The sequence below is a fragment of the Humulus lupulus genome, chromosome 2 (genome assembly GCF_963169125.1).
Source record: "Humulus lupulus chromosome 2, drHumLupu1.1, whole genome shotgun sequence".
Classification (NCBI taxonomy): Eukaryota; Viridiplantae; Streptophyta; class Magnoliopsida; order Rosales; family Cannabaceae; genus Humulus; species Humulus lupulus.
Window position 1 is genome coordinate 293,096,482 of NC_084794.1, and position 60,948 is coordinate 293,157,429.

A 60,948-nucleotide genomic window follows, 5' to 3' on the forward strand; every position below is an offset into this window, starting at 1 on the left:
AGGCTCTAATCAATAGTGATGTACTTTTGTTATCCCGCCTTGTTTTGAGTTTTTCAAATGACTGCTGTTTGTGAAATTTTACGCATCTAGAATTGGTTAGTGCACCCCTTGAGGCGAAATCCTAGCTAGTCTTATCCTTTAGACATGATCTAGGCCATTTTTGGACGATTGAGCCTTTCTAGCCTCCCTTATATAACTAGTTCCCTTAGTGACCCCGTCTTTGAGCCTATAAGCCTATTTTTCTTATTTATCCCAATTCTGCATGCTACATATCCCCTCCTAAACATGAACCTTCCACACACCTCCCAACCTAGTTGCTTTCACTTGTCAAGAATTAATTCTTCCCACTAAGTTTGGGGTGAGTGAGGTGAGTGTAGCTTTGTGGTGAGCTAATCCAAAATTTCAATATCAGCCACATTGGGGACAATGTTGGGATGTAAGTTTGGGGTGGGGGAATTAGCTCACAAGACAAACACATATATACAATCAAACCAATTCTCTTGCTATATGTTATACAGTTTATTTTACTTTTCTTTAGTGTTTTAATGCATATAAAAAAAAACAAAATAGAAGCATAAAAAAAAAAAAAAAACAAAAATATAGTAGAAAAGTTCAGAAATAATAGCAAGAGAAGTACATTAGAGCAATATGTCTTTGTGAGTATAAAAGAAATGTTGGGGAAGTAAGTTTGAGAGATATGAATCATAATAAGGAGGCTCGGTTCTTGACAAGTGAGGTGGTTAGGTTATGAGCTAGTTAAATGACATCCTTTACCGTACCCTAACCCAAGCCTTACATTACAAGCTTAATAAAGTCCTTTTGATCGAGGGGATAAGATTAGACTACATTAGTGGAGAGGAGTGCACTAATTCAACTTATGGGAGCAATAGTTAATTTTGAGGATCAAGGGGCAGTTGTTAGAGGAATTCAAGGTGTAGGTGGGAAGCATTTGTACATACTATTGGCTAGGTGACTTTAAAGAGGTATTGCTGATATCCTGGGTACTGAAATTGAGAAAAACAGCATATAAAGTCAAGGCATAAACACTGCATCATTTCATTCCACCTTTCTGAGAGCAACTTGTTCACTAAGCCATATTGAATTATTTAGATCTCTCTCTCATGTTTTATGTGTGTGTTTTTTTATTTATTTCTGTTTTATCATTACTCGAGGACGAGCAATAGACTAAGTTTGGGGTGTTGATAACTCTAGGATTTAGAGTTATTTTCACATCTTTAAACTTAATTTTTGAACCAAACAAAAGAGTAATGAGTTTTTATTTCTTGTAATTGTGTTCAATTTAGTGTGTCTGTGTAGCTAGGGACCTTGTGTTTACATTGTCATATTTTTGAGTGATTTATGTAGTTTAGTGTATGTGTGAAACAGGAAAGGAAGCTGAAATAAGTGATCGGGGACTTTGGAATCAAAAAAAGGAAACAACAAGTCTGGAAAATGCATGTTGCTGCTTCAATGCTGTAGCATCACCGTAGCAATTGGCAGAGCCCAGGAAGGAAACGTGACAAATGCGAGCTGGACTTAATGAGGCATAAGTGGCGCTGAGGTGGCGAGAGTATTGTACAATTAAGTCAGCTAGGTGGTGTGGCAAAGGACAGGGGGCAAGATTGACTTTGACTTGCTAATTAGGGTAAACCAAGTACCCTAAAAGGGAGGTACCAGCCGAAACATTGGGAGAGACCCATTATCATTCAAGTTTGCTGCATATTTTACAGAGAGAAGTACAGAGAAAAAAAAAAGAGAAGAAAAAAAGTACCAAACAGAGGAGAAGGAGGCAGACGCTCTAAAGGGGAACTTGAGCTCATCACTCATCTATCTCTCTAATCTTCACCTCTCATTTTGTATTAATTTCCTATCTAGTTTTTCTGCAAACTCCATGGATTACTTCTGTATTATTTTCATGTTTAAGTTTGCAACTATGAACTAATTTCCTAAGGGTTTGGGTGATTATGAACCCTCAAGTATGAACTCAACATATTAATGCAATGGCTAAGTGATTATGTCTTTGTTCAATTGAATGTGCTTTACTGTTATTGAATGTTAATTATTGGCCATTTTTAGCATTTACTAAGCTAGATCTAACTTGGAAAAGGGAAGTCTAGCTGATTTCATTCAATTGATGCAAGAGATTCATCTAGTTTTAGGTGATTTTGAGTAGTAGAATAGGAATGTTTTGCTACCTTGCATAACTTAAGAATTGATGCTTAAATGAATGTTTATAATCTGATTTCATGCAGGAATGTATAGAAGGGGAGTATAGACATTAGATTGCACGTTTTGGGAAAAACTTGCTGGGTTTTACGAAATTTGTTAACACTGTCATAATTGCTAACCCATTGCTGTAACAACTGGAACGAACCGAGGGGAATTAATCACCCGAATCCATTTTTCTTATATCTGAAAACTACCCAGTATTTTGTCATTTTAATATCTGATTTTTGGTTTAATTCCTTTGTTTGTCTACAATTATTCTCAGAGTCAATTACCCACTCTTTCCTTTGTTTTGGTTACTATTTTATAAGTTGTTTTTGGTTGATTTTACATTAATTTAGTTAAAAAGTCCCTGTGGATACGAACTTTGACGCTTTGTCACTGTATTACTTGTTGCCGATTGTGTATACTTGCACATATTTTAAACGTTAGAAAATTCACAACAAATAACAACATTAACAAGTGGAGTTGGTATTAAAAGAGTGATCATGGTACTATTTGGAAGAGGAAATTCTGGTTGGGATATCGTTTGAACTTTGATCGCGCACTACTGCGGTCCAACTCATAGGAATAAAACGCCTGCTTTCTTCTCTAAGCTCTTGCATATGTCTGTCGTAGGTGGCTTGAGCGACAATTTCCTTGTACTATTGAGCTTATTGCTTGGTTGTAAGGTTTGGTGAGGGTGATCTAGGCTCAGGTTCTTCATCGAAAAAGAGTTGAAGTAGGTCATTAGCAATTGGTTGCTCAACTCCCCAATAATCGTCACAATTAAAGGACATCTGAGAAAAAAAGAAAGAAAAGGGAAGTGAGAATGTGTGTGGTTAGAACCTAGTTGCTTGATGTGCTTACTCGTGTAAAACAAAACTCACTAGGGCATTATAAAGATCAAAAAGTGGTTTTTTTTAAAACTTTCTCAGAAGTTTTGATGTTCTAGAAGAACATGATTTTTCAGGGTTTTTCCATAAACTAATAACAACATCACATAATAAAATTATTCAATCTTATACAAATCCAATCCTTAATTTCGATGATCCTAAATTTGGAAATAACAAATCAAAACTAAAAGTTCATATTTATATATATGAGAAACACAAACTTTTTATGAGAAAAATATATTTGCCTTGTAAATTAAAATTTTAAGCTCTAAAATAATTTGTGTTTTATACTACATTCTAAACAATTTTTTAGGTAAATAGTGTTATATTATTTGTATATAATATAATACAATACAATATATTGATTAAATACACTGAAAAGGTTGTTACAAACCATGTAACATATGTAGAGAAGTTACAATTTTGGTTACTAATTATTACACATTTGTAACCTACACTCATTAAACTCATAAATATGTAAAAAAAAAAAAAGAGTTACATATTTTTTGAATTTGAAACTTGTGTAAGTTAGGATGTATATAGTTGTTATATGTCTGATCTTATAATTTGTAAATTGTATAAATAATGTATTTTAGAGATACTAGGACGTTTTGACACTTTTTGGTGTCAAAAGAGAGCACGAAATCGCTCTTAGTGTGGCAATGTATCGCCTCAACTGTATTGTGTCGCCTAATATATAACTACTCAATTTTTTGAATAGTATTGTAACATTTGCTCAGTTCCACATCTCAAATAATCCCCTAATCTTTTGTTTAAGTTTATGTACAACTAAATTAAAGTTTGGTAACAAGCAATAGGTTGGTGGATAGCTTTTAAATTCAAATAAGTGTGTAAACCCTACAAATAGAAGCCTTTTGGTTCATATGACTACTTTACATTAAGCTTGATGAATCCCAAAGACATTTCTAGAGTGATTCCCTAATGTTCTAAGTGAGCCTTGAGTTGGTTTTCTTCTTCTCTTCTTTGGTTTCTTGCATTTTCTTTCTTGTATTTTGAGTTTGTAAACTTTATTCATGTCTGTCTAGTGTCGTATTCTTGGTTCTCATTTGTATTTTAGTGTTGTTTGGTTGTAATTCTCTCAATCTTTGTTGTAATATATTCCAACAAATAGAACATTATTGTACATGCTTTTGTGTTTGTAATCCATCAAGTTTAGTCCAATAAGCAATTTTTTAAAAGATCAAAATTTTATTTTTTGAAGGGAATGTATATGATATTAATAAACTAAAAAAAATTATACAAATATTTCGGATAATAAATACCTATCTAAACAACATTATATTATTTTGAATTAATATTACAAATTTAATTTCAATAAAACATAGAAACACAAAATAATATACATTTATCATTTGAATTTTGAAAATTTGAATATAATAAGATTTACCATCTACAAAAAAGGATATACATTTTTTTTGTAATTTTGACTTGGTTGTAGAGAGCCAATTTGAAAGAAAAAAGAAAAAAAATTGTGTTTTAAGAAAGAAATGAATAAATTCTTTATAATTTTGGAATATCTGTTTAAAATTCATAAACTTATAGATCAAAATTTAGGATTGAAAAGTAATCAAGATAATCAAAATAATAACAATATATAAAAATGTATATAATAAGAGGGTGTGAATTTAATATTATAAAGTTATATATTTATATTGAAATATTAAAATGCTGCTGTTACGGCACTCATATCTCCATAGTACATTCAAACCTCTTATTTTTGGTCCATTTATCTATTTAGGTTAGTATTTTGAGGGATTGTTTGTTTGGCCATTCTAGCGAAAAAGTCAAAAAAGACTTATTTTGCAAAAAAATAAAATAAAAAAGTAGCCAATATTAACTTCTTTTTTTTTATTTTTAAATATGCATATTTTTCACCCACTTCTATTTATTATTTATCCAATAAATAATACTATTTATTTACCATGTACTTCTATGGAATACTTACTATGTATGTACTTCCATGAAATTTAATAATATTATTATTATTATTATTTTCCTATATTTGGCCAATTTTGTATGGTCACCCACTAAATCTTTTTTATGTGCACTTATATACCAAGACTACCCTTCATTATCTCCACATATAGTATTTTTTATTTAGATTTAAATTTGGATTTTATTCTATATTGTTGTATTTTATGCTTCAATTTTTCTAAAATATATTTCCACCATTCAAAAAAAGATATATATACTTTTTTTATAGAAATATAAATGAGAAGAAAATGATAATGATAATCATAATAATAATAACCTTTCCTTATGTTTGTTCTTATTAATATGCATGGTTATTTGCTAAGCTTTTCTTTGTTAATGTCATTTCATTTTTTTGCATGTTTTTGATTCTCTCACACTCTTTCTCTATCACACATTGTTGGGTAAGTTTTTTTATCTTTGATTTATTTTATTTTATTTTTAATGGAAGCTGTTATGTCTGACATTTCTTCATCTGGGTTGCCTGCATTTCTATTATATTCTTTGTCTATATAGATATACACTCTTTAAAATAACATGTCTATATAATAGTATTGGGGAGAGTATTATCAAAGACATAATAAATACATTAAAAAAAAGAAATAGAATAATGAACAGAAGTGCATTTTCTAATGTGGGTAATTCGTATTTTATTCTTCTTAGGCCTCCATCGAAGGACAGTTCAGATTTGAAAATTCAAAGGATTATTGGTTGTTTTGGGCAAAGGTGAGATTTTGGGGAGACCCATCTTTTCATTGATGGACATTCACATTACTACCCCACCAAACCATGGTTAATATTACGGTATTGGGTATTTGGGAGGGTATCTTCCAAGACTCATTATTTATATATATATATATACAGTTTGCTTTTTCTTCTCTGCAACAGTGTCAGGAAATAGGAAAAGGGAAGAAGAAAAAAGCATTGGACTTTGTTATATTATAATAGATAGACATAGACATATGTATTGCATGTACAGTTTTGTTTCGTGACCATTTAGATATCATCATTTCTTAGGAATGTCAGAGAAGATTATAGGCCAAATAGGCCTGTAAGTCTGGTTAAACAGAGGGACTTTTGTATCTGGGTCTTAATTGCTATAACCCCTTTTAAAAGTTGAAGCTTTTTTCTTTAGCTTTCTTAGTGTTGAAAAGTCTGATGATATTGATGTGTTCATCCTGTTGTGTCCTCGGTACTCTGAAGGAATTCATGGCTGTGACAGCTATACTGCTGTACCCTTTGCTTTTCTTGGGCTTTGATTCTCTTCCTTGTTACTGGGAGTTATTTCATCTTCTGAGTTTCTTTAGGGACTTTTCTTTTTCATCAGCCTCATCAGTTTCTCTGCTTTATTTCAGTTCTCTTCTGCAACCTACATGGTGATGTATTATTATTATTATTATTACTATTGTGTCTTTCTTTTCATCTTTCTTTATCTTTCTTACTTTTTCTCTTGGGTTTTCTTGGCTTTACCACTCTCCTGGATTTGCATGGAAAAAAGTGTTCTTGATATTCTATCTTCTTGCCTGTTTGCATGACTACAGTTAGTTTATTACTAGTTCTACCTTACTTGCTGCTTGTATTTGATTACTTTCTTTTCTTTCTTTTTAAAGTTCTATCATTATTCTTGTCTTAATGTTGTTTTGTTTTGCTATTTTTTTTGTTAGTGAAGGAATACGTGACCAGTAGGGCTCAGTAAATTGGTTAATGGTTGAGGAAAAGTACAAAGGAAAGACTATTGAAGGTCGGAAAGAGCTCTGGCCATGGCATCAACTTCTAGTGGTAACAAAACCCCTTTGGCCGTGACACTGAGAGAAGGTGCTACTGCCAATATTATTAGGTATGAAGATGTTGCAGCTGATCCTAAGCTCTTCATGGATACCTTGGAGAAACTTCATTCCTCAAATGGAACTAAGTTCATGTAATCACCTTCTTTCTTTTCTCACTCTTTACTTCTAACAACATACTTAGTTAGAACCAAATATACTGTTCTTTTTCATTCTTTAGTTTCTGTAAATCTTTTAACTTTGACCTTGTTAGCATGAATTAAAGATACTTAAGTCTGTGATTAACTTGCTTGACTGTAACATGTTTGTATCTATAGTTTCAAAAAAAAAATTGTTTTAGGCTATATTGTTTGGTTAATCTAGCTTTCTCTCAATTTTATTTTCTCCTTTTCTTGAGCCTTTATTAAGTATTATGAGTTTTCTATTTCCTTCACTAAATAACTGCTGGTCCATGAAGTTGACTTTAGATTTGTTGGCTAACTATGGGTTGACTTGTCAAAACATCTACCATTGATTCTGTTCTTACAAAGCTGCCTAGTAAATAAGGCTCTGCCTTGCAATTGTCATTGGGCTGCAAATACAGTAAGAGTAAAAATCTGATTGAATAGTCTTTTCTTCTTTTTGATTTTTTTTCTACAGGACAAAAAAATTCCCTTTTTAATTGAGTTATTTGTTGCACTTTTGGAATAGGTTTGTGTGGTATGTAAAATTCACTTTCCACAAAAATGTAAACACTTTAGTGCTGTGCATAACCGAGTTACAGCCAAGCATAAGTTTTTTTTTTTTCACTCTTTTTGTGAGGAACTCATATATGCTTATGAAAATATAAACCACATAATTTAACATGGAATTTATTTTCTTACCTTTCGTTTTTTTTACTAAGTATTATACTAACCTTCAGGTTTTGGTTATTTGTCTTTTCATTTCTGTAGATGTAATTGGTGTAAATGCTAAAAAGTCATAGTACATACATCATGGTAATTTTGTTCCTTTTTAAATCCAAAACTCTCTTGATGGTTCTTATGTGATTCTGAAATTCTATAGTTTGTTTTGATAGCATTAAGAATTATTTCCACTGCTATTAGTATTTAGTACCATCTTCTTATTCTTCTTCTAAGACTTTTATGCTTAGCTAGTTGAGTTTCTCTCCCTTATTTATATTTTCTGTTGTTTTATGTGCATATTATTACTCTAGGATACCCATCATAGGTGGAAAAGAGCTTGATCTGCATAAACTTTTTCTCGAGGTTACTTCACGTGGCGGTATTGAAAAGGTAAGGCAAAACTATATCCAATTGCTTGCTTGGTAGCTGTGTTGTTCATTAGGAGCTTTGCAATAGCGATAACACTTAGAGTCGAAACAATGTTTAAAGATGTGATTTTTAGTATCAAGGATTTTGTCTTGGTAAGACAAGAATCACAAGACTTAAGCTTCAAACATTCTGTTAAACATCACTTTTAAATTACATAAATAACCAATAACAAAACCAGTAAATCATGGCATAAACTTTCTCTCACAAATTGTCTATATTAGATATAAATGTCTAGTTTTTACAACTAAAAGGCTTTTCCTTACTGTCCTAGAACAGAGTGGAGTAGTGGACAGCAACTGGACCTAGAAATTATTCACTAACTGGTTGTTACTTGAAGGATTTTTTTAAGAATTGTCTCATCTATAGCTCTATCGTCACCCTCCTCATTGTCACTATCATTATCCAATTCAAATTTTTGACTGTGGACATATTTTCTTAATTTTTGACTTCTAGCCACATTAAAAGATTTCGCATTTAATAAAAGAAAAACCTCCCAATGTTCGAACAAACTTGATTGCACCTATTTTTCTTCTTCTTGAAATTACTTGAGTTTGTTCAGAGGCTGACTTATTTCTAAAACCCCCACACCATCACTGAAATTTAACATAAATCTATGCATTGACCTCCATAGACCTCTTATGCAAGTAAGAGGATTTTGTCCGAAATTCTGTTGGGAAGAACTTGAATCAACCATTCTTTTAAATCTTTTGTGCCCCATGTTTTTAAAATGCCTTCTTTTAAGTACTCTACAAATTATTGCCTAACTTCATCAATGAACTCCTTGTATGGTGCAAAAAATTTCCTAGTGTGAAAAAGATAATCTTAACTTCGTAATACTCTTGATAATATTTTCATAATACTTATTCAAGATAAGGATGTTTCTCTTACTCTCTTTCATTCCTCCTAAACATTTACTTCAATACCATGTTTCCAAGTAGAATTTTTTCTATTTGACCGACTCTCTACACTACTAGTACTAGTATGAACTCCATTAGGTTCGCTACTATTAGCACCGATTTTCCTTGAACTTATTACCATTGTGGAATGTGGATATACATGCAAAAAGAACAAATAAATAACTATCGAATATGACCATATTTTCCATAGGCAGAGAATAGAAAGATTAATAATTAACAAGTTCAAGAAATGAAAAAGAAAATAAGAGCACTAGGAGAGTCTTGGTAGGATGATTTTAGAGGATGAAGGGAAGCTCTGTCTATATGTAGGAGAGATCCCCTCCTCTCTTTTCCCTTCTATTTACTAATTTATTAGTACTTTTTTAAAAAAAAAAAAAAAGATTGTAAAGTAAGTTAAACTGATACAGAATATTTCTGTTGTAACTGTGAAAATTCTTAGTTATTTTACAAATTCAATACACTGCTACTTATTTTCCATGAAAATGTTTACAGATTAGTAACGATAGAAGATGGAAAGAAGTAACTGCAGTTTTCAACTTTCCCTCCACCGCTACAAACGCTTCATATGTGCTGCGAAAGTACTACAATTCACTGCTACGCAACTACGAACTAACTTACTACTTTAAAGCGAAATCAACCCCGTTGAGTGGTGGTAAGAATGTAGAAACAGTAGAGGTTTATCTTCATGAATGTTTCGTCGCAATTCAGTTTCTTGATTAAACAACTCTTTTGCAGATACTAAACATAGTTTATCCATAATGCCTGTTTCAGCTCAGCAAGCAGAGTCACAATCACCAAGTTTCCAAACTCCTATGTTCCAGCAAGCACATACAAGTGAGGCAGAATTTTCTGAAGGTTGTCTTTTTATAATCATCAGATAAAGATGCTGGAGTAGAGCTATTCTTATAGTGCCTTTTCTGTATATTGCCTTATATGGATTTTTTATTATCAAGCATTATCTTCTTGGTGCCATCTTTTTTGCTCACTATTCTTGAAAATTTTGTATGTAAGTGACAGAATCCATAAAATTTCGTGTATAATGTGTTTGGAGTTGTTCTAAATTTTTCTCTTGAAGTTGGTTGTATTAAGCTGTTTATTGAGTAAATGCAGTTAAGAACAGAATTGACATTAGTAATAACTTAGGATCCAGTTTATCTGTGAGACATTTTGTTATATTTAAAATGAGACTCACCGGGGAATTATGTTTTCTGCATGACATTGTCCAATGCAGCAAGAACACCAGCATCATCAGCTTCTTCTACTGTAATTGGTGTCATTGATGGGAAATTTGAAAGTGGATATCTGGTATCCGTAGTCATAGGCTCGAAGCGGCTGAAAGGTGTACTCTACGAGGCTCCACATAATCCACCTTCAAGGCAAATACCACAAGGAATAAATCAACCAACTCCCAACAAAACTGACGATGCTGAATCTGTTGTTCCTGTTGTTCGTCGCCGTAGACGCAGGAAGAAATGTGAGATCAAAAGGAGGGATCCTGCTCATCCAAAACCAAACAGAAGTGGGTACAATTTCTTCTTTGCAGAGCAGCATGCTAGATTGAAACCACTTCACCCCGGAAAAGATAGGGAGATCAGTAGAATGATCGGCGAATCATGGAACAAGTTAAAGGAATCTGATAAAGCTGTATGGAACATATCAAGCCTAGTGCTCTAAACAAAAATGGTAGAGAGGACTGGGAATTAACATGGACTTTTTTTTTGTTTTGTTTGTGAAATGCAGGTCTACCAAGAGAAAGCTGTTAAAGACAAGGAAAGATATAGAAGAGAAATGGAGGGTTATAGAGAAAGGCTAAGAACTGGTCAAGTGATCAGTCATGCAGTACCGCTACAACAACGATTCCCTGAGCCTCACACTACTGCTACTACTACTACTACTACTGCTACTGTGGAAGTGAATCCAAATGTGGATGAAACTGAGGGTGGAGACTCTCAGACTTTAGGCAATGAGAGTTGTTCAAGTAAAAGTGATTCTGAAGTTGATGTAATGGTGGAGAAGGATTCTGATATAGAGGAATATCAAGAGATAGTAATGGATACTCATTCTAATATTGTTGGCATTCAGAAGATTACTGAAGGTGATGAGCTGAAGAAGAAGAGTCTACCAGAACAGAATGTTGGAGATGAGGGTGTTGAGAAAGAAGCTGCTGAGGTGAGAGATTTAAACTTTGTCATCAAGGAGAAAGAGATTTAGGAAGAATTAAACTTTGTCATAGACTTTATCAACCAAGTTCTAATATTTGGCTTTAAATTTTAGTTATAATTAGATCTTAGATGTATGACACACTTGAAGGAGTAACTTTTTATCTTTTTTTTTAAGTCATTAGTTCTTCTTCTTCTTCTTCTTCTTCATAGGTGTAAAGCCTGGTTTACTATCACAAATGGTTGTTGCCTTGAGGAAAGTTGTAGAAGACCTCAATTTTGTAGTGACAAATTTTCTTATGTATTGGTACTGTGTCTTTTTACTTGAATGGAAAATTTTCTTTTCTATTAGCAATTTTATTGTGCAAAAAGATTTATTTATGTTGTGTAATATACTTGGTAACTAGTTTAGATGTTCAAGGACTAAGGTAACAAAATAACCAATATGACTGTTGAACTTGGGTCAATCTTGATTTTATGTCAAGTGTTATATACACAATCAAATTCAATTTTTATTTTCATTAATTATTATTATCTGATTTATAGTCAATATTTTTTTTGAATTTTTTGAAGTGGGCAGTATATGACTATATAAATTAAAGCCAGAGAGATGGAAGTACCAGATTGTTCAACCACATTTTGTACCATGTTCATTGTTCACTAAGCAACTGTGGTCAGTCAATAACTCATTTTTTATTTAAAAAAAAAAATCATATTGTAGTCTAAAATTTTAGAACAATTATTAATATAAACATATCTATATTAAGAGAGAGACTAAAATAAATAAATGTGCTTAAGAGAAGAAATATATTCAAATTCAAGTACAAGAAAAAAAAATCAAAACATTTAAAGCCTTGATCCTAATTTGTATTACAGTTTTTTTTTTCTTTCTTTGTTCTATTTTGTTTCAAAATACATAAATTGAATGAAACATTCTTCAACATGGGAGGAAATAATATAAAAAAAAAAAGAGAAAAGAATAATAAGCCAAAAGAGAATATGTCAATTAATGAAACCTGTACAAAAAATCCCCTAAGTTATTGATGTGGTCCTACTCCTACTCCTACTCCTACTCTTCTTACTAAAGTGCAGGCTATACTTAATTAAAGAGTTGTGAGAAGATGACATTGCTCTCCTTTAAATAATTGGAAGAGAATTGCTAGGGGCAGCACAGGTGCCCAATATAAAAAAGAGTTGACATATCGATGTTGATGCAATTCAATATCAGGTCTCACACATTTGAATTTAATAAATAATTATAAGAATTGCTAAGGATAGCACTGGTGCCCAACACTACAAGGAAGTGACATATCGCTATTGATGCAATTCAATATCGGGTCTCACACATTTGAATTTAATAAATATTATAGACTATCGCTAACCAATCATTGGGTGTCACCTCATGTGGTGTTGGACATTTAGCCTTTGTTTGGAAGATTGGAAAGAAAATAGAATGGATAGAAAAGATAAATGAAAGAAAAAAAAAATTCCTACTTGTTTGGTAAAAAGAGAGGAAATAATTTTTTTTATTTCTTTTATTTGGTACGTGAGATAAAATTGGGAGGAAATAATTTTATTTGACATTTTTACCCTTATATTAATATTTATATATTTTTGTATATTTATCTTGATGCATTAATTATAAATATATTTTTTTCTTATAATTTTATCAAAATTGCAGGAAAATAAAAATTTTATAATGCATACTATTCATTTTTTTCCTTTTCTTTTTTATTCTAAATAAAATACATATAAAATAATTTATATTTAAAAATTTTAGGCTAACAAATAATAAATATATATATATACAATATGTTTTTCTATATAAAAAATATAATAAATTTTTATTAAAAATAATAAATAATATGAAAGTCGAAATTTTATAATCTTACCACATTTTTGAAAATATGAACTCCATTAAATTTATATACATAGATATAATATACGAGTCTCACAATTTAAATGACATTTTAGTCATTAAACTTCAAATAATTAAACTACACTTTTTCTCTTTAGTTTTCTCTCAATTTTGGAGAGAGAATATTTTAGGTGAGTCCCACCACATTTTTCTATCAATTTTTTTTCCATTCTCTCTTCTCTCTTATCAAATTACTCACTTTTATAGTTCTTTCGACTTTTCTCTTATTTTCTCTCATTTTTCTTCCTTACCGAAGAGAGGGTTAAGGTGTTAAAACAACAACACTCTAATTGGAACTACTACTAATAAACCATAATGGAAATTTCTTGGAAATGCTTTGTGTTATTATATATGCTTGTATAGGATTTTTTCAAAGTCTTTGCATTTATATTCTCCTTCATCACAACTCTTTTTCCATTTACTTCAAAGTCTTTGCACCACTTTTATTCAAGATTACTTAAAAGTGTACTTCTAATTTTAGTATTGAGGAAAAAATTACTTTAAATGTACTGAAAAAAAGGGTATATTCTTGAAGCTAAGGTGTGAACAACATTTTCTTAAGAGTCAAATTCTATTTATGCATTTTCACATTGGACAACTGTCTTTGCTCTCTGAGCCTAAATTCTTCTGTATTTGAGTATGAACATATATTGATAGTACCGCCAATTTAAATGCCACTTAATACTAATTTTGGATACTCTTTAGGCTGTTTATTTGAGGAAATTAATAATTCAATGTAGAGAAGAAAAAAAAATTGACTTGAATCATCCATGATATTTGAGTAGCTGGTGAAATCAATTCTTCAAAATTAAACTATATAAATGGATTAAAATATGTATAGTGTTTCATATTTAAATTTTTAATATTTCTATACAAATATTCTATCATATTATTTTATTATAGAGAATTGCTAAAGGACACGCTATTGGTGTATCAAATATATCAGGTCCCACTTATTTGAATTTAATAAGTATTATGAAATATCGTTAACCAATCATGAGGTGACACCTCATGTGGTATTAGACACCTTAAGGTACTAAATAGCAACACTCTTTATTATATTAGCGCATCTCTAATGGAGTGTCAAATTGGTGATGCATTGCTAAAATATAACTCATTTTACAAAAAAGTTGTTCCAATAGTGTCAAAAACTGTGCCAAATTTGACACACAATATAACATGTTTTATATTTTGCATCACCATAAATGCTACAATTTTTTATTTATTTTTATGTCATTTTTATTATTTTAATAATCATCGTTAAATGTTAGACTTTTTATCTTATTATTTTATTATTACCCCTAACTATTAACAATAAAATATAAAAGAAAATTATTACTTTTTTTTTATATTTTCAAGCATTAATAAAAAATTAATTTTTGAATCAATTTTTACAAAAGTGCATTGAAGCATAATGTTAAAAATTATGTCAAAAATAACACATAGATTTTTTGTGTCAAATATAATACAACATTTATTATTAACTTTTTTATATTTATCATATGTTCCATAAAATTATAATATTAAAAAAAATATTCTTTATCTAACGAATACAATTGATTTAGTTACATTTGAATTTATATTTTAATAAACAAATTCATCACCAAAATATATCTATTCTATACCAAAAATAACAAATTATCCTTAGACTTCCCTACAAATATGGAATAAGTTACTCTGCAAAGGGTTTTGAATTCAACATATAGAGAATTCTCGAAGCCAACAACACACACAAACACACTTCACTAAACTAATCTGTAATCACTTCACTCTCTTCTCACCATGAAAATGAAGATGAAAACGAAGTTGAAAATGACATTTTTCTCATCACCACCACCACCACCACCACCACCACCACCATCATCATCAAGGCTAAGTGTGAACCCTTATTCGCCAAAAGAACTTGCAGAGATTAGGCTCAAAAACGAGCTCAGAAGAAACTTGCACCCTTCGACTGCTTACGTTGGCTTCAAACAAGTGGCTGATCGTGACTTGTTTCGTTTCATAGGAACAATCATTGGGCCTTCTGATACTCCATACGAGGGTGGTGTCTTCTCACTCTCGATCAAAATCCCTCACACTTACCCTATGACCCCTCCCAAAATCACTTTCCTTACCAAGGTACAGCTCTCTCTTCACTCTTCACACTCTTCATCTGTTTATTATGGTTGTTTTTATGTTGTTGTTGTTGTGATTTGATGAGATTTTTTTTGGTAGGTTTTTCATCCAAACATAACTGAAGATGGGATAATCCATGTTGATGTGTTAGGAGACAATTGGCTTCCTACTTTGACTATTGAAAAAATGTTGCTATCTATATGCTCATTCCTTGATGATCCAAATCCAGAAGACCCTCTCAACCCCATCTGCTGTTTGTACCGGAATCATAGAGAAACTTACATAAAAAAAGCAAGAGAATGGACTAAAAAGTATGCCATGTCTTATTAGTAGTCTCTTTCTTTCTCTCTCTCCCTCTCTCTCCATATATATATATATATATATATAAATAAATGTTTATGATGTTGTGGTTGTGTTGTTTATGATTATGTGTGTAAAGGGTTATGAGTTCTAGGTTTCTATGGTTATGACCTTTTGAATTGGTTTGGTTTGAGTTGTTTATGTTTATTTTAGAGGAAAAATAGACATTATTTAATCATATACTTTGTGGATTTTTGGATTTTTCTTTCTTTCTTTCAATTATTGTCTAATTAGTGAATAAACTCCACTAAATATTATTAATACTATTTTTGGATACTCGATGAAATTAATAGTGTTTTTAGTCGAAAAATAAGACCACCTCTCTTATCATATAATATAATGTAATAACAGTAGGTGCTCTTATAACCAAAAAAAATATATACTCTCAAATGTTTCTGATGAAAAGTTTGAAATCAATGAGGCCCAACACAAAGGTCTTATTTTTATGAGAAATTATAGGAAATGGCTCAAAATAAAGCTATCAAGAAGTTAATGTCTTCATTTTTAAAATTGTAGATAAATGGCTCTTTACATTGTTGATTACCTAAATTGCCATTTTTTATAATTCTTTTTTATTTATTTAGGACTGTATAACTTTAATATAGTGGTATATGTCTATTAGTTTTGTTTAATTAGTTTTTATTTTAAAGTTATATTGATTTTTTAAGTTTTTTATAGGTTGTTGGTATATTATTTTTCAATTAGTGTATATATTTTTTGTGGTATGGTATATAATTTTTTTTTTGTGATATTTAATTTTTTTTTATTATACATAGTGGTAGTATATAATTTTGTATCATAGTATATATATTTTAATGGTAGTATATAACTTTGTTAGCATAGTATATATATTTTTTAGTAATAATTTTGTAAGTTTTGATGGTATATTATTTTTCAACTCAGTATATATATTTTGTGGTATGGTATATCATTCAACAACCCATAAAAAACGAAAAAAATCAAAATAACTTTAAAATAAAAACTAATTAAACAAAATTAATATACATATACCATAATATTAAAATATTTAGAATAAAATAGTAATTTGTTCGAGGGTATATTTGGTAATATGTGATATTAAATAGATGATTAGGCTATTTTACTACAAAATTAAAAACATGTACATTTATTTACTTTCACACAACATTAAGGGTCATTTTGCATCATACCCCTATTTTTATTAATGAAAGGTGCTTTATAACGGTAAGTTCATTAAACTTCAAACGACTCCCTCATCGGACAATATGTAGTAGGGATGTAAATGGGGCCCGACCAGCTAAGTTTATGCCCTGACTCGTCCGGTTAAGACATTTGATGCGGGTTGGGCCCAACCCGCTAAGTTTATGCCCCGACCCGGTAAGATATTTTTTAAAGAAAGATTAATTTTTTAAAATATGTTACAATATAAAAATGAATGTAAAAAAAATATCTCTTACTAGACATAAATGAGCTGCTTAAATTTTTTTATAAATGGGTTTGCATACTAAAATAAAAAAAAAAATATTCTCATCTATCTCTCTTAAATATACTTTGTATTATATATATATATATATTTGGATTGTGGATCACCTTAAATAGTGTTAGTAATTATTTTAAAAAAAAATGATTTATTACAAAAAAAAAAAAACAACAACCGAGTCGGGTCGTGATCCGACCCGCTTCAATTGCTAGTGGGTCGGGTCGGATCTCGACCCGCCCCGTTTTTGTCCCGCTTAAATACCAATCAAGGGCACCCCGTTGGGTCGGGGCTCCGACCAGTCCCGATCCGCTGGGTTTTTTTTGCCATCCCTAATGCAGTTACATTTGTTCAACAATGATAATGCATCAGCATAAACAAACCATAATTTCCAATTAGATGAAACTTACCAAATCTGTGTTGTTCCCTTCCTCATGGATGTGGCTTTTACATTGCTCGATAAAAGAAGTGCGCGACCATAGCCCTTGATTTATTATGTGCCTCTACATCTAGTATTGGGTGGACCTCATACAATAAGTGTCATAACTCTACCTTATCTTTTGTTTCATTTCTTCTTAAACAAACACAAATATTTTTTTGATAATTATGGATCTATTAACAGAAATTCAATGCGTAATCTTAACATTCAATGTATATTCCTAAATAATCTTATTTTTCAAGTATTTAATCGTTTCATTTTACCAATCTCAATGTTGATCAGATTAGTCAACATTTATATGTTTCCATGCAACAATAAAATATTATTTATAACAAGTAGTTTTACTAAAAGGCAATCTTCCATTGCTTTTCATTCCCTCCACAGAGTCATGCTGTGATTGGAAAGGAGCTTAGTAGCATAAGTTTGAAAGCCCCAACCCACATAGATGGGTAGTATCTTCATAGTCTTTATCATTACCCTTTAAAGCCTCCCAAAATTGTTCTCCTTACCAAGATGATTTCACTTTCTTTTTTCTTCACTCTTTTGTTTTTTTGTTTTTCGTAATCTAATGTTTAAAGAACAAGTGGTTTTAACACTATTTTTGGTCCTATACATGTGACCTGCTACTTGAAAATAAAAATTCAATAACTAAATGATGGTTTGCAATATCTGTTAGCCATAAATCCCACGAAAAGTAAAAAATTCTACTTATTTTGACTAATTCAAGGTGAAAAATAAAATTGCCCCCTCAGCAAAATTGGAATTGAATAAGAAATTGTCTTCTTAGAAAGGGAGCTCCCCTTCTTCTCGAGGGGAGTTCTACATTGAATCGTCTCACATTGTCCAGGGAGTCCCACATTGTCTACGATTCACTATTGCCAATTTTGAAAAATATCAAAAAGACTGCTCCTTTTATTTTTCAAAATATGGTTTAATTATATTCATTCTTAATTGATATTTTTGGTACTGTTTCTAAAGAAGTCATATAATTTAATTTAACTCTGTTTTGGGAAGTTAGATTAGACTCCTATTAAATTATTAAAAAATAAATAATATTATTTTCTGATATTTAAGTTAACTCTGTTTTGGGAAGTTAGATATTAGACTCGTTTTCATAGATGATGATTTTTTAGTTCCAATTTTTTTCCACTTTATTTACTTAGCTATTAGACTCCAATATATCGAAATGTAAAATTTTTAGATTTACATTAATGAATCAATGGGGTTGCATTAATTTTAGATTTTTCATTATTTGATTAGCTTAATTCATATGTATATTTTTCTTTCTATTGTTATTTGATATATATTTTATATAAAAATAACGAAAAATTCTTAGTTTTAATAGTTTATTTTATTAACTTTAACGGAACATTCTAAATATTTAATAGAATATACTTTTAAAATTAATTAAAAATATATATTTATTAATTATATAAATTTAAATTTAAATTTAAATTTAAATTCAAATATTATAAAATATCATTGTTATAATAATATATAATACAAGGCTAGATATTTAATCATTATATTAATATAAATATAAATGTTATAAAATATTATTGTGATAATAATATATAATCCTAATTTTTTACTAATTATATTAAATATGAATTCAAATATTATTATAATAATATTTAATACAAAATTAAATATTTAATATTTATATTAATATAAATTTAAATACTATAAAATATCATTATAATAATATATAATACATAATCTTAATTTTTATTGAAAAAATTATCATTTATGTTTAAAAATATTATCATATTATATATATTTTAAAAAAAAATCATAAACAATGTTTAATTTTTCATTTAATATGTTTATGTCATTCTTTTATATATAATTTTTTTTTATTTGAAATTTATATGGCAATGATATAAATTTAATAAAAATAATTAATAAATTCTATAAATAAAACTAAGCAGACATGCATTGCACGTTGCTTGTATCTAGTATATATATATATATATTAGGGTTGCACATCGAGCGGGTCTCTCAGGTTCGAGTACATCGGGTTCGGGTTTGTTAGGTTTCGGGTGAGGAAAATACATACTGAATCTGTCCGAAATTGGGGTCAGAAGTGGTCGGGTTCGGATTTCTCGGGTGGGGATCGGTCAGGTTCCCGCCAACAAATGCTCCAAGTGAGGCAGAGTTATGCGATCCCTAGATCACCAACTTCCATAAACTTCACCAAACAAGAGTCCACACCTCAGGCATGGGAATTAGTGTGTACTCTTTGCATTGTCGGTTTTGGCAACTGTAAATATTAAAGACCTTCTAACCACTGGAGGGATTAAGCTAGGGTAGTCAAGGAGTTGTTCGTCAGTCCTAACCACATTTTTGTTCCTATTAATATTGTATTCTAAGACCATAAGTGGTTAGACTAAAAAACATGTTTAGGAGCATTGACTCTTGTAAGAATCTTATCATCAATATATTGGCTAAAGTGAATGTAGGTCATTGGTGGTCGAACTACTATAATTTTTTGGTGTTCTTTATATATATTCACTGCTACAAAAAATGTCATTTGTGACAGTTCCTAACTGCCACAATTGATTTTTTGTATCAGTTTTGAAACTGACGTGGAATCTCATGACGCAAACCAGCCTGACATTTGCGTCAGTGCCCAACTGTCACAAATGACACGTTTGTGACAGTTGGGCACTGACGTAAATGCTATATTAAAAAAATGCTATGAACCCCGACCCCATGTACCCAACCACCCTATGCGACCCCAGCCCCCTTGTACCTAGTCCCTAGCCAGCCACCCCTCACAACCCCCGCGACCCCAGCCACCTACATGACCCCTGCGAACCCAGTCAGAGAAAAAAATCAAGAGGAGGGTATTTGAGTTTTCAAACAATAATCTTCAAAATCAAAATTCTATACAAAAAATTAAAAAAAAAAAACTATGTATAAGGTTCATAAAAATATTATATTCATCAATTTAACCTTAAAATTAAAAAAAAAAAAATCACCAAAATGGGTATAGGAAGTCGGAGGCGTCGCTGGTTGTTGGAAGAAAACCTAAGTTTCGAATTTGGGAGAATGAGGGGCTCGGGGACGATGGATGGGATTTAATACTGGGCGTACCGTTTGCGTCAGTGTGCATTTTGCTTAACCGTTTGCATCAGTGCCCCACTGACGCAAACACGCCATTAGCGTCAGTTGGTCACTGACGAAAACTTCGCCAATTAACAGCGTCATTATTATCACTGACGCAAATGCCCCTGCATTTGTGGCAGTGCTTAACTGCCACAAATGTTGATTCTCGTTCAACGGTGTCAGTCAACTGGGTTGACTGGCGCATTTGACTGACACAAAATAGGTATTTTGGTGTAGTGATTACTTCATTATTCTCTTTTAAGTTTTATTCACAAAAGTTCTCACCTCTAATTAATTTAGTTGTCCAAAAATCGAACTAACATATACTTCCCCTACTTTTATTTGATAATATACATATGTATATATTAAAATGAGACAACAAAAAGTTATGATTTAGTTAGAACTTTGTAGTCATAATTTTCATTTGTTATTAAATGTCACTTTTAGTCCTAACATTGTTATTAATATAGTTTTAGTCGTAACAAATTAATTACATTTTTTAGTTGGGGCATACATGATGATTTTTTAGGTCCAATTTTTTTTAGTCTCAATTTATTTATTTATTTTTAAATATGGACACAATATGATCATATTTTGATAGCACCACGAAATTGAATGCCACTATTAACATAATTTTTTAATATTCTTTCATTTTATGAAATTAATAATTCAATGTAGAGAAAAATATGGGAATAGCTCGAGGAAATAATCAATCTTATGTCTAGCCGAAATTTGAACCCTCCAACACACACATATAAGCCACGAGAAAAGTGGATGATCATGACATGACATGTTCCATTTGATAGGAACAAATCATAAACCGATACCCATTTGAGAGTAGTGTCTTCTTCGTCTTACGTTAGGGCATCTCCAACCCATAACACTATATATAGTATTGTACTAACACTATCACGAAGGAATCTAAACACCATATTTTTTTTCCATTCTAATCACAATACCAAAAATTACACTAAAAAATATATTATTTATTATTATATTATTTTTTAATAAAATAGAATATTCTTTTTTTTATTATTATATTATTTTATCATTTATTTATTTAATTAATCTATTAAGTAAAAATATTATTATTATAGTGTAGAGTAAGAATTTTCATACACAAATTAAAATAAATTATATAAAAAATTAATTATGAAATATTTGAAATTTTATTTAGAAAATTAAATTATATGTGTATTTATAATTTAAAAAACTCAATATAAAATATAGACCCAAATAATACTCATATGTTTATATATATATAAGATATAAATATATTTATCTTTTAAAAAAATATGATATATATATATTAAAAAAAAAAGTCTTTTGTCGTGGTACTGTTGACACACGGCTAAATGGGGTAATATATAACATTCGGTTAGAAGCATTTATGCACAGCAACAGCATATATATGAGGTATTGTCGTTGGGTTTGTGATTGGCCTTATCTACGAAAGTGTTAGTGAGACCCAAGAGGTTGGCCCAATAACTTTAGAACCCAAAATGATGCAAGACCAGATGAGGAGCTGGGAGATAGAATCGGCCCAAGATGTTGAGGTGCCTTTGGTCTGTGAAAAGGAGAACAACACCGAAAATGCAGAAGGAATGATCAGCAGCAAAGCAGGGGAGAATCAAGCGTGTACCAAGAGGGAACGTGTGAAGCCACGTTGGATGAGGGACTACATGATGATGCTGGAACGTTGAGAATGAATGAGGTCATGTAACTAATTTCGGTTAGCTTGTATTTGGCTAATGAGTATAAATTGTTTTCTGTAAAAACAAACTGGGGTTATGTCTGGAATGAAATAGCAAATTCAATTTGCCTTGGAGATTTGCTCTGTCTCAAAGAGAGCTATATACTAACATGCATCTCTTATTTTGGGAGTTTATTGATTTATTTGCATTAATTCTTAACAAGTGATAACACATTTTAACCACTATATAATGTGATTTACATATGAGAAATGAATAATGGGTGATGGACATAGTTTCGAGGTTGTGAGGCTAGCTATTAGATATTTAATTGATAGCATCATTTATTAGTTATTAGACTCGAATTGAAAAATAAATAATTAATATTGATAAAGTAGTACACATGCAATATTAAGTTGATCTTAACACATATTGTCGATGCATGCTAAAAATATATAAAAAAATAATTAAAATATAATATTTAGTCATAAATAGAAAAACTTACATCAAGAAAGCAAGAGAGTGGACTAAAAAGTATGCCATGTCTTATTAGTCTCTCTTTCTCTCTCCATACATATATAAACACATAAATATTTTGTCCAAGAGAATTTTAGGTCATTATAATATTGAGTATTTAAGAGAATAAGATTAGTATATTGTTTAACAATATACTAATCTTAATATATCAACATACATATTAGTATATTTTTTCTTGGGAATTTATTAGTATATTGAATATTATCATATTAATATTGTTTATGACCTTTTCCGAGTTGTTATGCTATGTAAGTTTGAGTAGTAATTGGTCTGTGTTTATAATGATCCTGATGTGATAACCCAAAGATTAAGTTATTAAGAGCAACTCTAGCCGAAGTTGATGGGACATTAGAAGAAGACCGGCAATGTTGTCCAACAAAAGTAATGTTGCTTTCATAATTTTTTTTAAAATTTTTCTTTCACTTATTTGATTGGTTAGATTTATTAAAAATACTAAACGGGTCATTTAAGGCACCACTAAAGTCACTCTCATTGTTGTTGCTCTATGTGATAGACATATACGCAAGAGAGTTTAGGAAATAATATTAAAAATCAAGTCTTAGTCCAAAATCCTAAATAATGAAAAGTAACATTAAAAATCAACAAATGGTTCGTGTGAAAGAGATTTGCGAGGCTAGATATTTAACTGCTTGGTTAATGAAATGCACTAAAAAAAACTATGATGAGTCATTATTGTGACATAAATTATGCTATTTTAAATTCTTGATGATGAGTATGGTTCTCTCGTTTTAATAAAAGTTGGTTTCGGGGTGAATAGCTATAAATTCAAAATTTTCATTATGATAATATATATTTTAGTTGATTCAAACAGTTTGTTGCATATGTGTACTCAAAAACAGACTCGCATGAAAAATTTTAATGTTTAAATCTTGTATTCGACACGGTAAATTAATCGGAATTTCTTAGAAATTTGTGGTATATGTAAAATGACTACAACTTACACTATGATAGTAAAAAATTAGAATTTATAACTATCCATATACCAAAACCAATTTTTGTCAATACCGATGTTGACAAACACCATTATATTGAAATTACCACAAAAACGTGTTGACCATTATATTGAAATTTTGGCTAATCTTTGTTAAGACTACAAAACCACCTAACAGACAAATTCTATCATATCAAACAAAAAGTTGAAAACTCCATATTGAAATATACATCACATTACCTTGATAGATAAAAATTTAGTCTCACTTTACATAATAACTCGAGTCAAAACTCAACCGACGAGCTGAGTAGGTAAAGAGAAAAAAAGAAAAAGAAAAGAAGAAGCTAATTTATGTTTATTTACATATATGACCTCATAAAAGCTTTATATTTCAGCAGAGTCCTGATCGAGGTCTTGTAGAGCTTCCATAGCATATTTTCTAGTCCATTCCCTGGCTTGGTGGGTGTACTCGTCCCAGTAGTTTAGGTAGAGAAAACAACTGGTATTGTAATAGCCAACTGGCTCAGGATCCACCAGCAACGAGCATATGGAGAGTAGAACTGTCTCAATTGTTTGAATGGGTTTCCATTGCTCCTCTTCTAAGATATCAATGTAGATTGTCCCATCTTCATCGATGTTTGGATGAAAAATCTGTCCACATACAATTTTTCCAAAATTTAGACTTGTAAAAAGGAACTTCAATTTTGGATAATATTATAGCATTTGAAATGAAAGAAAAATATATATATTGAGAAAATAGAGAAGTCGATATATAGTGTATAGTGTAACAAAGACGCTTACTCGCGTGGATTGATCATGAGACTACTTGTTCTTGAGACAAGTAGGAGTAATTACTTATGGTGAAATAATGTTGAGTAATGATAAACACACATCTAATTTGTACACTCAAATTACACACTATGATGCGTAATTAATCTTAACCATGAATATTTTTAAGTGGGAACCGCATCATATTTATTAGATGTGAAAAAAAATTCCACATGGAGAATATATAGGAACAACAATATCTTTATAAAGAAAAATGTTACTCTACTTAACACCAATTGATTTTAAGATGAAACCTCAATCCTAATCCTAGTAGTATTCCCCTCAAATTGTAAATTGTAATATGCTATCACGATTAGGTTTGACTTCCGCTGCACTTATTAGACTTGAAAAAAAGTCTTACATGAAAAAAAATATATAGGAACAACAACTTCCATGTAAAGGAAAAAGTTACTCTAATTAAATCCTTGTGAATGTGGGAATGGTAATATAAATCTCTTTCTCATGTTTGACTCAAATTTTAAGAGGTAAAATTAATAATTTGTATGGGCCCCACATGTAAAGTGAACTATTTTGTACACAAGAGTTTAATATTAACTCCATTCTAAGTCCATCTACACTTTCCAAAACAACTCAAGTACTCAAAACCAACACCCCTAAGATAGAATTATTTCTCTCCTCAAATTGTAATAGTATTTAATTGTACGATTAAGATTAATTATAAATCATAATGTATAATTTAAATATGTAAATTGGAAGTGTGTTGAACATTACTCAATAATGTTAAGTTATAAGTAAAATAATAAGATAATCAAGTATACAAAATGATAAAAAGAAATTAATCTATAATTAGATAATCACATATACAAAAAGTGATTAAGTTGCACACATCTAATGAAAAAACTTTACCCTTTAAATAATTTAATCTTTAAGAATGTTAAAATCCTTCCATATATTTTGAAAGAGAATAATGAGCAAACATTCTTATAGAATGTCGTTTTACGAAAAATTGGGTTTCGTGCAATTTACTCTTTTGGAATTTTCTTCAACGAGTGTGAACACGAAGATTTGTAGATGAGAGGCCCCACTATTCCACGTGTATGACCAACCATGTGACACCTCAGCTTTTTCTTTTTCTTGACAACTCGATCTTACGTGGGCATCGAGTCAAGAGATGAAATATTTTCAGTCAACTCTAATTGTTGACTATTGATTTCTCCATTCACTTAGGTTAAAAAAAAATTTAGTTTTCTATTTTTTTTATTGAAATTTATATTTTCAATAATATCATCCGATATCATGTAATTTAAAATCATATATATTTGATACTCTAAATTTAAATGTGAATGATAAAATTTTATTAATATGACTAGTCTATTCTTAATTATATTTAATTAAGTAATTAAATTTGAATTTAAAACTTAATTGCAATTTGATAATATTGATAAAATTTTATTAATCAAAATTGAGTTTAAGCTAACAATTATGTATGATTTCAAATTATAAAATAACAAATAAATATTATTAAAAATATAGAGTACTAAATATGAATTTTGATTAAATACGTGATAACAAATGACTATTTACCAATATTTTTTTTAAAAAATTAATCATTTAGCCCCTTTTGAAATAAATTGTTGGTTTTCTGCCATGGCCTCCATTCCAAGTTGAATTTTTTTAAGCAAATATAAAGGTTATTTAGTAGTAGAAATTGGAATGCTTATGTATCACCAAATATTATAAATGTTAGAAATTGCCATATTGGGTTTTTAAATTCAAAACTATGAAGACAGTAATTAAGCTTAAATTTTGAGACAAAAGCTTATTAAAAATTAAAAAAAAAGGAAATAATTAACTTAGAGCTGAAATCTAATACTTAACATAATCAATGAGTAGTTATCATTTGAAGTAAAGCCCTTATTAGTATATAAAACTTAACTTAACAAACTTTTCAGGACAAAATCACAGCCTCTTTCCCATATTATTATTTAGTGAGACTTCCAAAGTTTTCTCTATTTGTTTTGCGTAATTGAGTTGTCTTGAAAAGTGTAGATGAACTTAAAATGAATATAATATTAAACTCATACGTACAAAATAATTTACTTTATTCTTAAATTTACGTAGGAGTGGGCTCACACAAATTATTAGTAATTTAGATTCTCATTAACACTTTTAGTCTGCCCATACCAAACACCACCACTCCCTTTGATTCTCAATAAAAAATTTCCAACTTATAAACAACAAAAGCAATTGATCATCACCAGTTTTCAGAAACAAAGATTAATTTTCACTAAAAACAAATAGTGATGCTAATCAATAATGAAAGCTACAAAATGGCAATACTCAACAACTAATCAAATCATCTAAAAGAATCACACAAAATCAAGAATAACCCACAAAATCAAAGACCTTGATAATGATAACAAAACAGAACAAGAAGACTAGTCTTAATTGTACCTTAGTTAAGAATTTGATATGGGGAGGCTTGGAAGGGTATTCTTTGGGCAAATCAATGGAGAGAAAGAAGACACCATCTTCATAAGGAGAGCCAGATGGCCCCAAAATCACACCTTGCCATTTGAATGGATCTTCCCAACTCACTGGTCCATAGCTACAACAAACTGGAAAATCTGCACTTTCCATTCCTTCCCTTTTGAAAATCCAGTGCATCATTTCCCTGTTTTTTTTTTTTTCAACCAAAAGATATTAGTGTTCATCATTAGCAAAATCAGATCACATAATATAGATTTTTTTTAATAAAAAAAAATTACCCTGTTTCTTCCATTTCCAGAGAGAAAATTTTGATGGAAAGGGAGAGATGAGAAGGAAAGACTGGAAAGGAAGCTCAGAGGTACATAAATGCTCACAAAATGTTATGAGAAAAAGAAAAGGTTGCTTCTTTGAAATGAGGTAAGATTTTTTTTTATTTATATAGGGAGATTGACTTGGTAAAAATTTATATTGGAGCTTTCATGAGAAGGGAGGAAGAGAGCTTGTGAACACTTCTTTGGTTAGATTGAAAGACTCAGCATTGACTTGGTTTTCACCCAAAAAAAAAAAAAGAAAAAGAAAAAAAATATTTAAAAAAAGAAAAAGAATTGGCTTTGATCTGATTATCTTTTCCTTCTTCTATAAGGAGTATATGCTTCTACTGTGTACAAAGAAAATTGCTTTTGGCATTAAAATTTAGGAAATATTAATTATGTTAGTTATTTTTTTTATACCGACATATTAATATTAAATAACATAAATAACCAACATTATTAATTTATTTTCTAATTAATTATACCCATTATATTTTAATTAAAATATCATATTTATAATATCAACTCAAAAGTAATTACATAATTAAAAAATGAAATTGTAGTTGAATCAAAGAAAAAAAAGGTGTCCAATCTTGGAAAGAAATAAATGATAAATTTTTATTGTCTTATTATTATTATTATTATTATAACATGATTAGTAGTGTTTGATGTAACTTTGGAGTGTATATCCAATAGTTTTTATTACACACTATTTTATTGATTATTATTTATGTTATACCAAAATTTTTATTCCACTGACTAGTATCCAACATACTATTTATTTAGGAAACTAACACTTTGGATTGTTTCCAGTTTTTATTTGGCAAGCTTTTTAAGTTAGAACCTATTTTATACTACATATATATATATATTTTTTGCTTCAAAATCCTGAGAAATTATGGAGTAAGAAAATAATATTTGGTAGGACAATAATCGTGTTCAATTTATTTTACATTCTTTAATTATTTTGTAGTATTTATAAGTTTATATTGTCAAGTTTTTTCTACTAATGGTATCTAAAAACTATTGTATTTATAAACATAGCGTTTTTGGTCCATTTTTCTACTCTTTGTTTGTATTGAGATGTTTTTGGGTTAGATACTATAACGCCCTAGTTACCCCAGAACAGTTACGGTGAATCATAAATTTAACTCGCTACCCGAGTCATTTGGTTAAAAACGTGCTTCTAGTGTTATTAATAGGCTAAGATTGAAAACCAATAAAAAGGAAATAATATATTTTATTTAACCCATAAAATTGTTCATGGGCCCATCAAAGCGTTTACAAGTTATTTACAACTCAAAATGGTCATTACTGTTTAAATTTACAACCCGCCGACCTAAGTGGCAAAAATAGGGTAAACCCCCTAGTTCTTCTGAGGATTCCTTGGCCGTGGTTAGGCGGCCGCATATGTACACAACCCCACCTAAGCTCTCCACTCAAGGTTGGGTAAGCTTTTATTTCCCTTTACCTGCACCACATAGCACCCATGAGCCAAAGCCCAGCAATAAAATACAATAACGCATGAATATAATATCAACAATGATCATAATAATCATTTAGAACTTTCAGTTCAAAACAAATGAGTGACAATTGGAAAAGTCACTAAAGTGGGTTTCGTTCCCATCAACCATGTGTCGATAGGGTCACCGAGGTTTTACAAATAAGTGATCATTTCACTAGCTTATCAAGATAGGTGCTCGATGAACTGGTCACCAATATAACCTATCACATAACCATAGAGTCATAACTGTGGGATTCCGCTCCCTAGCCATGTGACAAGCAGTCACCTAGGCCTTAGGCCCTGGCTCTGAGTAACTAGCTTAGACTAGTCAAGCGCTTATAAGTTTCATTGACCTCAGGGTCGGTCCAGCATTAATGCTCTAGAGTCATTCAATGCCGATATCGATTAGAACTAATCTTTAATCGGCCCTGCGTTCAGGACGCTTATGCCGTTTATGACTCTCAGGTCAATGATACGCGACCAGTGTCGTCCCTGACTAATCAGTGCCATACACAAGTAAGCAAGCTCTGTTAAGCATTTAATATGCAATCAATGTCCACATTTATCAATCAACATGCATAAAAAACAATCATGCATGTCATATACACAGGGTGCAGTTTTCTTACCTCTGGTTCGAGCGAGAAATAGAACAAGAACGTCTCCTGAGAACGATCGACCATCTGATTCCTTAGCAGTTACCTAATCATAACCAATTATAACCTCCATTAATGAAAATCAACAATGAAAGGGTCTTAACCTAAACCCCACTCTCGGGACCTCGAAACATGCCCACACGGTGAGTAGATTCGATCCCAGGCCTTAAGGATTGAAACCCCAAGCCAAAAACCCTTAAAAATACTCAAAACGGAATTATGAAGGAACAGAGCAGCGCTGCTCACTAGCGCCCCAGTGCTATTCTCAGAACCCCAAACCGCACAACAGAGCACTGGGTAGCGCTATAGCCCCCTCTGGTAGGCGCTGTAGCGCTACACCCAGCCAAATCCTCCCCTGAAACCTCTTCCTTCGACTCCTTCAATTCCAACTCGATTCCAATGCTTCCAAAACTCATTTTTGGTGCCAAATGAACCCAAAAACCATCCCTACATTCCCTAAGCATCACAACCTCAAGAACCCTAGCCAAAAACTCCCAACAAAACCAATCATCCAACCTAGAAATCTCAACTGAAAATCAAAGCTAAAACAGAGCAAACTAGGAAATTTAATGGCTAGAAACTTACCTCAAGCTCAGATTATGATGCTCTTCAATGGTGGAACACACTCCCAAGCTCTTAAGACTTACTTCCCAAGCTTGAATCCCCAACTTAAGCTCAAAAATCTAAAGAGAAAATGAACAAAAGTAGGTACGGGAGAAGCTCTTAAAGGTTCTCTATTTTATCTTCCTTCTACAACCTTCAATGGCTTTAATCTATCCTAAGGGTGAAAAGACCAAAATACCCCTAGGTCAAATAAGGATTTCTAAAGGCTCCCAAGGGCAAAATTGACATTTCCCACCTATTTCGTTAATCATAATTAACGTTCTTCAATTCCTGCTATTCTCGATATTCTCGAACACCAATAATTCATATCCTGTTACCCTTTAATTCCAGGCAACACTCTAATCATAAAATCACCCCGAGACTCACCCCGAGCCCCAAACTTAAACCTGTTATGACTAAACCGCTAATTAATATTCCAAAATCGTCTCATACCGAATAGCTCGAACAAACCCACATTATAATATGGTCTCAAATATGCACACAAATATACAATTACGTCCTCAACGGACCAAATTACCAAAACATCCCTATAATGAAATGTGGACACACATGTATGCATTTAACATCATATTATAATATAATTCACATATACATGCATATAATCATTTAATGATATAATTAAACAATTATAGCTCTCTCGGCCTACTAATCCAGCCATTAAACCACATTAGGGATTTCAGAGCATTATAGATACTTAATGAGATTTTTTCTACTATTAGTATCTAAAGCATAGTATTCACCTTTTAGTTTATTTGTTTACTCTTTTGGGATACTTTTTGGTGTTAAAGTTTTATAATCAGTTTTTTTCTTTCTTTCTATAGTATTCAAAACATAACATTGATTGATTTTTGTCTATTTTATACTAACTTATGTTTTTTAGTATTTGTTTATATAGATGTATTTTTGTTGTTCTACTAATTATAAAATCTATTTTATACTTTTTTGTTTTATTGTTCTATATAGATTGATAGTATCTAAAAAATTGCATCAATTACCAATGATTATCTAAATTATTGTGTTGACTACCAATGAGAATGCATTTTCTTCTTTTCATTAATATATCATATATTGTTAGGTGAGGTAGAAAATTGTGTATGTTCCATTTTTCCCAAATCATACAATAGTGATATATTGATAATAGTCAAGTCATTTAATGGTAATCTCTTGCTATTCACATTTAGGAACTCACATTTAGGAACCTAGTGTAAATTTCGTAATAAAATTAATGATGTGTTAATATGTCATTTAAGGAATTAGATTAAAAAAATTATTTAAGGAAAGTTGTTATAGTAAATTAAATAATTTGGAAAAAATAAATTATTTATTAAATTAAATCAAATCAGTTATATATAATATTAATTAATATGTTGTGGGTATATTATTTTATTTCAAGGAAGATTGTTATTATTTACTTATATTAGTATACATGTGTAAACTGTACTAAAATTTATCCTGAGCTGATTTGATATTTTAAGAGGTTTTTTCTTTAATCTATACAACATATTATAATTACATTATATATAGAAAATATAACTTATTATTATAAGGAATATCTCAATACCACCAATTTTGCTTCTTTCCATTTATATATTTTATTCTAATTGATTATGTCAAACAATAATATCCATATTATTTAGCAAATATTTAGTAAATAAGTCAATAATAAAGAATTTCAATGAACCTCTATTTCAATTTTTTTAAATCTATCTAAAAATAATGGTAGCAGCATACTATCTTAGGAGTGTTTATTCATTACAATCTAATTTGCCTTCCAAATCCAATCCAATTATAATTAGATTTGTAATTGAATTTGATTGGTTAGTTTATCTTTGAAACTAAATTTTATTATTAAATAAGTTAACAAATAAAAAAAAAGTATACAAATAAAATCATGCAAAAAACTAAACAGTATTTAGCAATAATATTAAATTAAGTCTTTATAATTACTACATTAAGTTGTCGAAATATTAAATTTACAACACAACCATTCAAATTTAAAAGTAATGTGTCAAAATTAACCAATAACTAAAGCACTTAGATTGTAACAAATATGAACAAAATAACAACAACATCTCTTAAGTGCTAATATAGCATCCAAAAAGGAAGATTTACACTCATATACCTTATAATATAAATAATTACAAATATAAAACTGATATTTTAATATACCCATATTATAATATTAATTAACATAAACAACATACAATCATATTTTATTTACATATTTATTATACCAACTTTTTTTTAACATCATATATCATTCTAATTATATTTCCATATATTTCGTTCTTTTATTTCTTTTTTTTTACTGTTAGGATTTTTTTTGAGATATTAAAAAGCTATTATTTATTTCCTTATTTACATAGCTATAATTTATTTCCTTATTTACAAAGCTAATTCTATTTAATAGTAATTTTTATTATTCCAGTTGAAATATAATTAGTAGTACAACATTTCGTGAAGCATTTTCTATTATTTAACTTATTGTAGCAATATGTTTTATTATATATAATTCTTAGATATAGTCTTATATTTTGCACTTTTGCTGTCATAGAATTATTAAAGAGAAAAATTACATTCATGATTCTTAGATATACTATGTGGGGGAATAAACTTGAAATTACTCATACCTCATCAATAGAACAATAATCTGCTAAGTCAAGCCTCTCAACTTATAATTTTCTTCTATATATATTTATATAAATATGTTTTATTTATTAAATGACATAAACAATGATTAGTGGTGTAATCATTTTGTGACAATTTCTTGTATAACGGGCTTGATTTTCTATGTTTGCCATGTTATTTATATGTTTTTATATACCATGTGGTAGTAATATAACATTTTATTCCATCTTGAAATATGATTAGTGTTCTAGCTTAAAATATACTATTTGGTATCCATAACCTAATTCTAAACAATAATTTCAAATGTTATTTAACATTATATAGTTGGTAGTATATAATACACCAATATACATCTTAGTATTCAAATTCTAACTTAACGATATGTTAATACTTGATGATACTTCATACTCTTGGTATTACTCTTTAGTTAAATACTTAAGAATACATCAATACTTAACCACATAATACGACATATATTTACAATTTAATATTAAATTGTATAAATCAAATGGTTAAATAGTGATATTATTGCGTTATTTTCCCAACAAAATTACCTTCCCAAAAGAAAATTTTAATATTTTCATAAAAATATATATTTATAATATATATAACCTAGAAGAAGTGAAGATTCGTCTTTTCATCAAGAAACTATTATAACAAAAGTAACTTCTTTGTGTAGCAAGGAGGAGCAGCCGCTTCATGACCTCACGACCACTTCTAGGGCAAGTCTCTTTTTCTCTCCATAAAATCAGACTTTAAACTTTCCTTTTCTCATATCCATTTTCAAATATAATATAATATTACACACTGAGACTGAGAGAGACTGAGACGAGAAGAAGAAGACGAAGAACCAGATTATCTTGGGAGAGATGGAGAAGGGAAAGGGAGTGATGGGTGGAGGTCGTAGATGGGCCGTTGACTTCTCGGACTACTCTAGTTCCCCTTCTTCCCGCGATATTCCTGATCCTCCTGGTTTCTCTCGTGCCTCCCTCGATCAGGTTTTATTTTTTAATTTTTATGGGGTTTGATCTTTTTGATGAAATATTTTGTGGTTTAGATTTTGATTTGTGGTTGGGTTTTGTTTAGGATGATTCTGCTGTGAGTCGCCAGAAGAAGGATGCTGAAGCTACTTGGAAATCCCAGGTATGATTTCGTATTCAATTTTTATATTTAATTTGTTTATTTTTATGTTGATTTTCTAGTGTGGTATGTGGGTCAAATGATTAACCTTGGGAAAAAAAATGACAATTTTCAATTTCACTCTAGCTATTTCTTGCTGAGATTTAGATCTAAGCAGCTCTTTCGTTCGTCCGATAGAGTATTTGCTCATTTTAATGCAAAACTTAAATTAAATACATAATAATAATAATTGATGGACTATCTTTTGCATTGGGAAGATTTTATCTGTGTAGCAAGTAGATTGAGTTGTTGGGCTGCGTTGGATCAGTCAGCCAACTTGGCGTTTGATTTTGTCTGTTGTCGTGGAGTTTTCTAGTGAATTTTCCCCTTGATATTGAAGGGTTTTGATGAACTGGATCAAGAACTCTTTAATCCAACTCGTGGTATCATTTTTTGTTTTAACAGAAAGCTTGGGAGGTGGCACAGGCTCCCTTTAAAAATTTGATGATGATGGGATTCATGATGTGGATGGCTGGAAGTACAGTGCATTTGTTTAGCATTGGAATTACTTTCTCTGCTCTTTGGCAGCCCATTAGCGCCTTACAGGGCGTGGGAAAGGGTAAGGATATGCATAAATTATTTTCTTGTGTTTGTTTGCCGTGTTTCTGTGTTTTAATCTATAATAACATAGCAAGAAATATTATTTAGAAGTTAAGTCTGTAAGTATATAAGAAATTGGTATTGGAGGGTAATCTACACTTTCAAAATGCAAATGAATTCATTTAGATGATTGATGTAGCTACTTAGATATAACATTTCCATTAAGAATTACTTGTTGCTTTGATATATCACATTTGTATGGTTTGGTTTGTAGTACTTTTGAAATCGTGCCTGCCACTTGAACTATATTTCAAGTTCTATTTACAAGGCACTTTTATGTTCTCACCGAGGTAATTCTTGTTACTTTTGTTTTGATTCCGCAGTTTTTGAGCCGTATAAAGATAGCAAGGTTGATCTTCTTGCTCCTAAGTTGTTGTTCATTGCCCTTAATTTGGGAGGTCTAGCTCTAGGTTTTTGGAAGGTGATTGATTGTTCCACTTTCTCTCATGTTTTTTAGTTACCTTATTTTTTACTAATCCCAAGCAATCCAATCCAGTACATGTTGGATTATTCAGCCATTTTCTTTCAGTGATTCATACTTGAAAGTTTTTCATCTTGACAGCTTAATACTCTGGGGTTGCTTCCCACGCATGCATCAGACTGGGTTTCATCCTTAGCCCCTGCTCAGGTACAATTCTTCTTGTACTGAAGTGATGACTAGCTGCTTTTGGCTTATATGTTTGATGTATTGTTGGAGATGTGAATAGTAGAGAATGGTTTGCCTCCCTAAATAAGAAAATGAACTTCTTCAAGTTAGTTTAAAGTTTGGTCTTTTTATTCTTCATTTTAATGTGTTGTCTACTCTTTAATTGCATTTAGGCCATTGGCTGGCAAGTGTTGTTTTTCTTAACATATGATTCCATTCCATTAATACCATGTTACCTAGCACTATGTAAGGTGTGAGGACCCAATTTCAAACTCAAGTTTGCAAAACGAATTAACTAGTTTGTTTTGTCAATAGCTAGTCTTTGGGTGGCTTACAATTCAAGGTCTGCATCTATAAACATTGTCTTGTCTAAATTTCAGGAGGTTGAGTATTCAGCTAGTGGCCTTCCTCTACGTTGATTTTAATGGTAATGGTGATAAATTTTGAACTCCATGACTGAAACATACTGGAGCAGGGGATAGATAGACCTTTAGTGTTGTTTACTGGCTGGATGGTTCCTTGCAGAGCACGGACATGTGTCACTATTTAAAAAAATATATATATATTTAATAATGAAAGTTTATCTTATGTCAAGGAGACTAATTTTTGTAGTAGACTTGATATCTTATTGGATAATGAAGAGGTTTTCTACTTTACCTGATAGTATAAATGCTATGCTGTTAAAAAATGAGTCTGTTTAGATTCTATTCTCGGATGAAATACGAACAATAGTCTTGTAGTTTAGTTTATGCATGAAATGAAATGTAAAAAGAGTCTGTTGATGTGTCTGTTAATTTAATTTTTTTTCTCCTTTTATTTCACACACCATATGAAAAAAAGTAGATAACTTCATATTGAATTATTATTTCTATAAGTATTATTTTTGAAATTTACACAAATTACTACGGAATATTTTTTCATTTTTCATTTATACTATCACACCTGCGAATTTCGAAATATATAATACATGCACCATAAACACAAACATTGCTCCTCTCCTCAATGACCTGTTCTTGGCTTGGCAACATAATCCAAGTCAGCTTCGTCCATTTCTCTCTTATCCGTTGCCACCGTAGAATATTGTGCATCAACGATGACCTCCATTTCTACGGTCTGTTTTTCAGTGATCTCTAAAACCTGGAGAGTAATTTAGAGAATGGAATTATAGCAGAGTCAATCTAAAAAGGTCTCCTCTGTATGTTTTTATATACCAGATAGATACAAGTAACTATGCACTGTTAACTTAATTTTATTTATAGAATTTATTAATTATTTTTATTAAATTTATATTAATGTCATATAAATGTCATAGATGTAAATATGTACGATTTTAGAATAAAAAGGTACTAAAATAATACTTTGCAAAAATACAGGGTACTAAATAGTTACCTACCTTGAAAGTATGACAAATATGTATGCACACGGTTGATGACTGCAAGCAAGATGTCTTTTAACCGCTGCATTAAAATAGATATAACTCTCTGCATTGATTTTTTTTAATAAATAAAAATTAGGAGAAAGCATAGAAGCTTCTGTTTTTGCTGGTTTAAGTGATTTGGGGATTGATTTTCGGCATGAAGTTGCTTGTTCTTATAAAATGGGAGCTGGATTAGGTGATTTGGGGACTAGTTCAGGGGTTGGTGGTTCAAGAATAGGCAGTACATTGGCTTGGCTATCAGTGATGTTGGAGAATTTGATGAAAGTGATGATGAAGATTTAGATTATGTAGAAGAGTTTGAGTACAAACAGAGTGATAATGATTTAAATGTTGATGAGAATGCAGAATTCTTTTTGAAAGGCTTACAAAAGAGGCTAATTGAGATTGATGATCTACCAGAGTTCTGGTAGAGGTAGAGGTAGAGGATTCAGATGATGATATCGTTTGATGAGGTAGGGGAATTCTGACAGTGATGAGGATAGTAGTCAAGAAATGGTTGAAGGTAAAAATGAGTTTAGTAAGCCAAAAAAGTTGACATACCAGAATTCAAGGGTGATGTTGATGTGGATATGCATATGTTAAAATTAGGATTAGTTTTTTCTTCTGGGGTAGTGTTTAAGCAAGTTGTTAGAGAGTATGCTATATTGAATGAATGGTAAAGAAATAAATTGCCCATGGGTTTGCTTTGCTTTGCTTTGCTTCGAAGGTAGATGAGTCTTCAACATTTGTGATTAAGACCTATATAATATAGATCAACATAGATGTGCCAGGAAGAACAATAATAGGTTTGCTACCTCAAAAGTATTTAGACCAATTCAAGATTAATGAAATCTGGCCAATCCATCCTTCATTCACAAAGTTAGTAAAGATCATATTTTGAAGGTTTCAAGGGATAAGGCATATAAAGCTAAGAAGATGGCAACAAGAATAATTGAAGGTACTTATGAACAACAATATGCTGCTTTATATGATTATGCTGAGGAAATCTGCACTTTCCATTCCTTCCCTTTTGAAAATCCAGTGCATCATTTCCCTGTTTTTTTTTTCAACCAAAAGATGTTAGTTTTCATCATTAGCAAAATCAGATCACATAATATAGTTTTAAAAAAAAAAATTACCCTGTTTCTTCCATTTCCAGAGAGAAAATTTTGATGGAAAGGGAGAGATGAGAAGGAAAGACTAGAAAGGAAGCTCAGAGGTAAATAAAAGTTCACAAAATGTTCTGAGAAAAAGAAAAGGTTGCTTCTTTGAAATGAGGTAAGATTTTTTTTTATTTATATAGGGAGATTGACTTGGTAAAAATTTATATTGGAGCTTTCATGAGAAGGGAGGAAGAGAGCTTGTGAACACTTCTTTGGTAAGATTGAAAGACTCAGCATTGACTTGGTTTTCACCCAAAAAAAAAAAAAGAAAAAGAAAAAAAATATTTAAAAAAAGAAAAAGAATTGGCTTTGATTTGATTATCTTTTCCTTCTTCTATAAGGAGTATATGCTTCTACTGTGTACAAAGAAAATTGCTTTTGGCATTAAAATTTAGGAAATATTAATTATGTTAGTTATTTTTTTTATACCGACATATTAATATTAAATAACATAAATAACCAACATTATTAATTTATTTTCTAATTAATTATACCCATTATATTTTAATTAAAATATCATATTTATAATATCAACTCAAAAGTAATTACATAATTAAAAAATAAAATTGTGGTTGAATAAAAAAAAAGAAACTGTCCAATCTTGGAAAGAAATAAATGATCAATTTTTATTGTCTTATTATTATTATTATAACATGATTAGTAGTGTTTGATGTAACTTTTGAGTATATATCCAATAGTTTTTATTACACACTATTTTATTGATTATTATTTGTGTTATACCAAAATTTTTATTCCACTAACTAGTATCCAACATACTATTTATTTAAGAAATCAACACTATAGATTGATTTTAGTTTTTATTTGGCAAGTTTTTTAGGTTAGGACCTATTTTATACTATATATATATATATGTTTTTGCTTCAAAATCTTGAGAAATTATGGAGTAAGAAAATAATGTTTGGTAGAACAATAATCTTGTGCATTTTATTTTACCTTCTTTATTTTGTGGTATTTATAAGTTTATATTGTCAAATTTTTTCTACTAATGGTATCCAAAAACTATAGTATTTATAAACATAGCGTTTTTGGTCCATTTTTCTACTCTTTGTTTGTATTGAGATGTTTTTGGGTTAGATATCAATGAGATTTTTTCTACTAATTAGTATCTAAAGCATAGTATTCCCCTTTTAGTCTATTTGTTTACTCTTTTGGCATACTTTTTGGTGTTAAAGTTTTATAATGAGTTAACACTAATTGATTTTTGTCTATTTTATGCTAACTTATGCTTTTTAGTATTTTATTTTATATAAATGAATTTTTGTTGTTCTACTAATTATAAAATCTATTTTGTACTCTTTCAGTTCTATATAGATTGGTAGTATCTAAACAATTGCATCAATTACTAATGATTATCTAAATTATTGTGTTGCCTACCAATGAGGATGCATTTTCTTCTTTTCATTAATATATCATATATTGTTAGGTGAAGTAGTAAATTGTGTATATTCCATTTTTCCCAAATCATACAATAGTGATATATTGGTAGAGTAATGATATGTGCAGCCAAAATATACACTTAAATATTACACACAGTAATGTAGCAATTTAGTCTAGCCAATCGTATTTATTAAAACTGGGACTGACTGTTTTAAAAAACAGTGATACATCATTATGTGTAATGTTTTTGTGCATATTTTGAGTGCACATATCATTACTCATATTAATAATAGTCAAGTCATTTAATGGTAATCTCTTGCTATTCACGTTTAGGACCTAGTGTAAATTTCGTAATAAAATTAATGATGTGTTAATATGTCATTTAAGGAATTAGATTAAAAAAAATTATTTAAGGAAAGTTGTTACAGTAAATTAAATAATTTGAAAAAAGTAAATTATTTATTAAATTAAATAAAATTAGTTATATATAATATTAATTAATATGTTGTGGGTATATTATTTTATTTCAAAGAAAGTTGTTATTATTTACTTATATTAGTATACATGTGTAAACTGTCCTAAAATTTATCCTGAGCTAATTTGATATTTTAAGAGGTTTTTTCTTTGAGCTATACAACATATTATAATTACATTATATATAGAAAATATAACTTATTATAAGGAATATCTCAATACCACCAATTTTGCTTCTTTCCATTTATATATTTTATTCTAATTGATTATGTCAAACAATAATATCCATATTATTTAGCAAATATTTAGTAAATAAGTCAATAATAAAGAATTTCAATGAACCTCTATTTCAATTTTTTTAAATCTATCTAAAAATAATGGTGGCAACACCATTTGAAGCACATATTATAAAAAATATTCGATTTTGACAAATTTTGTTCAGATCATATATTATCTTAGGGGTGTTTATTTGATCTAATTTAATTTTTTTACCCCTATCTAATCAAATCCAATTAAATGTTTAATATTAGAATTCATCATTCATTACAATGTAATTTGCCTTCCAAATCCAATCCAATTATAATTGGATTTGATTGGTTAGTTTATCTTTGAAACTAAATTCTATTATTAAATAAATAAATAAATAATAAAAAAAGTATACAAATAAAATTATGCAAAAAACTAAACACTATTTAACAATAATATTAAATTAAGTCTTTACAATTACTATATTAAGTCGTCGAAATATTAAGTTTACAACACAATCATTCAAATTTAAAAGTAATGTGTCAAAATTAACCAATAACTATGAATAACAAATATGAACAAAATAACAATAACATCTCCAAAATGCTAATATAGCATCAAAAAACAACACCAATTCAATTGAATATATTTATATATAATATAATACATATAGAAAATATATATTAATTGTAACTTCCATGTGCATAAAAAAAAATTAGTCAAGTGTGCAACGACTTACTTTGAACCTAATTTTTGACAGTATAAATTATTCATAATTTTCTAAAAATTTGCAGAATGCTATAAAAAACTACAATGTATACAGTTATAAAAATAAATTCGTTGAAAATACTTATCGAGCCAAAAACACTATAGGGTGTACCAATATGCCCTTTTAGTTAAGAGTAATGATATATGCACTCAAAATATATACACAAACATTACACATAGTGATATGACAGCTTAGTCTAGTCAATCACATTTATTAAAATTGGGGCTCATTGTTTTAAAAAATAGTGACACATCACTGTGTATAATATTTAGGTGCATATTTTGGATAGGTTAAATACTTAACAATACATCAATACTTACCCACATAATACGACATATATTTACAATTTAATATTAAATTGTATAAATAAAATATTTAAATAGGGATATTATTCCGTTATTTTCCCAACAAAATTACCTTCCCAAAATAAAATTTAATATTTTCATAAAAATATATATTTATAATATATATAACCTAGAAGAATCTGCCAGGGCTCAATAATCACTAATTTTAGGGGTAACGAAAGAGAAAAGAAACGGAGAGGAAAGTGCGATGAAAGTGAAGATTAAAAGATGGGCATTTTCGTCTTTTCATCCAGAAACTATTATAACAAAAGTAACTACTTGTGTAGTAAGGAGGAGAAACCGATTCATGAGCTCCAATCAGATACGACCACTTCTCGGGCAAGTCTTGTGTTAGCCACTGTTTTCTTTTTCTCTCCACAAAATCAGACTTTAAACTTTCCTTTTCTCATATCCATTTTCAAATATAATATAATATTACACACTGAGAGAGACTGAGACTAGAAGAAGAAGACGAAGAACCAGATTATCTCGGAGAACGACAAAAATGGCACAAGTAGCAACCTCCGCTATCGACGTCGCCGTAGTTGACGATTTTTACTTCTCCGCACTCTTCGACGAAGCTCCGGCGGAAGTTTTGCCAGTCTCCGACGCTAAGTACGCCGAGGAGTTACAGTTTCAGGAGGCACTCGTGTCGTCGGCCGAAGCGACCAGAAACCAAACGACGATCGTTAATCCGTCGTTTCCTTCTTCTTCTTCGTCTTCGGCGTCGTTTTTGATGTCATCGGCCACACCGTCGTCGATGATAGTCAAAGTTCAGATACCGATGATCGGCGAAGATGAGGATGAGGAGGAAGAGATCGGCCAATCGTCGCAAGTCTACTGCGAAATCTGCGCGGAGAGGAAACCGACGGACGAGATCTTCCCCAACGCGAGTTGTTGCGCACACACGTACTGCTCCGATTGCATAGGGAGACACGTGGCGAGCAAAATCCAGGAGAGCCTGACGGTGGTGGCGTGCCCTGGGTTGGATTGCAGAGGCGTGCACGAACTGGAGATCGAGTCGTGCAGGTCGATTTTGCCGAGGGAGGTGGTGGAGAGTTGGGACGAGGCTCTGTGCCAAGCTCTGCTGATGGAATGCGAGAAGTTTTACTGTCCGTTCAAGGATTGTTCGGCGGTTTTGGTGAGGGAAATTGGGGAAGAAGAGGAGGTGATAATGGAGTCGGAGTGTCCGATATGCCATAGACTGTTCTGCGCGCGGTGCAATGTGGCGTGGCATTCGGGGGTTGGGTGCGAGGAGTATGAGAGATTGAACGAAGACGAGAGAGGGCGTGAGGACTTGATGGTGACGGAAATGGCGAATGAGAAGAAGTGGAAGAGGTGCCCTCGTTGTAAATTCTATGTTGAAAAAATCGATGGTTGTTTGCATATTTCTTGCAGGTTAGTCCCTCGAATCTCTACTCTGCTTTACTAATTTTGTCAGTTTGGTTTTTAGATGAATGACTCTGTTTTAGTGTTATAATTCAATTCAAGCATGAATGAAATGAACTTATGAGTTTGGTCATGGTTGAAGAAATGTGACAATGCAATTAGTAATCTTTTTGTTTAATGTACAATTTTGAGTTATAATAGATTTGGGGTAATGATTAAATTATTTATGGGTGTTTGTACAGGGTAAATGAAGGTTGGAAAGAATCTATTTTTTTTTTATATTTAGTTTAAATTTTAGGGATAAAGTTAATAATTTTTGTGCCTTACACAGTAAATTATTTTATTAGTTTAAATTATTTAAAGATAAATAATTAGTTTAAATTATTTTATTTATTTTAATTTAATATTAATTTATTCAAAGTTTTTTTACATTTTTCAAAGTTACTCGACAACTAAAACAAACACATGGATAGGATCAATGTATTGTATTATAATAAATTATTTTTTATAACATATTTTTATATAATCTTATTGTTGTTATTTAGTCAATAACATACTTATTATAATAAAATACAACATTATAGGGTACCAAACGCACCCTTACTCTTACTATATTTTGTTTTACTAGTAAAGCAGACTATGGTGTATCATTTAGATTGTGTAACACATCCTAGCTAGTGTGCATATCTTGTGTAAATTTTTAATTCTTATATTTATTAAAAAATGATTAAAATATATTCTCTAAATAAATGACTGGCAAATATTGTTTTAAATTTTTAATCCTAGCTTGGGCAAATGCATTGAAGTTATAATAACATTAAAATTCTTATTTTTATTATCATCCTAATCATAGTTTATTATATTTTTAATTACTTTTTTATATAAATTTATATTTGGAATTATTTTAAATATTTTTTATTTATTTACAAAAAAATTGAAAATTTTATTTTAAAAAAATAATTAATTTCAAATTTTAATAAATGAGATTATTAAAACAACTGTAAAATTCAAGTCCTAATATAATAAATATATGAGTGCAATTATAAATTAATATATTTTAAATTTATAAAATAGAATATATTAATTGATAAGATGTAAATATATCTAGCTTCATAAATAAATATATATGCTTTACAAATAAATATATTTGCTAATTTGTTTGGAATAAAATGTCTCAATATTTACGATTATAGGTGAAAGAAAAAATAGACACTCTGCTTTTGCTGGCCAATGTGAAAGAAAAAAGGCATTATTATGAGTTTATTTTGTGTGGCATTGAACAATTAATCTTAGTTAAATGTCTGATTAATGTAACTTGTAATATAATCACGTCTCATGATAGAATTGTTTGTAAGAAGTTTTGTTTAGGTCTTGTTTGTACTTTGAATTTTAGTAAAGAAGGAAAAAATAAATGAAAATATTTTTTACAAATTTGATAAGAGATTTTTTTTTTTAGATATTTATAATTATTGTAAATTTTAATTTACAAAATAAATTTTTTAGAATTTTTAGAATTTTTTCTATTTTAAAATCTAAGGTCCAATCCAGATCTTAGAGAATGATTTTGGAGTTGGATTTGGATGGTTATGTAATGGAACCGAATGAATGGCAGTAAAATTGGGTATTATTACTTGGTTGCAGGTGCAATTACCAGTTTTGTTATGGATGTGGTTCAGAATGGACTCAAACCCATGATGCTAGTTGTCAGAGAGGTTAATTTGACTCATGGTAATGAGAAAGAATATCATAAATTAGCTTCTAATATCCAAATTGTCAATAGACATGTTTGTTACCCTTTTCAACTACTTGTGATAAGATGCTTGGAATTTGTAGATTTGTCTCAATTCAAACTTACATTTACCCTTCCTCTTGTTAGATTTTTATAAATTAAGTAAACAAAATGTGTATGTATGTATGTATGTATCTATTCATTTTCTCTCTCTCTTTTTGCATAAATACCCTCTGATATCATGTTCAAATTATTAAAAAAAAATTAGTAAGAATTTTATATTCATGACAAATATTTTCTATAACTAATTCATATCCAAAATCATTCATTATTAATAACATATTCCTAAAATATTTAACACTCATTAAAACAATTATTATATGTAATAGAATATTCCTTATAATCATTTTTAAAGTGTAAATAATGTGATATCATATGATATTAAGTAGTTTTAAATTGCATATTATACACAATAACATTTAAGAGATACCAATAGATATCATATTGTATGCCAGTTCATAACAAATTATTTTAGATACAAATTAATACTGAATTGCATAAGATACAAATAAGTATCATTGTATGCTAGCTGATCATAACAAATTATTTTGAATACCAACTAGTACCAACCTGCATAACAATTAATACACAATTGCATATGATACCAATAAGTATTTGATTACATATTAGCTCATAACAAGTTATTTTGGATACCAATTAGTTCCAAATTACATATGATATCAATAAGTATTTGATTGTATACTAGCTTGTATAGGATATCTCCATTAAGTAGTTAAATATGATAGCATATATTATTAGATTAGATACTAAATAGTAAATGTTTTATAAGATACAAACAAACATATTCTATAGGACACTAAACATATTCTATAGGATACTAAATAGTATTATTTTATTAATTATGTAGTAGTATTCTACAACACAAAGTGAATGGAGAAATAGAATAATAATGATTATAAAGTAACTAGTATTTTGATACCATTTGGTGGCTTATGTGATTTTTTTAGTAGTTAAAATAATAAATGATAACAAAATAAAAATATAAAATACAAAATAGTATCCAAATAAATTAATTCTCGAAGTAAACATAGAACATTGTTCATTCCAAATAAAAATTTACTACTTGTATAAAAAAAACATAGAGCTCAAAAATTAGGGATTGAAAACTCTATCTTTCCATATGCCAATTCAATCGTAAAAAGCCAAAAAAAAAAAAAGGAAAAAATTGATTTAGTCATTATTAGTGTTGACGGTGAGAACTCGTCAACTAAGTTGAGTTGGAAAAATTATCAAATCAAGATCACTAATCGGAAAGCTGTAAAAACTTGAACAATAACTCAAGAACAATGATAGAACAATAATGGAGAATTCAGTCTTTCATTCACACTCAAGCCTCTGCTACATTAAAATTTCCAACCCCTTTTCAGGTGGTCTTAGAGTTCATTTTATAGTAGGCTCTAATGGCCTTAGGTACATAGTGGTCCAGGAGACCATGGGGTACATAAGTACTACGTCAGGGGAGTGGCTTCAGAGGTTGTGGCCGTACATCCAGCACAGGAGGTAGTGAGTACGGGCCATAACTCTTATCCCAGAAGTCCCACTGGCACTGGTATCCGTACTCAGTACTAGGTCGTACAAATGTGTCCCATTCGACTCGTACTGGAGCCTCTAAGCATAGGGGTCTCAAGGTGTAAGGAATGGGACCTTGGGTATGTCTTATGGTCCCAGCGTGAGGTGGAGATCTTGGATCCTTGGCACGAGATGCCTGAAGCCTCCCGAGGTCACTCATCAGTCCGGTTGATAGGCATGTGGCCTTGGCAGACGTCTAAGGATACGTGGCGAGACGCCCTCCTTGCGGCCTCTTTGGTGACTCGGCTCCCTAGCTGCTCACGAGGCCCCTCTCCTTCTGTGAGGCCACGCGAGGCCATGCTTGGGCGAGGCCATGCTTGGGCGAGGCCATACTGGGCGAGGCTACGCGAGGCCCTACTTGGCGAGGCCATGCGAGGCCCTACTTGGCGAGGCTACGCGAGGCCCTACTTGGCGAGGCCATACTGGGCGAGGCTACGCGAGGCCCTACTTGGCGAGGCTACACGAGGCCCTACTTGGCGAGGCCATGCGAGACCCTACTTGGCGAGGCTACATGAGGCCCTACTTGGCGAGGCCATGCGAGGCCCTACTTGGCGAGGCTACGCGAGGCCCTACTTGGCGAGGCCATGCGAGGCCATACTTGGCGAGGCTACGCGAGGCCCTACTTGGCAAGGCCATGTGAGGCCCTACTTGGCGAGGCCATGCGAGGCCCTACTTGGCGAGGCTACGCGAGGCCCTACCTGGCGAGGCTACGCGAGGCCATATTACTTGGGCGAGGCCATGGGCGCGACGCCGAGAGGTTCCAGCGAGGCCACGGGTGCGACGCTGTGGGCACTTTAGCGAGGCCATACGGGCTTGGACACGAGCCTATAGGTGATGGGGCGTGAGCCTATGTGCGCGAGATCACCTTGCGCGGCATGATCCTAGGTCTGTTAGGCCGTTGCGAGAAGGTGGCGGCTTGATCGCCTCATGGCTCAAGTATGCACTTGGGCCTCTGAGGGTCCTTAGCGCCGGTCCTAGTCCTTTTATGGGCGCGGAATATTGAGCGTCCACAATTAGCAAATCAATTAATTAAGAAAATACAATAAATTAATATTTCTAATTGGTATATTATACACAAAATTGAATTAATAAAATAGTTTATATTAAAAAAGTAGTGGGTATACTAAATAAGTAAATAAAACTTGAATGTTTGTTATTTAAGTTAATAAATATTATAATACAAGTATATTAAAATATAAGGTGTGTGAGTGTAAATCGACATTTATATAAACTAGAGAATTTATAATAAAAATAGGAATTGAAATTTTAATGAAAATATGATTAAAAAAATATATATTTAGTTTTGTAAGGAGGTGAACACATGAGAATATTTCAATGTGATTTTTGTTAGAGAATATATTATATTCAATAAGAATAGAGAAATCAAAATACAATTTTATGAAAAAAAAAAAAGTAAAAAAAAAATGTTACAATTCAATTACATAAAATACAAGTAAATAGATATAAGATGTAGAAGAAAAATACAACTCAAATCATAAATAATACAAATAAAGATGTAGATTAGAATAAAGAAATAAAGAACAAAAACTCTCACGCAACTAAAATGTAGAATAGTGAGGATCACCAACTTGAACAAGTTTCAAGATTTTTGTCTAAAGACTTAATTCCCTATATTCTCTAAGCACTAAGGGATCTCACAAAGTGCTTTGTGGATAGAAAAATGTGTGTTTATAAGTGAGTAATAAACTCATATTTATAGAGTTTTGAGACACCTTTTGAATTTCAAATTCCACTAACATCATTGCTGTTACCAATGTTTAATTTGAAGTTTATGGAATTAGAAATGAGTTTTAGGAGTTACATGAGGTGTTAGAACCGTTCAAGATGAAAAAAAGAAGTTGGAGTTGCATGTCAGCGTCCTTGGCCGCGGCAAGAGATGTTCCTGGCCGCGGCCACTGCCTCTGTCTCCTAGGGCGCGGCCACCTAGGGCGCGGCCAGGGATAATCAGTGGTCGCGGCCACAAGCAATTTCAGCCTTCAAAAATTCAGTTTTTCTAATACATCACAAACTCTTTCCCACATTATTTTGTAACTTCCATACACCTAATGGGAATTAAAAACATGTTTCCAACAACAATATTACATAATGGTTCTATGAAATTTAAACACAAATGTATAATTCTCAATCTATACATTATTGGGTAATATTTAGGAATTACAAATTTGTAACTCTCAAATATGTTACATACTTGGAAATGCACGCTATCAAAAAGCGTAACTCTTATATATAATATGTTACAATGTGTGACAAATCAAATTTTGTCACATTATTTAATCTAATATTATAATTTTTTAAAAATATTTTGGTGTCAGAATATTTTAAAGGAAACTTTGTACTTTTTTTCCCCTTTGTTTCTTTTAATTTAATTTAATTTAATTTTCAGTTCTTTTTATTCCTTTTTCCTAATTCCCTTTTCATTTTGTTTTTATTGCAGTTTTTTTAATTCCCTTTTTCATTTCTAATTTTCTTACAGATTTTTTCTTAAGATTTTCTTTTGCTGTTCACATATTTTGTTTTATGTGTTTTTAGTTCTGTTTTTCTTTTACTGTTTCTTACAGTTTGTATTATTGGTATGTTTTCTAGTTTTTATACTTGTTTCTTACAGACATATCAATGTGTGTTTTATTTTATTTTTATGAGAAGATATTTTCTTACACTTATTTCATTAATACTAATAGTGTTAGTTGTTTTCTAAACTGATATTATTTTTTTAAAACATTTTTATTTATTTATTATTATACTTTCACTTTCAAAAATAAAAATATAACAAATTAATTATAATAAAAGGAATAACGAGCTCTTATTTTGTTCAATAAAAGGAATAACAAGATCTTATTTTGTTTAATAAAATATTGTTTTTACATTGTTTCATAATTAATAAATTTTTAATATTTTTTTTAAGTTAGTCAAACAATTATATTTTCATCATCCCATCCTTAGAATTTTCCACTTCAAATCAAAAAAGAAATAAAATCATTATTCTTTTAATTTATTTATATTAATGTCAAATTATTATTAAAAATAGAAATTATTTAACCTAATTTTAATAATTTCTAAGTTTTTATTTGTAATTTGTATTATTTATTCTTCTCTACCAACGGTGTGGGATTTGGATGGATACACTGAAAATAATACTTAACCAAGAAAGAGCTTATAAATTTATAATAATTATATATAAAAAAGTCTCATAAATAAAGGGATGGCACAAAATATACCAAACCAAGCTATGAATAAAGTTGAATTGAAAATTCAAGAACCAGAAATTCTTAAAATATATTTTTAAAAAATGAACGATTATTGCAGTGAAATTATTTTTGCATTCATAAGTAGAGTGAAGAAACAGAGCAATACAAAAAGTGTGAAAGAATAAGTTCTCAGAGACTAATCTATCTCTGGAGAATGAGAACTTTTATTTATAAAGAAATTGGTTACATTACAATTAACAGATTTGCAACTGAACACACAAAATCAGCAAGACAGTTACAACAGTAAACCAATAGCTCTAACCAACTTCTAACTGATTATATTTCTGTTGAGTGTTTCCTAACTGTGTCTCAACAAGTAGTGGTAAACTTATGCTATAATTAACATTAGTTCCACTTAGCACTTTATTGTCGTTTTGTCATATTAGTGTCGTTTTCATATTGCTGTCGTTTCTTAGTAATGTTGTCGTTTTCCCATAAATAATTTTTTTGTCTCTTTGTCCTTTTTATGCTATTGTCGTTTGGCTAAATGCACGAGAGTTTCTCCATAGAATCAGTTCCATACTGGAGTCAAGACTGATATAAACAAAATAAAACAAACTGATGAAACTTAATGCTAATTATAAACGATTATTGGAGTTTGTTGTCACTGAATAAATAAAAAATAATGAAATCAGAGTATAATTTTATGACAAAGTTCTAGGACATATCTATGGTATAAATACACTAAAGATTTACAATTCAATAACAAGAAAAACTCCCAACTTATTTTGATTTATCCAACCAGGTCTGTTTAATAATTAAACTAATTAAGGTGTGTTTTTGTAATAGTACATGTTTAGTTGTCATTTTTTTTATTAGATAAACAATAAACAAGAGAATATATAAGACATCAGAACTAGCTAGATATCTTCATTAAAATCTCAAAATTACATCTCATTTAGACTTTTTTTTTGTGTTTCATCAACCCAATGTTTTACAGAAAATTTCTATACTAATTTATTTTTCCTTGTCCTCTAATTAGTTAAATGAAACTGATTGTGCAAAATAAAAACACATGTAGTACCCCATTATTTCACTACAAAAAATATGGACTAATCCGTCATTTCAATCTCGGCAAGCTAGTGTGTATCTGCCAAGATAGGTACAATTTAAAAAATAAATAAAAATTTGACCCAAAAAACGTGTCTATCTCGGCAGAATCATGACCCCTATCAAATTAGCGTGTCTCATACTATGTCAAATCATTCTAATTGTGACACTTTATATGTAATATCTCATTTATGAAAAAAAAAATGATACCACTTCTTCATAGCAAGTTAGTTTTAAATATGAGACACACTAATTTGACAGTGAATTTCGATTCATCTCGGCGGGCCCATGGGGTACCGTCGCCATTTTTTAGTAATGTTTGTACTTTGTAATGCTGGTAGACTATCTTTTTTAGTAATGTCTCCATCTAATAGTGTTTTTTTGGTGGATTGTAATAGCCTAAATAAGAGAAGCCTCTGACCTAAATAGTCATAGCCACTTTTCCTCATTCAAAATTTGGTAACAATTGACAATTACATATTACATATATATTGCTTAGATTCTCTTCCAATCTTATAAATCAACCAAACACCAACTCACTACTGCAAAGTCTGCAATAGACAAAATCATTAACCAAAAGAAAAACAACAAAGGAAAAAACAAAAGAGAGAAAAAACTAGCATAAAATGGCATTGATTGTGTACACTGACAATTCACTCCAATGAAAAGACTAGTACAAACAAACCAATAGCCTTTTTCTACCAAAAGAAAAATAAGTATGGTATTTTTTCTAATATAAAAAAGAGTGAAAAAAGAAAAAAAAAACATAACTGTACCCCCCACTATGAATTTCATATAGTGTTGAATAGAGGTTTGAAATGGTGTATTCAACATAGTAATAATAACAGTAACTTTGATAAATAAAAAAGTGATTAAAAGCATAAAATGATTAATTATGTATGATCAACCAAAAGAGCTTCCCAAATAATGTCCATATCCAAAGAAGGCATTCTACTTAGTTGAACAGAATCCACATCTGGTACTACTAATTCATGGCTTCTCTTAGTATTGGTTTCATGAGATGCCATTGTTGCCTGATGATGATCATGATAATCACATCCCACTTTGCTCTCCAACCCAATAAACTCCCTTTCTTTTCTCCCATTTTGGTTCTGGTTTTGTCCCAAACCAGTGGCTTTTGAGCTCTTAAACGACACCTTCTTCTTCTTTGGTGATGACAGCTGATTATTATTAGAAGAAGAAGGAGCAATACCATTTGATATAGCTTGAAGTTTAGCTTCAAGAAGAGCAGCAGTTGATCCATTGAGAGAATTGGCCTTGAGTTGGTGCTTCATATCTGGGAAGTTCAGATGAGCAAAATCCCCTCTTAACATGTAAGCTGCAGTGTCATAGGCCATGGCGGCTTCATCAGCCGTGTCGAAAGTTCCAAGCCACACCCTCGTTCTGTTTCTTGGTAATCTAATCTCAGCCACCCATTTCCCCCAGTGCCTCTGCCTCACCCCTCTGAACAACTTCACTGATGAAAAGGTTGACTTTTGGTTCTGGTTTTGACTTACTTCCAATGATGATGATGGTGGTGATGGTGATGGTGATGGTGATGATCTTCTTGGTGATCCTGTGTTCTTCATAGGCTGAGTCTTTGTGGTGCTAAGCCAATAACTACTGAACCCTTTGGATTGGTGATGAAAGTTTTGAGTCATTTTCAGCCACTCGATTCCGGGTTGGACTTGTTGATCGGTGGAAGAAAATGAAGGTGATGATGATGATGGTGGATCAAACAATGTTGAATTTGGCTCAGAAACTTGAGGTCTAGTGAGCTTTGGATCAAGGGCTTTGAAGAGATTTAGAGGAACAAAAGGAAGAGATTTAGAAGAGCAAGTGTTAGTGGTTTTATCTTCTATAGAAGAGTTACTAGACTCTGATCCTGATCTAGATACGACACCGTTTTTGTCTTCTTCAGGAGCATAATAAGTTGGAGTTAGAGAACTCAACATGTTTGGATCTTTAAAAAAACTCGACCCAGTTGTGGATATGCCTTGAAAATAAGAGGGCATTAGTCCTTTTGACAAAAAGGTTTCCATCTTGGGATATTGATGATGATGATGATCATCCATGTTAGTGGGTGTTTGGAAACTAGAATAGCAAAGGAAGTTGAGAAAGAGAAAGAGAATAGAGAGAAAGAGATGAACTGAGAAATGGTGTAAATGGAAGTTCTATGATATATATATATACACATATATTGTCCAATCTCATTCGAACAAGTGTGTGGTACTCTTCATTATTATAATCATAGGAACCTACTTTTTTGTTGATAAAGCAAAGTGAATTGTCTGAGTCAGATCTCTGCTTGTGAAAAAAGAATAATAAGCTCATCCCCACCTTCCATTACCCTACTCACACACTTCTCTACAACGATTTCGTGCATGCCATTTTCAATTTTGATGCTTTGTAACAAACCAATCAAAACATGTCGTTCGGCTGACCTGTCATGTGGGGTTCACTTGATGAATTAAGATATCTTTTCAGATTATTCTGTCTCATAATGTGTCTAATTAATATAATACTAACATCTTATTTAATTTTTATTTTTTTAAAAAAATATTACGTGTCAAAATTACATTGATTGAACACAATACAGACAAAATAATCTGAGAGGTGATATTGATTCTATGGGGTGGATATTCCTCCATGACAATGACTGCAAAAGCAGCCTTAGAAAAAAAAAACAAAAAAAACCCTTCATTTTCATGGCACTATGGAGCTTTTAATATTATTGACCATGTGATTTTCTCACATACCCACATGCCTTTATTTTCTCTTTTTTATGTTTTCACTTTCCCAAATTGAATTTTTTTAAAAAAGAAGAAGATTAGACTTGTTAATGCAAGAGTAATAATCAATCTCAAAGCCACTTTGACATAGAGAAATAATATGTGGTTAAAACTTCATATTGTTTGTGTCATTATGACATGATCATTAGTTGAATAGGCTCTCCTAATCCAAAAAATAGTGAAATAATTAGTATGTTTTCTTGGAGTATGAGGAAATCAAGGCTGTCCTTTTCTGGATTTATAGCATTAAACAAGTCAATGTTTTCCAAACCAGGTATACCTTATTTGGCTTTTATTGGGGCATCACCATGTGTCTTTTGGGAGGTGTTTGGGGACACTCAAGCACCTCATCACTTGATTGATTAGGCTAAAAAAAAAGGTAAAAAGTAAACAAAGTGGGCCAAGCCAAACCCACCTCTAAACTTAGATTGGTATAAAATGAAATGATTACAATTTAGAAATCCACTCCATTTAGTAATGGTATAGTTTGCTACAATCTCAAGCTAACAATCTGAGTCAATGCCACTTGTAAAAGTCCCATTCTGATGAAAGGAAAATTACCATACTTGAGAAAGAAAGAATCTAAAAAAAAACTCTTTATTTCACACTTTTGGCAGTTCACATTATTTTAAAGATCTCTAATGGTGCAGTTCTTTTTGCAGTGTTTATTTATTTATTGATTTATATATTAACATATTATATTGGACAAGCACATGGGGCCTGGCTAATTAAGCTATTAAAACCTATGTTGTACGTATTCATAGATGATAATAAGTAAGCATAGACATGAGATGAGACCACATGCATGCTTTCTTTTTCTATGATATATATATTTATATGACCTTTTTTTTTTTGCTTTATGCTTTTTTCTTTTTCTTCTAATAATCATAATAATATTTTTATTCCTTTCCTATGTGTTTGGGCCTGAGAACAAGAAAACATCACATAATAAAATATTCCCTCATCACTAATTAAGCAACTTTTTGTTTAAAGGATGATGAATTAGACATGTGGAAGAAGGCTTATTCATCTAGATTATATATGCATGAAATGAAAGCATTTAGTGTTTTTTTCTCTCTGACATTCCTTGTTTGGTTTTGTTACAAACTCTGGAGTTTCCTAGTCTGGAAGATAAGTACTATCCAACCCTAGCAGAGATGCAAAAAAGATAAGGATTCTCCAGAATAATTTTCCTAGCTTCCAAACAACATTGTCACATACAGTTAACCCTATTTGGTAGTAGTGACTAAAATGATAATATTCATGTATTAATTAATTGCCAACTTAAACAGCTAGTTTTATATTCCAAGGTTTGAAAAAAATGATTAGTATTATTACAAAGAGTACACCTGGTGTGTTCCTTGTATATAAACAATAATACTTGTTGAAATATTCTGTATTAATATATGAATATTAATTATATGTATTTGAGAGAGTGTGTGTGTGTCTGACTGTAACCCTTTGTTTGTTAGGAAAGAAAAATGAGAGGAAAGAAAGTTTTGGAGAGAAAATTAGAGAGAAGCAAAAGTGAAAGTTGTTTGGTAGAAGAGAAAATGTGGAGGGAAAGAAAAGTGAGAGGAAAAAAAAAGGTGGGACCCACAACAAATATTTTCTCTCCTAATTGGAGAGAAAACTAGAGAGAAAATTCTTAATAATTTTATTTGACTAAAATATTCTTGTGTTGCTCCAATATTTTTTCTATTTCCTTTTTAATAAATGAATTTTTTAAAAATATTTTTTTATTTTATTTATACATAAATATCATTACTACTATCAATATAAACATCCTATTTATATTTATTTCATTAATTTGTTCACAATACTTTTTTTTTTAATTTTGTAAGTTAAAATCATTCATTTATGTTTTATCTTCATATTTTTATATACACTAAAAAATAATATATATATATATATATATTTAGTTTTTTATAATTGCTCGTTTATTTATTTTTAGTCTAAATTTTATAATATAAGTTACTTATATGTTTTATTTCAAGAATATGAAAGAAAAGAAAGAAACAAAAATAAAAAAGGGTAGACATAGTTATTTATTTTTTATAAAAAATCTAATTTTTAATAATAGACACAATAATTTATAAAACTTTGGAATCAAAATAAGAAGCAATACATATAAATATTAATATGAGTATAAATAACATATAAATATAAGGGCAAAAATGACAAAATATATTTCTTTCCTCTCAATTTTAACTCAAATACCAAACAAAGCAAATAAAGTAATTTTCTTTCCTCTCTTTCTACCAAACAAGTAGGTGGAAAATATCTTTATTTTCTTTCCTTTACTTTTTCTATCCACTTCATTTTTTCTATCTTTCCTATTTTCTTTCTACTCTACCAAACATAGGCTAAATGTTTTTGTTTATATCAACAGTTTGTGAGATGTTGGCTTCTGAACCTTCACAACTACCCTCCAAGTAGGATTATAATAATATCAGTTAAGCAAAGTTTAGGTATATTTAATTAAATGGATGAGATTAATTAAGCTGACTACAAAAAAACACAAATCAGTAGGCTCATTTCTGGTGCAACTACTCTTGGAATTTGACTAAACAACTTCCCTTTATTATTCCCACTACTTTCCTTTTAAGGCATTTTTTTAAGATAAATTTCCTTTTTCCCTAAGAAGTTCCTTATTTCATGCCAACATCTTTACCATCAAATTAATCCCTGATTTAAAGAAGAGCACACAGAAACATATATATATATATATATATATAAATAAGATACTTTTATGGTGCATAATCGGTGTATACCTTTTGTGTTTTTAGCTCGTGAATAGTTTTTAGTGCGATTCTTTTTATGACCGTGTTTATAGTAATTAATTAGAGCATACTGAATTTTTAGGAAATTCTGAATAATTTACAGTTTTAAAAACTAGATTCAAACCGGTTATTGCAGAATGCTCTTAATAACTACAATATACACTGTCATGAAAAAAATCGCATCGTAAACTGTTCATGAGCTGGGAAACACAAAATGTATGTACCGGTGCATACCTATATATATATTCTAACATCACAAGTGTACATAAAGTTATATAAATAAAATTATTTTAACACATAAAAGGAGTGTGAAAATGGAAAAAAGACACATCAAAGTGGAATCTTTATTGTACAAATGATTCCCTCTTTTGTTTTACATCTCTTAGTTATCTTCCTAATACAAGTTTTTGCTTAGTTAACAGAAAGAGTACTTTGCTTGCATTAGTAATGGAATATATATTTTTTATATACAAATAATATTATGTCTATGTATTTTTTTTTTTAAGTTTCTTGTACTATACACAATATATATGTACCATGAACAATCAGAGTACATCATCCTGTGTTAAAATATTGGCATTTATATTTAGTCTAAACTTAATTAATTGTTTGTTTTAGAAAAAAAGAAAAAAAAAACCCATTTTGAAACTACATCTAATAATTAAAATTTTGTTGATAAATTACTTATAAGTTAAGTATGTATGATAGAGTATACCTCCTAATCATTTATCAAAATTCAGAATTATACAGTTAAATCTTATTAATGGTCAAGATCATACCCTATTAATAGGTATACTCTACCATAGACTTATACTTATTTTTACATATTTAATATTAATAAAATGAATTATGTGCCTATATTTAATGTCATATTTGTGCATATTTTGTGTGTGAATAATTAAGAGTGTTTCTAGCATTACTCTAATGAAATAATCTTTAACTAACAAACCATATTATGACACTAGACATAGATATATAACCATTCTATTTTGGGTTCTTTGGCAAAATGAGTTATTTTGCACTGTAGCCTAGTTTTAATAATTCTTTGCAAAATGATCTCTCATAATTTAGACAGCTAGTCGAAAATATAGATAGGTGGTCGAAAATTTTAGACAACTGGTCAAATTTTAGACAGATGTCATTTTGGAAAAAAAAAAACTATCAAAAGTAGGCCAGAGTGTGAAATCACTTAAAAAAAATATGTCGTTTTCACCAATTTCTCTTCCATTTTAATAAACATTGCAAAATAATAAGAGTTCGTTGGCAAAATGGCTTATTTTTTAAAGTTATTTTGCACTATAGCCCAGTTTTAATTCTTTGCAAAATGACATCAAATAGTTTAGACAGGTAGTCGAAAAATTCTTACAACCAGTCGAAAAATTTAGACAACTGATCGAATTTTAGACAGAAACTATTTTGCAAAAAATTCATAAAAGTAGGATAGAGTGCAAAACCACTTAAAAAAAAATTAGGTAATTTTCACCAATTTATGGAATAGTAATAACAATAGTAACCAACCATCCAATAATTAATAAACATCTACATGTTATATACATATATATATATATAATATGTATGTATTAATGTATATATGCTTATATCATACATAACATGCTCATTGAAATGTATAAAATAAGTAGGCAACCAGCAAGCCCTTTTGGAGGAAGATAGACTAAAGAACATTATCTTAACCTGTTTGAAAATTAAGTTATACTTGCTTAGTTAGTATTATCTCCTATTGTATGAGATGAGTAACATCATGACTTCCACCACCACCACAAGTAAACCCTATTATTTAAAACCAAAAAGCTACAACAATGAGTGCACTTTTTGGTTATAATTATATGATTATATCTATGTCGTTATTAATTGTTATCATCACCACTTAATTAGTTTATTAATCACGAAAATTATTATATGGAGTGGACAAAACTCAAATAATTAAATTATTAATTGTGTGGGCCAAGCCAGCCGGAATTTGAGAGAAAGCTCATTTTAGTTAGGTGAAAAAATAACATGGCAAAAGTGCAAAAGCTGCTAACCAATTAGCTCTTGCCAAGTGTCAAATTACCTATGGTGGTGAAGTGAGTACCACTACTAATTATTTCTTTCCTATTAATCGAAGTTATGAGCATTAATTATTCTCAAAACTAAAAAAAAATGTTTATTTTGATCAAAATAATTGTATAAAAGGAGTGGATTAACCCCTCCATTACTCTTTTTTTTAGGCACAAACACATGTACGTTCAAGTATATATATATATATATATATATAGTGTCAAATTAGCTGAGGTCTCAAATTTAAGGTGTTTTTATTGGTCAAGTTTATTCCCTATTGAGATTGTCCTATGATAAGTTAGTTTACTCTCCACAAAAGAAACCCTATACCAAAAAAAAAGTCTCAATTTATTAAAATATCACATAATGCAATCCTAGCCACAACAACTCCATTAGCAGAAAGTGTTTAGCCACTTCATTGTTTCTTTCATTGACTTTTTTAAGTCTTAAGAAAATCAGTGGAGGCAGCAAATAAACCATTATTTCATTTTGACAAATTGAGAATTTAAATGACACAAGCCAATTCCGTTATACACAATCGTCGCTTGATTATTATACTTTTAAAAGGCGTTCGTCAATTCTAACTTTTGTGTAATCGTTAGGGAATTTTGATAAGATCTTACCTAGTTCTATGTTCATTTGATGACACAAGTCAATTCTGTTGTACATAATCGTCACTTGATTGTTATACTTTTAAAAGACGTTCATCAATTCTAACTTTTGTGTAATCGTTAGGGAGTTTTGATCGGATCTTATCTAGTTCTACGTTCATTTGATGACACAAGTCAATTCTGTTATACACAATTGTCACTTGATTGTTATACTTTTAAAAGACATTCGTCAATTCTAACTTTTGTGTGATCGTTAGGGAATTTTGATCGAATCTTATCTAGTAGTTATACGTTCATGTGATGAGTTTTCATTGTACTTAGGCTGATTAGCCAACATTTGATTGAGTCATTTCTCGATTGTAACATCTGCTCATACGAATATTGTTTGGCCTATAGAACTTATTTGGTTCATATTAAAAAAAATGTAATTATAAATTGAACCTAACTAGAAAAATAACAAGAAACTATTATCTTTTCATGTATATATATATAAATATATATATATACACGCATGTGCTTGAAGTCAGAGAACAAGAGGTTATTCCATGAATGAATAGGAAAAATGAGAGGCATGGACTTGGGTACGTATATGTGATTATTTATTAATTTGATGTATGTATATAAAGAATAGTATAACGTAGTGTAGAAGAGGCGTGGGTAGCACGTCAATTATAATACACCTATACAAGTTCAGTATATATATATATATTTATATATGTATAGGACCACTTTATATATATATATTGCCTGTACTGTACAGATTCTTCCCTTCATTCACCAGACCTAATTATATAACTTTCTAGTATCTACAACTATATATATAATTATACGCTGTCTTTTTACTTTATATATACGTGTATATATATAATAAACCAAAGAACATTTTTATGATTTTGATTTAAGTAGGTGTAATATGGACTCAACTTTGTTGAAGTTTGCTATTGTGATTATGACGTGATTCGGTCAGCTTGTACTTTCTATTGCATACTTATATAGTTTGGTTGGGTTTAAATGAAAATAATTTTTAGAATATATCACAAGTCCATAAGAATCTGATCTCTAAATATAATGACTGAAAATTCTTTTTGAGTTATAAATGATCACTATATGTGATTCAATAAAATAATATATATATATATATATATAAAATAAAAATAAATAAAAACCGATAGAAGTGTTATTTGAAGATTGCCACTTTTTAATTCTCATCATCTTTATAATTATGGTTGGTGTATCCATTTATAAACAATTGTACTCTTAGTGTTGCTTATTCATCTATTTTGGTTGGTGGGTTTTTATTTCTCCACAATATAGATGACGGTTGATCATTGTTGATGCGAGATTTCGCTAATGACAAGAGTTAGAGAAATTGAAAGAAAAATTGTACAAAGAGTTTTACGTGGTTGAACTGCTAATGAATTTTAGTCCACGAGTCATTGTATTGAGAAAAAACTTGCAAAATATCAAGTTCTTTTAAAGTTTACAAATGAGCAGAGTTTTGGCTTGTATCTTAATAACAAATAACTCGCACTGGCATTGGCGGCACTGAGAGATTAATAATGGTAAATTATATGATTAGGTTCTAACTCCCAATGAAGCGGGATTAGACATTATTACAACATAGATTGTATAGCCTTTACATGTGAAAGTCTTAGCTAGATAAGGAAATAGTACTAGAATGATTTACAACCACATGGCACGTTCATGTTGTACTAAGTGGTTCTGCTGAAAATGATAAAAAAGGTAGAATTGATCCTCTTACTACTTCATAGACATGATTTGGACTAACAGTTCAAATCGTTGTCGGACCATCGTGTTAGAGGCAGGTGGACACGTGCACCGTATTGTCGGTTCGGTTGAGGGTCCTACTTTCATAACATGAAAATTCTTGTCTCTCAGATCCGAGTAGATGACTCAGAGGACCTTCTTAGAAAATGCATGTCGTGAGGGGCTTCTCGGAAGTTGCACAGGTGCGAGGAGCCTCTGACGGGTCAAGCCCTTCAAGCGTCCTAGTGAAGGACATGCATCGAGAAAAGTACTTTTCCCTAGCTAGATAAGGAAATAGTACTGGAATGATTTACTACCACGTGGCACATTCATGTTGTACTAAGAAATGATAAAAAAAAAAAAAAAGGTAGAATTGATCCTCTTACTACTTCCCAGACATGATTTTGGACTAATAGGTCGAATCATTGTCGGACCATCATGTCAGAAGTAGGTGGACACGCACACCGTATTATCACACCATCATGTCAGAGGTCGGTGGACACGCACACGCACATCGCGAAGTACTTTTCCTGTCTGGATTGGTGATGCATCCTATACTTCAAAAAAAAAACAATAGTTGTAACAATCATTTCTTCCATTTATGCTTTGTATTAGCTAAATCTAACATTTGCGCAGATATCCTCATAGCAACTCAACTGGGATTCGAACCCTTGACGTGATTGACTCCTTCGTCTAACCATCACACCACAAACAATTCTTGACGGTTTGGTCCTTCTATATTATATTATTTACACATATAAGTAATTGTT

General features: G+C 30.5%; 6 protein-coding genes and 1 long non-coding RNA gene across 14 annotated transcripts; 4 read left to right on the top strand and 3 right to left on the bottom strand.

Annotated features, from left to right (window-relative positions):
• Positions 1-5,377: 5,377 nt before the first annotated feature.
• Positions 5,378-11,613, top strand: LOC133819814 (high mobility group B protein 15). 8 transcript variants are annotated; one of them, XM_062253164.1, is made up of 8 exons: positions 5,378-5,497; positions 5,757-5,819; positions 6,758-7,011; positions 8,073-8,151; positions 9,600-9,759; positions 9,843-9,962; positions 10,339-10,751; positions 10,848-11,613. In XM_062253164.1, exons 3-8 carry the CDS (start codon positions 6,854-6,856, stop codon positions 11,316-11,318), a joined length of 1,401 nt encoding a protein of 466 aa, XP_062109148.1. In that variant the 5' UTR covers positions 5,378-5,497; positions 5,757-5,819; positions 6,758-6,853; the 3' UTR covers positions 11,319-11,613. The 8 variants fall into 8 exon arrangements, with proteins under 8 accessions (XP_062109148.1, XP_062109152.1, XP_062109147.1 ...); XM_062253168.1 differs by having other exon boundaries at positions 6,763-7,011; XM_062253163.1 differs by lacking the exon at positions 5,378-5,497 and having other exon boundaries at positions 5,539-5,819.
• Positions 11,614-14,259: 2,646 nt separating this feature from the next.
• LOC133815704 (ubiquitin-conjugating enzyme E2 4-like) lies at positions 14,260-15,632 on the top strand. The gene is made up of 3 exons (XM_062248514.1): positions 14,260-14,275; positions 15,094-15,305; positions 15,402-15,632. Exons 1-3 carry the CDS (start codon positions 14,260-14,262, stop codon positions 15,630-15,632), a joined length of 459 nt encoding a protein of 152 aa, XP_062104498.1.
• Positions 15,633-24,012: 8,380 nt separating this feature from the next.
• LOC133819816 (uncharacterized) lies at positions 24,013-27,603 on the bottom strand. Its single transcript, XM_062253171.1, has 3 exons — positions 27,406-27,603; positions 27,092-27,311; positions 24,013-24,499 (listed from the first exon to the last, which is right to left on the bottom strand). Exons 1-3 carry the CDS (start codon positions 27,417-27,419, stop codon positions 24,233-24,235), a joined length of 501 nt encoding a protein of 166 aa, XP_062109155.1. The 5' UTR covers positions 27,420-27,603; the 3' UTR covers positions 24,013-24,232.
• Positions 27,604-33,498: 5,895 nt separating this feature from the next.
• On the top strand, positions 33,499-35,928 carry LOC133819817 (uncharacterized). Its single transcript, XM_062253172.1, has 6 exons — positions 33,499-33,845; positions 33,934-33,990; positions 34,432-34,585; positions 34,950-35,047; positions 35,189-35,254; positions 35,653-35,928. The coding sequence occupies exons 1-6, from the start codon at positions 33,717-33,719 to the stop codon at positions 35,689-35,691; spliced, it is 543 nt and encodes a 180-aa protein (XP_062109156.1). The 5' UTR covers positions 33,499-33,716; the 3' UTR covers positions 35,692-35,928.
• Positions 35,929-36,102: 174 nt separating this feature from the next.
• LOC133819818 (uncharacterized) lies at positions 36,103-38,055 on the bottom strand. Its single transcript, XR_009886459.1, has 3 exons — positions 37,829-38,055; positions 36,666-37,743; positions 36,103-36,409 (listed from the first exon to the last, which is right to left on the bottom strand). It is a non-coding gene; the product is annotated as an uncharacterized LOC133819818 (long non-coding RNA).
• A 3,329-nt stretch (positions 38,056-41,384) lies between these two features.
• Positions 41,385-44,412, top strand: LOC133819819 (E3 ubiquitin-protein ligase RSL1-like). The gene is made up of 2 exons (XM_062253173.1): positions 41,385-42,481; positions 44,114-44,412. Exons 1-2 carry the CDS (start codon positions 41,589-41,591, stop codon positions 44,187-44,189), a joined length of 969 nt encoding a protein of 322 aa, XP_062109157.1. The 5' UTR covers positions 41,385-41,588; the 3' UTR covers positions 44,190-44,412.
• A 6,357-nt stretch (positions 44,413-50,769) lies between these two features.
• Positions 50,770-52,330, bottom strand: LOC133819820 (ethylene-responsive transcription factor ERF062). Its single transcript, XM_062253174.1, has one exon. It carries the CDS (start codon positions 52,240-52,242, stop codon positions 51,061-51,063), a length of 1,182 nt encoding a protein of 393 aa, XP_062109158.1. The 5' UTR covers positions 52,243-52,330; the 3' UTR covers positions 50,770-51,060.
• Positions 52,331-60,948: the final 8,618 nt, after the last annotated feature.

What these genes read in the sequence shown, in the direction of transcription:
- LOC133819814 (XM_062253164.1), top strand. Translation starts at nt 6,854, where the DNA reads ATGGCATCAACTTCTAGTGGTAACAAAACCCCTTTGGCCGTGACACTG. An exon ending in TCAAATGGAACTAAGTTCAT is followed by an intron (nt 7,012 to 8,072) that starts GTAATCACCTTC and finishes TTATTACTCTAG; the next exon opens with GATACCCATCATAGGTGGAA. An exon ending in ATCAACCCCGTTGAGTGGTG is followed by an intron (nt 9,760 to 9,842) that starts GTAAGAATGTAG and finishes ACTCTTTTGCAG; the next exon opens with ATACTAAACATAGTTTATCC.
- LOC133815704 (XM_062248514.1), top strand. An exon ending in AAATCACTTTCCTTACCAAG is followed by an intron (nt 15,306 to 15,401) that starts GTACAGCTCTCT and finishes TTTTTTTGGTAG; the next exon opens with GTTTTTCATCCAAACATAAC.
- LOC133819816 (XM_062253171.1), bottom strand. An exon ending in ATATCAAATTCTTAACTAAG is followed by an intron (nt 24,500 to 27,091) that starts GTACAATTAAGA and finishes GTATGTGGACAG; the next exon opens with ATTTTTCATCCAAACATCGA.
- LOC133819817 (XM_062253172.1), top strand. Translation starts at nt 33,717, where the DNA reads ATGGAGAAGGGAAAGGGAGTGATGGGTGGAGGTCGTAGATGGGCCGTT. An exon ending in AAGCTACTTGGAAATCCCAG is followed by an intron (nt 33,991 to 34,431) that starts GTATGATTTCGT and finishes TTGTTTTAACAG; the next exon opens with AAAGCTTGGGAGGTGGCACA. An exon ending in TAGCTCTAGGTTTTTGGAAG is followed by an intron (nt 35,048 to 35,188) that starts GTGATTGATTGT and finishes TCATCTTGACAG; the next exon opens with CTTAATACTCTGGGGTTGCT.
- LOC133819819 (XM_062253173.1), top strand. Translation starts at nt 41,589, where the DNA reads ATGGCACAAGTAGCAACCTCCGCTATCGACGTCGCCGTAGTTGACGAT. An exon ending in TGTTTGCATATTTCTTGCAG is followed by an intron (nt 42,482 to 44,113) that starts GTTAGTCCCTCG and finishes ACTTGGTTGCAG; the next exon opens with GTGCAATTACCAGTTTTGTT.
- LOC133819820 (XM_062253174.1), bottom strand. Translation starts at nt 52,242, where the DNA reads ATGGATGATCATCATCATCATCAATATCCCAAGATGGAAACCTTTTTG.